Source organism: Python bivittatus, unplaced genomic scaffold (assembly GCF_059951505.1).
Source record: "Python bivittatus isolate LINGU-HERP-01145 unplaced genomic scaffold, Pbiv_v1 ctg000840_np1212, whole genome shotgun sequence".
NCBI classification, from domain to species: Eukaryota; Metazoa; Chordata; class Lepidosauria; order Squamata; family Pythonidae; genus Python; species Python bivittatus.
In genome coordinates this window covers 43,534,044-43,606,132 of record NW_028277113.1, presented here as the reverse complement: position 1 = coordinate 43,606,132, position 72,089 = coordinate 43,534,044, and the positions used below count along the sequence as shown (strand labels likewise).

The 72,089-nt window shown below is 36.6% G+C and overlaps 1 protein-coding gene across 3 annotated transcripts; it reads left to right on the top strand.

Annotated features, from left to right (window-relative positions):
• The first annotated feature begins 29,297 nt into the window (after window positions 1–29,297).
• ATP6V1H (ATPase H+ transporting V1 subunit H) lies at window positions 29,298–59,081 on the top strand. 3 transcript variants are annotated; one of them, XM_007428218.3, is made up of 15 exons: window positions 29,304–29,436; window positions 33,603–33,666; window positions 33,785–33,906; window positions 37,384–37,486; window positions 39,517–39,606; window positions 40,833–40,946; window positions 41,040–41,144; window positions 42,166–42,207; window positions 44,352–44,449; window positions 45,241–45,433; window positions 46,738–46,916; window positions 48,837–48,962; window positions 50,465–50,566; window positions 51,407–51,520; window positions 58,751–59,080. In XM_007428218.3, exons 3-15 carry the CDS (start codon window positions 33,803–33,805, stop codon window positions 58,809–58,811), a joined length of 1,431 nt encoding a protein of 476 aa, XP_007428280.1. In that variant the 5' UTR covers window positions 29,304–29,436; window positions 33,603–33,666; window positions 33,785–33,802; the 3' UTR covers window positions 58,812–59,080. The 3 variants fall into 3 exon arrangements, with proteins under 3 accessions (XP_007428279.1, XP_007428280.1, XP_007428281.1); XM_007428217.3 differs by lacking the exon at window positions 33,603–33,666 and having other exon boundaries at window positions 29,298–29,436; XM_007428219.3 differs by lacking the exon at window positions 33,603–33,666 and having other exon boundaries at window positions 29,334–29,436; window positions 33,798–33,906; window positions 58,751–59,081.
• Window positions 59,082–72,089: the final 13,008 nt, after the last annotated feature.

Here is a 72,089-nt window from a genome sequence, read left to right as displayed (position 1 = left end):
ACTAATTTATTTTGGGGCACAATTCAAAGGGTTGGTTAGATTGTTTAAAGACCTGTAGGATTTAGGTCTCAGATATCCTAGGGGCTGCTTCTTCCCATACTGGCCTTAAGTATGATGAAGCCCTTCTCTGTGTCCCAGACTATTGCAGAGACAAAGTTAGTGGGCACAAGAGAAGAGCTTTGCCAGTGGTCTCAGCTAAACTGTAGAACTTACTGTCTTAGGAAGCCAGTTGGCTGTCCTAATGGTCTTTCACTAATTGGTTAAAACTTTTTTTTTAGTAATAGTTTTTTAAAGTTTACATATACAAAGATAAAAGACTAATACAAACTAAGAAAAATATAAAATGTGAAGAAAATAAAAAGTGAAAGAGAGAGGGAAAAGGAAGAAAAAAGAAAAAGAGATATATAAAAAAAGACTCCCCCCTCCCTCCAGACAAGTATAAACAACTTCAGTAACAACACCTTCTCTAGTGTTTCAATAAAAAAAAATCTCTTCTTCCCATATCTCATGTCTTATCAATAAACAAATTGTAAAAGCTCATAATTCAGTCCTATTCAGCAAAAGTCCATTAAGAACTACCAGAAATAACATATATATATTTAACCTTAATCAAATAAATTCATTTTGTATTCCAATTTATCCATTTCTCTGAGGAATAAAGCAAAAGAAATTTCTCCCCATTTATAAAGAAATCTTTAAAGCCTTGTAAGCCTGGTCAAAAAAAAAAAAAAAAAATCCATTAAGAGCTACCAGAAACCACAACATCTATATTTTAACCCTGGTCAAATAAATTAACTTTGTATTTATTTACTTTTAAAAAGCTTGATCTTTAATCCCTTCAAATAATATTCCACAAGTTTATTTCTTATCATTTTCTCTTTGTCTCCTCTGAAGAACAGCTTCAGTAATTTAAAACATCCCTTTTGTAAATCCAAGATAAGGTTATCCAAGTCACTCTTCTGATTTATTATTTGTATGTCCCCTTTAGTTATTAAAAGATCAGCCAGTTTCATTTGTAAACCTATTGTGGCATCTTTTTTCATATCACTCTTATAGTCTGTCATTTTTAAATCCATTTTCAAATCCACATTCAAGTCAGCCTCAGTCTCTGTTTTGTCGAGTAAAATCTGTTCCTCTTCTGTAGCCTCTGTTAGATCCATTTTTATAGTGGCAGACAGTCTTGAAAGTAATTTCTGAGTACATCGTTCCCAGACAGCCTTAATTTCTTCTATAGTCAGATAATATTGCTCCATTGTATTAATAAGTCTCTTCTCCTTTAATTGTAATCCTTAGTTCTCTCTGGTTCCCTCTGGTCAACTTCAAAGTCCCCTCTTATCATATGTTTATTTTCCAATCAGCAAAAAGGATTTCTTGCAGTTAATTTCAAAATCTTCATGTATACTTTTATAAAATTTTAAACAACCCATGGGAAATATTCTTTCAAGTCCATCTGACCCCCTAACTTTCCAAAATCAACATTCTAGTCCCTCTTTTGTTCTCCAAAAAATAAAATTTTCTTTTTAGTCCTTAAACTTACAGACATGAAAATTCATTCATCTAGGATAGAAGGAAGCTCTCCTGACATAATGAAACTTGCCCTTCAGAAGATTCTTAATATCCAAAAGATCAATAACAGGCAATCTCTTAAAGTAATTAAGAGAGGAAGTGGGTGAACCCAATGTCCTTTTGAAGGTGGCGAACTGTGGTTTAGGCAAGATGATTTTCCCCTGGCTCTCAGAGCTCTCAAACCCACTGGAGATCACTATTCTTCGTGGAGAGCCTCTGTATGAAGCAAACTTATGGGTGATCCTAGTCCTCTCCTTAATCCAGAGAGGGGTTGAGGAGCCAGTCCATTCACTGGCTCCTCTTTCTGCTGCGGCTGTCTTCAGTCCACCATTGCTTCCTTGGAAGTCCCCACTGATTGGTTAACATTTCTTATTGAAGACAGCATTTGTCTACAGGGAATCTTATTGGGTATAATATGTAATCTGCTATATTTGCCTACTTTTACTAGATTTTTTTTTAAATTGTTTTTGTTTTCAATAATTTTATTTTTTAAATTTGTTTTAATTGTTAGCTGCTCTGAGTGATATGCATGCATTAGAAAGTAGGACCTACATTATATAAATAAAGAATCAAATGTAAAATATATGATTGCAAGCATACCTCACATGTGTGATTCAACCAGTTTATTATAATTATGTCAGTGAATGAATTGTATTAGTAGGATCTATTCATATCCTTGCCTAAGGCTGGCTCACATTCAAGGTTTTCTCTAAGCAGAGATACCCAAGCCTAAGGCTTACTTCTTCCACATTTCATTGTGGGTACAACCTCCAGAAGGTCACCAGGTGTCTGTCACTGTAGCCTTATGCTTATGTAAGAAGGATTTTGTCATTCCAGGAAATACAAAGACACATATTTTGTTAACAATTTTTTAAGAAACAAGTTGGTGATAATTATTAGTCTGGTTGCCTGCCACTATATCCCTGTGAAAAAGAAAATATGGGAAATGGGAAAGAGGTGCCTCTACTTCTCCTAGAGAAGACTCTCTGTCAAATTAGTACTCACATGATTGGGTGGTTTGCAGAAAGCCTTGTTTAGCCCGACTGCTGCTTTACATTTAGAGCAAATCAGGGGCTCTGAGGAGATGCGGCTATGTAATGCCAACTCTGCCAAGAGGTCTCCTTGTAGACTGTCAAGAGGAGCCAGAGATTCCACTTCTCTCCTAAGCCGAACACTTGTTTGAAAGGCTGAATTATTCAAGAAAAAGTCAGCAGGCACAGCTGGAAGGAATGGCTGGCAGGAAAAAGGTTGAGAAAAGAGAGGGAAGCTGGGAAAAAGGACTGTCAGGGATTGGAGAATCTGGAGATTTGGATGAAAACATGAAGGGAGGGAAGCAGGGAAAGAAAAAGAGAGAAACAAAATAAATATTACTCTGCAAGCTTGCTCTAAGTATCCAGGATTCAAACCAAAGCATTCTGGCCTAAGTGCTGGATTAACATATAGAAGACATTGTGGGTCTTGTTCTTCTTTCAGGATCCTCTTTTAGTTATAAGAAGGTGGCTGGATTATGTAGCAAATTGTTTTTGATGGAGCAGGAGCTTGGCGGAAGTGAAGCATTGGCGGTCTCTCTGAAGGGGCCATTTTTGCTGTTTCTGGCTGCATGCTTTACCCTTCCGTGGCTAGTTATGCTCCAGATGCATTGGACTATAATTCATGAAATCCTTAGTCATTGATCAAATATTGCCTGGGAATTCTGGGAGTCGCAGTCTAACACATCTGTTGCGTTGCAGGTTGGGAAAAGCTGCTTTACTATTTAAGCATAAATTCAGGAAGGGTAAATTTGGAAATTAGAAAAAAAGTGTAGAAAAAATGAAAGAAGAGAAAACATGCCTATCTTCCTGCTTTTGTTGAACCTGGGTTTGTTTGTTTGTTTCATTTGCCATTTTTATAGCCCAATCCAATCTGGGGTAGGTACAACAAAGTAAAAATATAAAACAATGCAAAGCAATAAATAAGCTTGAATCACCTTTCCTAAACTGGCTTAAGCAACCAGCTATAGTTAAAAGGTCTGTGGACACATAGATATCTATAGGGGATGGCCTGCACTCTAAATTAGAAGCCTATTGGTATCCAGTGAAGCAATTTTAGAAATTCTAGGGTTGACCAGCCAATAGTCTCACCACCACATTTTGGACCAGCTATGCCTTCTGAGTAATCTCAAAAACTGCCTCATGTGCAGAGTGTTACAGTAATTTAGCTGGGTGGCTATCAATCATGAGTTCCCATTACTAAGGCCTTGTGGCTCAGATGGGCAACAACTGAGGCATCAGATGAAGCCAGGCAAAGGCTGCTCTGACTGTGGCCTCCACCTGCTGTTTTAAGCTGTAATTGTGAGTCCAACAAGACTCCCAGATCACAAAGAACTCTTTTGGGGGCAGCAATCGTTCTAGAGCAACTACAAGAACTGATGTTTATAGACACCTATTGATACACAGCAACTCAGAAGGATTTAATCTGAGCTTATTTTGCTCCATCCAGAACCAAATAGTATCCAGACACTGGTTCAAACTTTCCATGGCTTAGTTTAGCCCAAAGCAGCAAAGTACAGGACCATCAGCATCTTGATGGCAAGATCTGTACCATGAACATACAGATGAACTCACCCAGGAGTTACAATAGATGCTAAATAACATGGGTTAGAGCACCAAGCCCTGTTAGAACCCAGTAAAAAGCAGTGGCTCTAATGGTCAATCCCTGCAGGAAGTCCAGCAGGATACCATGGTCAATGGTATCAAAAGCCACCAAAATACCTAAATAGACCATGAGAGGTGCATTTCTCCCATTGAAGTCCCAATAAAAGTCACCTACCAGGGCAACCAATGCTTTTTCCATCCCATAACCAGGTTTGAATCCTAACTGGCAGGGATCCAGCTAATCTATTTCTTCTAGGATTTCCTAACCCTAACCCTAAATATGACATGTTGATAAATAATGTTAGTAATGACAATTCAGGGGATTATGAACTTCCTTTTAAGAAAATCATAGCAAAGTTTTTAACATATTTCTCTATAAAAGCCAGTGTAATAACAAGATAATTGTTTTAAGAAGATTTACAACAGAATGCATATAGATCTTAAGATTTTTCTAATTTGGAAAAGTAACTGAGATTGGGGCCATAATGGTTTGTTTGTTTTAACTTAGTATGTTATATCAATCTAGCCATTGTGCCTACAGACCATGGTTTATGACTGTGTATTGTATGAACCTAATCAATTGCAGCTTATTCAGCAAACAAATGATAATTTAGCACAATGTGTGAGACAGCTTATTAAGCTTTAGGTTTTCAATTTTATTAGAAATCCAAAAAGAGGTCATTTAAGAGAATAATAGCTTTTAATTCCAAAATCAATTTAAGGTCTTTATTAATATATTAAAAATAAGTTTAAAATGTAAGCAATAACTATATTCTATATTAAATATGTTTTAATTCAATTACCTGAAAACTTACTATGTATGAAGAAATTATTATTTTATAGTTACTTTTTGTACTTGTTTTGGTTACTTTTTGTATTTTGTTGTTTTTATGTTATTCTAATTGTTGTGAGCCACCAAGAGTCAATTGGAGTCAGACACATCAAAATTGAATAAATAAAATAAATAAAAGTACTGGTATGAAGACTGAGAATCCTACATATTCACAATGAATTTACAGTGTATCTTATTCTACAGCATTATAATTTCAAATATTGATCAATATTTAATATAATTTTTATTTGTAGTCTAATACATAGTCCCATTAAATATTTCTAAAGTATCATTTTCTTATTTTTAGTTCCTTATGTGTAATCCATAAAGTGCTAATTGCAAACCACTTAGAATATTTAAAATTTGTTCTATATTTGAACATATAACTCCTTTTTAATGCAATTGTAAATCTTCAAGTACAAGTAGATTTTTCTCTCAACTCAAGATTTGCACATTTTGCATTATCACTATGTAAGGTGTATTAAATATGCCAAGTGTTACAGTACCAACCTCCACTCTTTGCAAGAAGGATCACAGAATACATATTTGCCAATCACAGTTTTTATATCTCATCTGGACTGAAATTTAATTTTTTTTCAATTAATCTCTAACAAACAAGATTGTACAAAATCTGAAGTGTAGTTCTTAAGTGAAATTGACATGCTTTACAAGTAACAATTGGTGATAAGAATAGTTACAACCCCATTTATTACTATTGAGTTCACCATCTGACTACCAGCATCATCCATGCACAAGAAGCAAATGTTAGCAAGTTTTAAATTTTATCCACATTTTATTAGTAAATATCTTGAACATTATTTTTAGCAGAAACTTAAAATGTACTATTGTAATATTTAAATTTCACTTCTAGCTTCCTCAAATAGAACTTAAACTTTTAACCACTGTATATCAAAGAAGGACCTCCAATAACACTGGTAGTTTAAACATCAACATGTCTCTTAGACTAGTAAAAGAATCACGGTGACAAGAAGAACAAAGCCAGAAAAACTGATGGTAAATCTTGCTTTAAATGACTAAATGGCACCTAAACCTTAAACTCATTTACTATGAAGCAGATACTTTATTAGCATTTTAAAACCTGGCATTGTCTGAAGCTGAAAATTAACCATCAGATGAAGAATCATATATTATTCAGTCTTTATATTCTTTCATTAAAGAAAAAAGATATAACCCAGAGAAGAAGTATATTAACATGTGCCTATAACCAAAGGTGTCCTCTCTTCACTGTGGTTTTGAAAAATAACAGCAAGCAGGAATTAAACATCACTGAACATGAGAAAAAGTATTTAGAATGTGACTCCTTTAACACAACTTGGCATGCTCTTTTTCCATGATTCCATCTTCCTGAGGTTCAAATTAAGAAAGCCGAGAAAGTTCTTCCATACAAAACACACCCAGTTTATGGCATATGTTACAACAGGAGGTAATATTGGTTGCTACTAACTTAGAAGTTCATTTTAAAAGAGGATCATGCAGAGAAAATACAGGCTATTTAAATAGTTGTGATGGCTACAGTTCCTCCAGGTTTAGAACTGGCATATCACTGAATTCTGATTGCTAATGAGCTATTGACAGAGCTACTGCCTTCAACTCTTAGCAACATCTTGGAGTCTTCTGATGATTTTTTGGGAAGTGGGATTTTAGAAAGGGTAAATAATTGATCAGCTCTAATAAGTCCATCTACTGATGTTAGGTTCACTGAGAAAATGAAGCAACAGTTGCTCATTATTTTTACAGTGGGGTAACATCAGTATTATATAACACTGTTCCTTTCTATAAAAATGTTCTTAGGCCACTGATAACTACAAACAAATACAAATACAAACTATTTGTATTCCCGATGACTTTACTCTGTTGAAAAGAGCAGATTACAATAGTTTAAAGAGATTAGGTGAAGCCTAAATATGCTGAGGCTCAAGAAGCATTTAATTTTGATGAACAAAATAATGCTGGGGTATTAATGACAAAATAAAATTAATTGCTATTTGCAGAATTTAGGGTGTCTGTTATGGGCATTAATATATAATGTGCAAGTAAGACTTCTGGAATGTTGGATTCCAGGGTTGAAGCATAAAATAGACCTAAACCACGTGTTTAACCAGGTTATGAGAGAACTGGATAGTGTATCCTGCGAATAGGCGCCCCTGCTCAATGAGCCCAGCTAATTAAACTTTAGGAAGTTCATTTTAGACCCAAACAGGGTTTAACTAACTTAAAATATTTTCAATCCTCTGCAACTACACTGAGGATGTGTGTAAAAATGAGCAAAAACAGCTGTCCCCAACATTGACAGCTGTCCACTGCAAATTTTATTTTACTTTACTTTAGTTTTGTTCCTGCAGGGGAGGAGGGAGGGAGGGAGGGAGGGAGGGAAGGAAGGAAGGAAGGGAGGGAGGGAGGGAGGGAGGGTTTTCTAGCCCATCATCCTGATTCATGTCCTGCCACTGGATGGAAGTGAATAAATCATGTAAGGGAGAGGATTGCTGGATCAATAGTATTGTGCAAGCATGGGCTACATGTTGTTTGAAAATTACAGTAAAAACAAAATAAAGAAACCCCAGCAGTATACTTTAGACCAGTGATTCTCAACCTTTTTGAAGCTGCCGCCCCCCTAAGGAGCGGAAAATTTTTCAACGCCACCCTTTGTGAAAATCCTGTAATTTAGGATATGGGGAGGGGGGGAGTTACTGAATTATAAAAGGCAAAAATTTTAAGTAATTTTTTTCAGTAGACTTACACACCAAATTTGTTCGATTTAACTCGATACTTTTGCCCTGGAAGGTAATTGCATTCCTTTTATTAAAATTAAAATGACTAATGCAAAAAAAAATGCTTAAATGCTCTTTTATGTAAATACGTTTATTTATTTTTTTGATGCTCTTTTTTAAATTTTTTAAATTTTAAATTTTATTTATTTTATTTTTTTTGCAAATGCTTTTTTAATGTTTAAAAATTCTTTATTCTTAATTAGATAATTTAAAAAAACAGCAAAAAAATACGCTAAAAGAGTAATATCAATGAAACATGCTTGACTATGTCAGTGGGATGGTTGTGCTTGATGGTTCAGAGCCAATGAAAGTAAATCGAAACTGAGGGGAAAAAACAGAAATGAAGCGAATGAAAAGCAACTCAAGAAACACGGGTCAAATCAAACATTCATATTGAAAGGATGCTCAACACATGCACTGCGATTAATTAATCGTGCGGGAAAACAGCTGATGCATGCGCTGTGCTGGTTGGGATCCGAGAAAAATCGTAGTGTCGAGTTCTTCAAGGTCATCCTACCTAGAATACAAATTCGTCTCACCATTCTTAGAAGTGCGTGAGGGCAGCCGTCGCGTAAGTTCGTTTTATTGCTGGTACAAATGGTGTAAACCGGATAATCGATTTAATAAATTTTTTGGGGAGTTTTAAAATTAAGTTCAAATGCCAAAACATGCTCATCGCCCCTCTACCGCTCAAAACATGCCCACCGCCCCCCTACCGCCCAAAACAAGTTCACCGCCCCCCAGCATCCTCCCACCGCCCTCCGGGGGGCGGTACTGCCCCCGTTGAGAACCAATGCTTTAGACTACTTGGCTGCAGCCAATTGGCAATATATTTTGTTGATAAAATTGTTCCTCTCCATTCTGACATATACATGGTCCTTGCAGCAATCAGAAATCGATGATGCTTTTTAAGAGTAGCCATTGTCCTTCCAGCTTATTCTTCCTGAAGAAATGGGCAACCTACTTGGGGTGACAGGATATGAATGATAAAATTACATTAATTATAACTTTAGAAATAACAGAATATTAATAGTAGCACTTTTACTACTAGCACCACTACCGACGGTGCGGAGGAAATTCCTGGAAACTAGGAATATTTATAAGATTTATAGAATAGATAAAACTACAATGTGACTATGACTACTGTTTGCCCTGAAATTATAGTCCAAAATACATATAAGTCAAAATATTGAAAGGTTTAAGACTTTGAACTTTGTTCCTTTCCTTTTCTCTAATCAAAAAATAATTCATGAATCAAGTAGGGAGGAATCAACTTTGAGGGGAATACATTAAATTTGTTTTTCTAGAAATTATCAAATACTCACAAAATACTGTTGAATAAATTCTGCAGAAAAAAAATATTGTATTGTGAATGTACACTACGATCATAAAAGTATTTTTAAAAGGTTAAAAAGTTTTAAAAGGTGTTAAGGCTGAGCTTATAATGTATAGTAATAGAACTGTAGAGGTCGCCTACAGAAAACATTCCTAATTAGCTGTTCTGCATACATGTTGCCTAGAAAGCAAGTGTAGCCAAAGAAACATGCTTTCTAATCTGGGGTGGTTTGGTGGTGGTGGGCGAACTCATATAGTGTATTACATTTTTTATTTCTTTTAAGCCTATCTGCTTTACTGTAATATCAGAATACTTTGCTTGAACACCTCTTCTAATTTTCTTGGATCTATTGAGTCTGTTTACTTCCTAGCCAAATGAAGTCTGATTGTTCTTAAGTCGCTTGATGCAAGCTTCTTATTCAGGTAATCTAGCAAAACTACAAGTGATAAATGATGTGAATGAAGAGATAGATCTACCACCACCTGCTCATTTACTTGCCCTCTGTTTTGGGGAATTGGAAGCAGAAGAGAGTGAGTGCGTTATAGTATGCAGGAAGATAAGAATCACTGGGGACCCCTTCCCAGAAGCCCTCCAAAACCGAGGACTGGTAGTGATCATTGCATGCATTAGAATATCGCTGCCAGTACTTTGAACCTGAAAAACATTTTAGCCCCAAAGGTAGGCAAATGCTGAGATATTGAGCTTTCTCTTCTGTTCTGTTGGCTTCCAGGCTACAAATTTACATCAGCCACCAACTGGCATGCTAATGGTAGTTCAGACTAGAGAAGTAGGAAGCTTAATTTATCGTACCTTTGAAGGACCAAGTTGGAAAAGATTAATGTAAGAGGACAACTTCCATATTGATTCAAGCAGCTCAGTCAGGGCTTTTCCAAAGTTGTCCACTGCCTTACATGTAGGGTCATATCATGGGATGAAATTGGGGGCAATGTTGGTATAGAACATCAGCAGTAAGTATTGGAAAACTGTTTAAAGTTTGGCACTCACACCTTGACACCCTAAAAAATAAAGTTCCTGATTTCCCAGACTTGCTTACCCATGGTTTTCCTAATTCACTCAACACACTGAATAACAAACTAGCACGTGGTCTGAGTTCCCACAACACACATTGCTAAAATGTGGTTGGCTGGCTTGTGATTCAGTGTGTTACACAGGGAGGCTTCACACATCATATTAAGCTATAATCTGGATTGTCTGCTTTTGTTTTAGTATGTTATTTGAATCCAGATACATTGTCATATGAGATATAGTTGCATTAATAAATATTGATTATCCAAACATAAGGATTCATCCTATAATTTTATTGGCATTTTATTATTAAATTAAAAACTTCCAGCAGGTGTCACTGTCAGCTTAATGTTAAAAAATATTGCTGAAAACTATATTTGTTTTTAAAAGGAGGAGTTATCCAACTGGTTTTTTTAGCAAAAGGGTCTTTAATTTTCTTATCATTTATATGAATATTTGATCATAATAATCTAGAATAGTACTACAGAGAAAAATTTATATGTAATGCAAATGAGCATTTTAGTCAACAAACATAGGCCTTGTACACGTATTCCAAGCTCACTGAAAAAAGAAAAAAAATCTTCAATATATAGATGAAAAGAACTAAAAAAGAACAGAAATAGAAAAAAAGAAAATGCGTATTATAGTATTTTTGCATCACATAATACACAATATAATAAATGTGATGCATATAATAATATATCACAACATGTAATATATGCTTTCAGTTGTAGTACAATTAGATGAAGCCTATTTGATTTCAGCTGAACTGATTTCTAAGTGAACAAGTTTCAGATGCTGCAGAATATATAGGTAGTCAGCAGAAGAATCAAACATACCCACTAAGTTTTCCAGTCTTTGCAGCCTTACTATGCTATCAGTCAAATATTCCTGTAAGCTTCTTTTCTGCAGTGCGCACCACAATGGGCCATTTAACAGAGCCCTCCTCACATGCTAGTTCCTGTGCCCAAACCATGACTCAGCAAAATGGTGTGGAGCCAAATATTTTTTCAGCAGGGATGGGCAACTTTTTGGAGGCTGGAGGCTTCCGCATATATTTATGGAAGCCCTGCATAGCAGTGAATGGGCAGTAATGAAATGATGGGATTTAATATTCAGGAGCTGACTGATTCTGGAGATAATTCATCCTTCGGCCTAGACAGGGTGGTGCCCGCCAAGAGTGAGATGGTTCACATTCTAGTAATTCTCTTGGACTAAGGACAGCTTCATCTGTGCATCAGTTGTGACCTTGGTCACATCCTTATCACTTCACATTTGGATTACTGCAACTAAGTATACATCAGAAGACCATTCAGAAGCTGCAGCTGATTCAGCATCTGGAAGCCTAAGTAATTATGGGGATGCTGAGGTTTGCCCATGTAACTCTTCTACTGGAGGAGCTACTTCAGTTGTTCTTAACTCTTGAATTCAATTCAAGGTGCTGCTTGGCACCTGTACAGCCCAACATGGCTTAGGACCTGGGTATTTCAGAGTCCACCTGCTTTGGGTACAACCTGCCCATCCAGTAAGATATTCCTGCCAAGGAATGCCATCTTCAGGGACTCCATAGCCCTACTCCTTTGGAATAACTCCCATCCTCCCCCCACATCAAGATATAAAGACTTCACCTCCCTGTTAAGATTTCAGAGAGTGTTGAAGATCTAGTTGTTCCAGATCACATCAGGAAACAGGCTGAATTTTGACTACCTTCAGGCTGTGGGTGCCTTTTAATGTTGTTCTGAGTGTTCACTGTTTCTTACTGCTTTGTTACTTCTGTGAACTGTAATGTTATTACTGTATGCAGATTGTAAACCAGTTAGAATCTCCTGACTGGAGCATGATATAAGTCTGAGTAAATAAATAAAACATAATACAGCTAATAAATACTATTGATCTTAGTAGCTGTACTGCCATAGAGATACATTAAAATTCAGTGTCTAAATACTAAATATTCTGTTACAATATAAAATATACTTAACAAGTGCAAATACACATGCCCATTCTAAGCCCATGTCTATCTTAATTTCCTCCATTTTGAATGAAAAATTCTTCCAAACGTACTCATATAATTGTGCTTGGCACCAATTGCTGGATTGAAGCTATTCACGTTTGGCTGTTTCTTGCAGTTTTTCCAAGTCCTTATTTATGATCACTGTTCCACTTAGTTTGGCATACATTTCATATTTGATATCCTGGGATCTTGTGCTGAATGGTTGCACAGTGATTTTTCTTAAAAACATGGAAGCGTAGATTTTGAAAGCAATACTGAATTTCAAGGAAGCTATGGAAAGTTGATGTGTATGTCCAGCTATCTCAGAAAGTATGGAAACCCCTTTCTATATTAGCTGCTAAGGAAATGTGGTGTGAAACTCTGGTTTGAAGCTTATGATTGTGTTAAAATCCTTTTATTGCAGAAAATAGGTAGATCGTGGAGAGTACATGTTAGAATGGTTAATACAGATGGTGATATTTAATTGTCTGAGGAACTGTGAGATGAATATTGTTTAGCAAAAAGTGCTGGGAAGCCAAAAATGAAGTTCTGGGAACTGGCCATGAATTGCACAACTCTAGGAATTCAAGGAAGCATATAGTTTTCCTTTTCCAAATTTCTCTTTACAGCAACCTACAAGGTAGCTAGATTGAGACATGAGGACTTACCCAAAGTTACCTAGTGAGCGTCATATCTGAGTGGAGGTTTGAACTTTGGTTTCTCCAGTCTTAATCTAACATTTTAATAATTATGTCTCATGGACTCTCACATTTACATCTGATGACACAACTGAGTACAGGCATTAATATTTTGGGGGGGGGGTTGTTTGTTTTTCAGCCAATTTGGCCAGGGAAACTCTGTGTATATTGGCTGTAGGGCAGCCTGCTCCAGCAGAAGCAGCCTGTTCTGTAGACACTAATAATCCAGCAAATAGATAAAAAATGTATCTCAGGAAACAGTTTTGGTATTCAGGCACATGCCTGACTCATTTATCTTTCTCCTGGAGAGCCAGCCCAGCTAATCCTTGCAAAATCCTGCAAGGAGTTTTATATCATCTAAGACAGACACTTTTTTTTCTCTTGTTTAGGATTAGAGTGATATACTAGAAAAGCATAGTTTCCTAATTAAACATCTGAAATAATTGGCTGTATTATTTTGTTGAAAGGAAGGGAACATGATGGAAATTCACCTTCTTTAAAGGTTATTTCCTTAAAATACCCTTTAGGGATTTTTTTTTTTTTTTTTGCTCAATAAACATGAGGTCCTCTTGGAGGGGACAGAAAACTCAACAGCAACTTTTCCCAATCCAGCATCCCATAGATAATCTGCAACTCCCCCAAATTCCCAGTAACTGTGTTATGGAAACTGCTGTCCCAAAACCTTTGGAGATATATCAGGGAATGTTACTCTATATAAATCTGATATGTAGCAGACAGTTTCACATATTCTTTTCTAATGGGTGATCAAGTCAATAATTGCAGTTTTCCCTATTTCTACCTTCCTCCATAATGAGGAAAAAAAGAGACATTAGAGCTAATAGTGAATGCATGCTGTGTATTTGCACAGCAGCTTGGCAATGAAGTAACAAATCCTAAGGTTGGGTTGACATCATGCATAATGTAATTTGCTAGTCTGCAGGTTAATATGATTATGAACCCAACCATCATTATAGTTGGTATATAATGGTCCATGGTTTAGTACAGTAAGTGAACTCAATCATAGTTTATTCAATAAAGGGGCCACCTGTCTTTAATGACCTTAGCTTACTGGTCTTAATAGTTGTCCCCACAAAAAATATTTCAACTAATTTAAACAGTGACAGCCAGTTTGGTTAGTGGTTAAAGGCACTGGGCTAGAAATTAAGAAACTGTTAGTCCTGCCTTAGGCATGAACCCAGCTGGGTGACTTTGTTCCAATCACTCTCAGTGGTAGGAAGAAGGCAATGGTGAACACTTCTGAAAAATGTTGCTAAAAAACTTCATGGACTTGTTCATATAGTCACCAAGAGTAAAGGCTGACTTAAAGGCACCAAGATTGGTGGAAGTCTCTTACATATTCTACTGTAATTCTTGCTATACTCAGAAAATATTGTGGAGAACATATTCAGTTTGCCAACATGATGACATAACAACAACAACACCTTAAAATATCAAAGAACTCTCAGGCATTTAAATATTCTTTGATCTAAATTTACAGAGCTATTTCAAGTCTGTTTTTTGACATTTGTTTATTGACTAATTTCTTAGTTGGAATAAAGATTTCATGTAAAATAGAACCCATGCTTAATTGCAATATAAGAATGAGTGGTCTACAAAGGAAATTGCTAGGCTGCCCTATTTTTTTCCAGATAAAATGCTGTACCTTTTAACAGTTACATATCAACCAGCATTTCAAGAAGTGTATGATTTCTAATGAATACTTAGGAGTCTACAGGTGTACTCCTCCATATGCATTTATTTCTGGGTGAGACCCATTGAATATGATTGTATTAATTCTGAGTAAATATGCGCTTGGCTGTTAGATGCAGAAGCAGGTGCCAAGATCATCTCCAAATAGTGACTTTTAATTTAGTTTTAGAGGAAAAGCCAAATTTTTAAAGTGTGGCCTTCATTAATCCATGAATGAAAATTGTACACTTCTAGGTTGCACTTTAAAGGTTCCTTCCAAGGTAAAAATCACAAGCTGTGGAAATTATGTGATAACATTTTGTACAAAAATAAATCTTATGACTTTTTCCATTATATTTCATTAAACTGGAAGTATTACTGATGATCGCAGTGAACTATTCTGCTGGTAGTACACAGAATTAGTCTGAAAAATTATAATAGTCTATAATCTTGAATTCAATATTCCAAATTGCAAAATTATTTTGGAAATGCTGGAGAAATTGTCTCCAAGAGCCATAATGTATTCAGTGCACAAACCAAAACTTGAAACCTATAAATAAGGCTATAAGATAGATAAAATGGCAGGTCATGCTGGCAGAGATGCCAGAGGGACAACTGAAATGGGACAGCAATGGGACATGTGAGGGACAAAGGACAAGGATACTTATTCTACATCTAATATCCCTTCTATTTTCAGCGCATCTCTATCAACTGGACACTTTTATATCATTTTCTATTTGGTTATCCCCATCCCTGCCTGACTTTCAGAAGGTATTTAAGACCAGTTTTATTTTGTTTTTTCTCCAAGCATTGGTTCTGGGAGTGGTGTGATCCACTGGTTGATGTTTTCATAAATAATATAATAACATTATGCTATGCAAGTTTCTCTGTGAGGAAGCACCATTAAACTCTGGCCTGTATTGTGTAGTATACTAAGCAATGGTTTGTTTATATTTTATTGAGAACAGCACACTTGACTAGGTTGACATAAAGCAGGGAAGGACCAATCTTTGATGGGTTGGGGGCTGCAACTTGGTCTCCTGACTTTTTAGAGGACAATAGGAAGCCACTAGTAGCACAGTGACAGCACTGGGAGGTGGGGCTTTTGAAGGGGTTAGAGTGAGAATGGAAGCAAGAGGCCTCTGGGAGGTGAGCCATATTTACCCACACTCTTAACTCTTCCAATTTTCAGAAATAGCTTAAAATCTCACCACCAATATTCAGTCATTTTGCTGATAAATTTTGTGGCACAATCTGAAGAGGCTGGGCAGCATGCAGATGAAGTCCACAGGTTGTCCAAACCTGGCATTAAACAAAGGTTATACTTCTCTCCAATTAGCTTAATGTGTGAATCAGTCGGAGATGAATGGTACTTATGGTGTTTACACCATACACCATAGTAAAAGTGTGTGTTGTAATTATGTGTAATGTTTTAGGGCGATGTGTGAACCTGATCATTGTCTTAGGGGATCTTAATTTTCATGTGGGGCATCTTGTCAAGAGCAGTTCAGGATTTCATAATCTTCTAGATAAACTAAAGGTGTATCTGATTGTATCTGGATAAATGAGTTTCACAAGAAAATATTGACTTGCACTTTGGTACGCTGAAAAATTATATCCTATGTGGATAGCTAGATATAGTTCTATTCTCTATCTAGGAAGTTCTCTGTTTCTGCAGCCTTTGAAAATTGATGTATCTAGTTTGCGTCTGCATATCATTATCGGATTTTCTTGCTAACATATTGTTTTCTTGCTTAAGATATTTTTATACTGTGTCTCTGAAAGAACAAAATTAAAAGAAAAGCACAACAATAAGCACACAATTCAATACTACAACAACAATGCCCTTAAAATAACATTTAAAATCAGTTACACACTTTCCCAAAAGCTAAAAGTTATTGGCACTCTTTTCAGTATCTCCGCATTGCCTTGAAACTCAGGCACCCAAGTTTGTGTGAAGCTGATAAGAACCTGGATCTCTGAATCTGGGAGAGAGACTAACTTTGCAAAGTGGCTTTTTTGCTCCTCCCAACAGTACAAATCACGAGTACTTCAGGCAAAGTGAAAAGTGTTTATTAAGGGGGGTCCAGTCTTTATATAGGGTATAGAAACAAATGATACATACATTCAGTATATGTGATGCGTCAAAAAGCAACAAATCAAACAATAAGAGACTTTAATTAGACGTTAGAATTAAACAATAGAAAACATAATCCTAGATAACATTCCACAAGTGGCAAATTTATAGGTTACATCACCCCCTTTCCCAGTGGAGAGTTTGTATCTTTCCTAATACTTGCAAGTGTATTCAAGCACTTTCAGAATACATTCCTAATTGTTTAGTTGCTGAAAAGCCTAGTTTTTGCATTTCAAAAGAAGAATTGGCTTTGGCTAAAAAGAAAACCTGGTTTCCTGAACTTCAAAGGAAGCATGGATGCCATGGTAAAATGCTAAAATTACCTTCATTAAAGAGCTAATAATGAAGCCTAAAATTCCAGGTAACAATTCCCACATTTGGTTCTCAATCTATTAATAGTTTGCTGATTTGTTGGATTTGCTCCTTCCCAATTTCTCCCTTGGGATATCCTCTTTTCCTGTACCCCTAAGTACTGATTGATGGATAACTCACATTATGCACTTGACAAGTCCCCCTTATTTGGTAGCCAGCATTCCATTATTATGCAGGAACACTCCAATGCCCTATTCTGTTTTGAAAGAATATAAGAATATTTTAAGTAAATATTAAGCAAAAGTAAGTAAGTGAGCTCCAGTAGTAATGTATGGCTGTGAGAGCTGGACCATAAAAAAGGCTGAGCGCCGAAGAATTGATGCCTTTGAACTGTGGTGCTGGAGAAGACTCTTGAGAGTCCCCTGGACTGCTAGGAGGTCAAACCAGTCAATCTTAAAGGAAATCAACCCTGATTGCTCATTGGAAGGATCGATAATGAAGCTCAAGCTCAGATATTTTGGTTACCTAATGCGAAGAGAGATCTCTTTGGAGAAGACCCTGATGCTGGGAAAGATTGAAGGCAAAAGGAGAAGAGGACGGCAGAGGATGAGATGGTTAGATAGCATCACTGAAGCAATGAGCATGAAATTGAGCAAACTCAGGGAGGCAGTGAAGGACAGGAAGGCCTGGCGCAATATGGTTCATGGGGTCACGAAGAGTTGGACACGACTTAACGACTAAACAACAACAACAAAAGTAAGTGAGCAGTTAATATTTGAAAATGCATAGGGTCTATGGTTGCAGTGTGTTGTGGAGCAGGTTTAAAAGAGTAGTGGCAGCATTGAGTGGCAGGCAAACATAAAGAAGGAGTACGTTACATAATAAAAATGTTTCATCCAGCCCCAAACTGGCAGCCAAGAACTGAGCCAGTCCCACATGGATGCTTGTCCTGCTGTTATTCTTGAAAATGTTCCCTATCCCTAGTCAAGGAGATAATTATTCTAGCTAACTTGTTGGGTAATTAAGTCTTCATGAAACATGCAACAGCTCTGATTAATGTATATACAGACCCTCCCCATGTTTCCCTAGTAACTGATCTAAGGCAGACCTATTTTGCTAAAGTGAAAGTGCTGTTTTGTGTAGCTATTTGCCCTATGCAGGTTTGCATTCCAACATCCCAAGCTGCTTCATAATTAGCTGGGTCAATATAAGTATGGCAGAAACACAATTTGTGTATTTGGGCTATTAATGTATGGGAACAGTTTTCCCACCTTCCCACAGACCAAGAGCCATATATTCTTTCAAAACAGAATAGGGCACTGGAGTGTTCCTGCATAATAATGAAATGCTGGCTACCAAATAAGGGGGGCTTGTCAAGTGCATAATGTGAGTTATCCATCAATCAGTACTTAGGGGTACAGGAAAAGAGGATATCCCAAGGGAGAAATTGGGAAGGAGCAAATCCAACACATTTATTTTGCAGGCTAGCATTTTTGATTGCATGAAGCTTGAACTGAACAAGAATACTGCTCTCCCAGCCTGTCACCCCCCACTCCACCATTTGTTGCATTAAAAACAATTGCAAAAGAAGCAAAAGTCCAACAGAAGTCATGGTTGCTTAAAAGTAATAAGTCCACAAAGATTTTTTTAAAAAAAGGTTCATCAAGTTTCCAAGAGTCTGACAGAGTCAACTACAATCCATTCTGTGCCTGTGAAGAATCCAGAAACTTTTTTTTTTCTTTTCTCCCACAAAGATAGTGGTATCGGCAATCAACAAAATCTGGAATGGACCCTTCCAGGTTGCAATGAAATCTCTTGGTTGCAGTGGATGAATCTGGTCACTCAGAGGAATTGCGGCCCCCACTGCCTCCTTCCAGAGCTCTCTCTGCTGCTTATGTAAGGATAGAAACTGATTGGCAGTTAGTTTATCCCCTCCCCCAATTGTAGATGTGCTGAGATGGCAGGGAGGCCCCCTACTTTGTGAGTCGTTGGCCTAGAAGAAGTTTGGAAACTCCTGGAAGTTTCCACGTAGGCTCCAGAAGCAAGCCAGTTACAATAGCTTGGGTATCACAATGTCCTTTCATACATAGTTATGGAGCCAGAAGATGAAGAAAAGCACATGGGGCAATTGGTCACCCATTAGGAATCATCCAGAAGGAACCGTTCCAAGAAGTATCATAGAGATGTTGCAAGTAGCAATCCCAGCATCTGAAATAAACTTCTCTTAAGCAATAGCAGAAGGAACTTGAAACACAAGTGCAAAGACTGAAAGCCACAAGGTTGTTGAGCAGCCTATTTAGCAGCCTGATCAGCAAAGTAATTGCTTTTAGTAATAAAAGGAGAAATGCATCCAAAACTGAAATGACCAGGTCTGCGTAACACCAAAAGCATACTTAGAGTCAGTGAAGATATTAAGAGTTTTGTTTCTGGCAATACAACAAGCTTGAATTAAGGCAGTAAGTTCAGCTGCTTGGGCCCCCAAGGAAGGTGGCAAGGGTTCTGCCCAGCAGATGAAAAAATAAATAAATAAATTGCAGCCTCTGTTAAACATACTACATCAACCACAAAGGAAGACCCATCTGAAGAGTTCAAAATCAGAATTTTGTAGGGGCGCATTAGGAAGATCTGAGCGAGGTTTCTCTACCAAGTTTATGGTCTACAAATGGTTATGTTGGTAATGTCTGTCATCCGTGGTCTCAGGAAGCAGAGTTGCAGGATTCAAAGTTATACACTACTTCAAAGTCGTATTTGGAGTAGCTAGAAGCTCTACTTCATAAGCGGCTAAACACTGATGTGTAAAGGCTTGAGTTTGACATTCGAAGAGAATGGTAGCACCTCATGAGGGACAAAAATAGTCAATGGAAAACCCATAACCAAGTCTTTTGATATTTGAAGAAGAAGGACTGTAGCAGCCAAAGCTCTCAGCCATCCTACTGCACCACGAGCAACAGGGTGCAGCTGTACAGAACAGTGGGGTACAGGTTGCTCTGTAGTAGTCAGTCACAAAAAATTTAGTCAGCTTGTCAAATGCTGGTATCCAAGGCTAACAAAACCCTAGAGTCTCAAGTAAGGCTCTCATCTGATGTTTGGTAGAAGGCAGTGGCAATTGAAGAATAGCGTCCACTCTGGCAGGGAAAAGTTCCCTTGTGCCTGGGTGTATTAGGCAAACAAAACTGTAGCTTGGCGGGTGAAGCTTTGTGACTCCTTTCTGTGAAACTAAAGAGTCAAGTCTTTGGATCTTGGCATCATCAGATTTTAAAAATGTAACATCAGTAGAGGCCCAACCCCAGAATCATTCAGGAACATCTGCAACCTGAGGAGGTAATTGAAAAGGCTCTGCTGGCAATGTAAACGGAGAAGTTAACAGATAAGTCTGATGGTAAGGAAAAGTTTAGGCCATCTAAAACTCTGTGGATGCTGGCTCTCTGTTTACAAACTTGTCATGTAAAAGAAAGGCATGCTTTAAAAACAATGGACCAATGGTTGTTGTTAATGTACAGATTTCCACAAGAACAAATCCATTCTCCGCCCCTTTCCAATTATGCTTCCCAATCCCTGCAATTCAAAATCAGCTTTCCCTGAGTGCACAGCCAACAAAGAATAAGAAACTCTGCATCAAGCCAACACCAACCTGTTTCCTCAGTTTGTGATGTAACATAAGGCTCACCTTTATCAGAATGTTCAATAGGCAAAACTTGCCCCTTCATTAGCCATTTCCTTCCCTTCCCATATATTTATCTTGTTAACAAGAAACAGCTGCATCAGAGCAGCTGGCAGTGAAGAAGTGACATTCCAGTAGTCTTTTTTTTTTTTTAATGTGGCCTGAAAAGAGCTCTAGCCACTGGAAACAAAATCATAATTCAACAGAAATCAATTTTTTCAGGCCCAAAAATGCCAGGATAAAGCAATCTCAATCTTAAACATCTGCATTCTGCACATGTAGAGACACTCAGTGAAATCTTGGTGCAAACTAGAAGGATTGTATTTGATGTGTGTGAAAGTATTGCAAAAATCCTGAAAAGAGGAGGGAGAAAAGGGTTTTCTGTGGAAGTGTTGTATTGTATTCCCCCTCTGTCCTTCCCCTCCTTCTTTTGACCTTCAATCAATGTACTGTAACAAACAGGCGAGAAGCAGGCTTAGGAGGGGGCTTTGAGCCTGGGTGAGGTTAAGGCAAATAGGAAAGAAAACACAGCCACACTTCAAACAATGAAGAATAAATGACAGCAATAAACAAAAGAAACCTCTTACTTTCTTCTAATATGTATACTTGTACTATGGAGAGATTCTGGACATAATCACATTTGGCAGTTGAAAACTTCAGTTGCTCCACAATGTAGCTGGTGTGTTTGGGGCAGGATCAGCACAGAGTTTGTTTTGGGGCTCAGTTCAATATAAATATGTTGGCTTTAAAACCAATGGCTTTGATTATGGAATATCTCTTTTCAGAGGGATCTCCCTGAGAACGCTTATCTACTAAAGAGGCTTCCCCTATAATTCTCCAAGGTGTGGCAGGTATGGGTATGAAAATTGGGACTCTGTGGGAGAGTTGTGTTAATCTATGGGAGCTAAAAGTCACAAAGAGTGCTATGGCAACTGGCCAGATTAATACATTTTATTAAAAGATCCAAAAGTTTTGTGGGTTGTACTCCCCAAAGTGTAGGTTTTTTAATAAAATGTATTAGTCTGAGCAGGTGCTACCAGACTTCTTCTGAAAGTGGGTGAGGATCTCATATTAGAGAATATGTTTTTAAAAAAATCTAGAGAGTATATCTGGGCTCATTATCATCTGAATTTTGGTAGGCTGTGAATAACATTTTATCTCAGCAAGCTTTTGATTCACATATGGGTATTTTACTTTCAAACAATTAAGCTTCTATTTTAAGCTGCTGCTATTTGGTATATTGTAATTGTAATTGTTCTGTTATATTGATTATGAATTATATGAGTATAACATATACATATATACTAAAATGTCCAACTATTTGTAAATGATATAATTCTGCTTTGAAATTTCTCTTGCAATAAACTTAGAAGGTAAAAGTGAAATATTTCACAAAGCTCATAGAAGCAAATACAGTTAGACGTATGCAGCTTGACCTTATTTATTTCAAAGTTATATCCTAGCATATTAAATACAAGTTGAAATGCAAAAGAAAAGTGAATTATTCATAAACAATAGAACAAGATAAACCTTGCTAATATGAATTGAGTGGGAGAAGAAATGTAATTGACTTACTATAACCTCTGCAAAATTTGTAAAGAAACATTTGATATAATCAACTGATGTGAGAGCATCATGATGTGTATCTTAAAAATTCTTTAAATGTCACTTACTATGGTTTAAAATATTTTCTCTGTAATAATTATTTCTGGAACGATGATTAAGACAAAATGCAGTTGAGTCTAATGAATGGACCAAAAATACTTCTGCTATTTATGGTTTTATGCTTAAGAAATAAAGAAAGAATCCTCAGGAGAAAGAATATATCTTCCAGAGCTCAACCAGAACAAATTAACCAATGAATGAATAAACTCAGGCTTAAGGTCAGAGTTAGAAAACAAAGAATGAGGTCAAGATTAAGCAGATAAAACCAGCAGCAAAAGAAGATTCAAGCTGCTTATGTCAAAGGAATTGAAACCAGCTATGAGAAAACAATGTATACTTAATAGTCCTAGAGGATTTCAAAAATTAGGTTCACAGTTTCTTGAAATGAAAGCAAGTAAATAGGATTAGAGGTACACAGTGAGTCAATATTTGCAGAAATAAAAATATAGTGGAGTCATTTAGCACTACTTCCTCTCTTCCCTTTTGCAGTTTGCAATAATATTATTTTGACTGAATTGACTCAGAAAATTTATCAGATTTGTATTAATGCCTTTGAATTTGGTTCTGCTGTTTGCAAGATATGGAACACTGGGTGTACAGAAGGGTGAGTTTTGTTGTAGAATAATACAAAAGAGGAGTTGAGGCACAGAGAAGGTTCTGAATAGCTGTATGATAATCTTTTACTTCTTTCTTTTAAAAATCTTGAAATGGCCATTCTATATTCTGAAGTCAAAACAAAACATTAGATTTCTAGAGTTTTATTTTAAGGTTAGCAAAATACTTGGCTGTTTGGAGTAGTATTTTGAGTGGCACAATTTAGGACATTGCAGCTGTTTTCAGCACTGAAATTGGACAGATTTTTAGAAATAGATGACTACAAGTACTGTGTTGGGATAGTTTCAGTTAGTTTGATGTTTTGATCCATGACCCTCACTGGGTTAGGCTTGGCTGTCTTAAGGAAAATGGTCAGGAACTATTTTCCACTGCCACAGAAAGTAGGACTAAAAATAATGGGTATAAGTTGAAGCTAAAATATGAAGAAATACGAAAGTAGCTGTTAGTGACTTTCTAACAGTAAGATCTGTACAATACTGGAACAGTCCATCTCTATCAGATTTTTAAGAAGAGGCTAGGCAGCTACTGCTTAATGAGTTTTCCTGCACATTGAACAGGGTTGGACTAACTGATTTTTGTGGTCCCTTCCAACTCCATAAATGTATGTAATTCCATGATTCTCTTTCAGCATAATCTATTTCACAGGGTAGCTGTTGTGGGGGGAAATTGGAAAAAGGAATACTGTGGAGAAAAGTTGGAATGTAAGTGGAATACATGCAGGCATACCTATATTTTTATATATATTATTACTACTTCTAACAACAAACTCAGTGCATTTATGTTGATAAAAGAGAGATAAAACAGCACCACAAATAAACAATAAAATCAGTTTCCTAGCTGACTGAAGTCCTAAACAGATGCATTGCCATAATGGTCTAGATATACAACAGAACATTTTTTACACATCTCTGCATCAATCAGTTATAATTTTGTAGCGATCTTTCTATTCAATTTATACTGCATTTTATCATACAGTTATGCAGTTATATTTTATATTATTACAGAAATTGATATAACCATTACCATCTCCCCTTTGAGTAAATTGTTAGAATTTTTTCAGGGCTACAATAGCATTATTTTAATTAATTCCATTTCTTTTTTCAGAAGGCTTTCTTACCTTGAAAAACAGCTGAACTTTAGTGTTCTCACCATGGTTATCTTCTGTAGTTGTGTTCTGTGTTCTAAAGGAAAATAGATATTGCCTCCACATTGATAGGTCATAGAAAGGCATATCTCTGAATTTGCTCTGGACTCAGACTTCTCTGAAAAATTACACTGATTTTTAAGGAATACTGTTGAAATCCATACACTGAACTCAATTAAATCAAGATAACATTAACTTTTCTCTTTATCAGTTGGAGAAGTACTTGGATCTCTGGATAATTGTTAGATTTTCCTCCACTGCTTATAGCTGGGAGGGCAAATAGGATTATCCTTTCTCTATGCAGTACTCCCTTTTCCAGGCTCACAAAGAATTAATTCTTTGCTCTGTCTATATTATACATCCCAATATGCTGATAAAGATTCTAAAAGAAATTTGCATTCTGGAACAGAGGTTGTCATGAGGCACCCAGGAAGAGATCTAAACTTCTTGTAGCTATTGCGGTTGAGACAGAGTACAAAGCAGTGCTGAACAATTAATGTATATTACATGTTGTCCTTCACTAAAAGGATTAAACATAGGATAATATGAGGTTGATCTGCATGATCAGGTTGCTGCAGACATGAGTATGGGCTACTGTTTCTTGAGGGCGGGCATACACAACATTGTCTTCTACCTGCTCCCAGCCTAACAGGAAGGCAACTTCAACCTATCTTTCCAGCAACACATGAAAAGTAATGTTTTTCACTTGTGCAGGCTTAAGCAGTGCTGTTTGTTTTGCCTAATGTGCTTCATTACATTATAGGTAAATGCCTCCCCTCTGATTTGGTACACTGTGCATTGTGACTAGGATACCCCTCCTCTCCTTTCACTGATTACTGCCCTCCATAAATCGTGTCTTGAGCTTCTGGGCTTCCTCACTCCTTCTGAAGAGGCCTTGACAGATGAATCTCTCTCTCTCTCTCTCTCTCTCTCTCTCTCTCTCTCTCCTTCTTTCATCAGTGGGCTGGTGAAGTAGTGAGCCTTTCAGCTGTTTTCCTGCATCATCCTTTTCCCTTTACTTCTACTCCATTCATCCTCCAGCATGCAGGGGGTTTGAATCTCCAGCAATTACTTATGAACTTGAGTAGAAGAAGGAGTTAGCTGGGCTGATGGACTGGTGAAACTTTGGACCTTTTCTTTTTTTTTAATGTAAGATCAACAATACAATGGTGGACCTACATTTTTTGTTTTTAACCAGATTAAATTGACAAGAGCTCTGTCAGCTTCCCTTTCTAATCCAAGCAACAAGAAAAATGATAAAACTAACTTCCTTCCTTTTGCAAATCCACTGGTGGATACACCAACCTGGAAAGTGTCAAATATAAGGGGAAGTTAATAGACAGGGGCTCCTACAAAAAAAATTTCAATGAAAACCACATTGTTCTCAAAGACCTGCCCACAGAAAGGAAAGCTTTCCCAGCACTGGTGGGAGGGACAGAGAAGCAGAGAAATGTATCAATCAGGGGCTGTGGTAAGTGTGGTCTGTATAAAACATCAAGCTTTATCACTGCTACCAAAGTGGTGGAAGGGGTTGAAATCTGAAAGGTTTTTTTTTTAAGTCATCTTCATTTCCAGCCAGTTTATGCATGGAATTCAAGCAGTGTTTGGCTGCAGTCTGGAAAAGCCCATAGTCCAGCTAAGATCAGTAGTATTTTGCTTCCATCTAGTAGTCATCTGGATTTTGTAGCCCATAGGCTTACCATTGGTGAGCTCTGAAGATAAACCAGAATGTTAGTTGGTATATAGTGATGAGTCTGGTAACTAGGACAACTGTAATCCATAATTCTTTATGGCTGCAGGCCCAAATACTTTTCCTGATCCCAAACTAAAATCTTCCAACTGGGATCAAATAGGTACCCTAGCTTTGTGAGGTGCCATTTTAACTGGCTAGATTAGTTCATGATTTAATCCCATATTGAAAAAAATGCTACAGAGGTAGCAAATGTTTTTCTGGATTCAAATTAATTTGCTTGGTCTTGCTGCTTAAAGCCCTAAAACTACTTCGGAATGGCTATATTGACTACCTGTTCTATGATTTTCTATGTACAGTAACATGTTAGAAATGTAGATTTAATTTTCCATACTTTCAGGCTGATCACTGGAGATTATCCACTGGACATACTCACTGATTTCATTAAGGAACTTTAGAATTCAACTCCAAGTTGGGCTGAACATAAGAATTATTATTTAACACTGCAAAAAACTGGCAAATATTGGTATCTCTGTTTGTGTTGAGATTAATTTCAATACCAGCACTTAATGTCACAAGGTATTTATTAAAAATATTGGGTTGAAAACTCTATTAACAATGAAAATATGTTTTTTGGGGTAAACAGTATTATTACTTTGGATCAACTCAGTTCTGGGGAAACAATTTTTAAATTTTTTACGTTTTAATGAGATTGATTTATCTCAGAGTGCTTCTTGACATTTTTTTTCAGCTCAAGCATTTATCATTCAGTCCATTTGATCTACATATTATTGGTGCTTCTGAAGTTTCTCAATGGTTGAAGTTTATGGAAGAAATAAACATGGATTGAGGCATTGGGAGGTGGGAAGGGTCAATTATGTCACAATGGCATAATTGGCCAACCCTCCCAATTCCCCCCAGCATACACTACTGCTTTGATTCCTCAGCCAGTACCCTTTTTTCCCAGTCAGCTGAAGGAAATTGATGAAATTCATGCAAGTTATTTACATACCCTTTGAAATAATACATTTGGATGTCCTGTCCTGGTAATCCAGTAGAGGCTTAATTAAATAACACAGAAATTGTTTTCCTATAATTTTAAAAGGAATTTAATACAACCATTGCAACCAGAATGTTTTTGTGTATGTCAGACAGCTCAGAGCAGCAATGTTGTTGTGTGTATGTATCAAAAAAGCAGGATAGAGGAAGGGATACATGTACAAAAGGGTTGGAGTTTGCATGGCAACCCAACTTCCGCTATCTTGCATCTTTTAAACTGCCACCCCACTGATGCTGCCGCCTCAGAAAATGTTTAAGAAGCACTTACGGCAATTACTTTGCTATTGGAAATGCAACTTAGGAGCTGGAACATAAATTTATATGGTATAGATTTGTTATGTTATTGTCACAGTTTGGATGGTGGGTATAAAGATTAAAAAAGAATCATACCAGCTGAGAGCTTTTGCAGATGATTTGGTCTTGAATTTGGCAGACCCTTTAAAGTGAATTGAACTTTTATTGAGTAAATTAAAAGAATTTGGTGCATTAGCAGGTTTCAGGATTAATAAACAGAAGATGAAGATGTTAACAAAAATGTGAAAATAGAAGATCAAACAAAATTGATGAATAAAACAGGTTTTAAGACTGAGAAGAAGGTAAAATATCTGGGTATCACTATGACAAATATGAATTGCATGTTATTTCAAAATAACTGTGTTAAGACATGTAATGAAGTTTAAAAAAGATAGATTAAGATGGGAGAAACTACAAATGTCATTGCTGGGGAGAATTTCCATGACAAAAATGAATGTCTTGCCTAGAATGATGTTTTTGTTTCAGATAATATCTGTTTTAACAACTGATACACCATTTAAACAGTGGCAGAAGGATATATCTAAATTTGTGTGGCAGGGAAAAAAAAATGAGTTAAATATAAGGCGTTACAAGATGCAGAGGAAAGAAGAGGATTGAGTTTACCTGATTTGAAATTGTATTTTGCAGCTTGCTCTTTGGTTTGGATGAAAGAGTGGGTGTTGCTGAGAAATAGAAGGCTTTTGGAGTTAGGAGGACATGACTTGAGATTTGGGTGGAATTAATATTTGTGGTATAATAAAGTCAAGGTTAATGTAGATTTTAAAAATCATTATATTAGAAGTGCCATATTGAGAATATGGAATAGATACAAACCCAGGTTATGCCCGAAATCATCTTCATGGATCTCAGCACAGGAAACATTTTATGGAAATAAATAGGAAATAATAGGCAAATAAAAATGGCTAACTTATCACGAGATACTAGAATTTTGTCAAGGGAAATGTAAAATAAAATCAAAAGAATTGGTAGTAGAGGGATATAGTTGCCAGTGGTTCTCTTATTTACAATTATTAGAAAGATTTAAAGTAGACAAAAGAATTTATGGGTTTGAACATTGTAAGAATGAGTTTGAAACAGAGTTGTGCACAAATGATAAACATGTAATTGCTAAAATGTACACGCTTTTATTGAAATTTGAAACAGAAGAACAAGTGAAAGAATGTATGATAAAGTGGGCTAAACATTTTGGTTATAATATGCAGATGGAACAATGGAAAAATATGTGGCTGAAAGGATTGAAATTTACACTGTGTTATAATCTTAAAGAGAATTTTTATAAAATGTTGTATCGTTGGTATACATTACCAGAGAAATTGTCTAGAACATATAAAGGCACTTCAAATTTATGTTGGAAATGTGAAGAACAAGAAAGGACATTTTATCATGTTCGGTGGATGTAAAAAAAGCTAGAAAATTCTGGAATCAAATGTACACACTGATTCAGAGGATTTTAAAGATTAATAATCAATATTTTGGGATTGATGGACAAATAGTTGGAAAAAAGTAACGAAACTTGGTTTTCGTATATAACTGCAGCAAGATTATTTTATACACAAAAATAGAAAGATTTGGCATTACCCACAATGGAGGAACAGTTGGTGAAGATGATGGAACTTGCTGAGGTGGCTAAACTGACTTCTTTGATCAGAGAAAAGACAATATCCACCTTTATTGCTGACTGGAAACGGCTTATAGACTTTTTGCGTGAAACAGAAAATGTTGTAACCATGGCATAAGACATAAATTTATAATTGTACTTATAATTGCTGTAAAAAAGATCAGAAACTACTTCTCTGTATCTTTTTTCTTTCTTTCTTGCACTTTCAGCTTTCTCTTTGATTTCTTCCTTTTTCTTTTCTTCCTTTTTCTTACCTTGTATTAGTATCTTCCTTTTAAAAAATTCTTTAATAAAAAAATTATATATATTAAAAAAAGGAAGAGCCATGTTTTCTATAGATGCTGAGAATTGTGGTTCAGCAACACGGGGAGGCGGGGGTGGGGTCACGCGTACAGCAGCCCCTCCCGAATTGCCGCGCCGGCGTAGTTGCCTAGGGGACAACGCGCGCCTTCTCCGAGTCTCTGTGGTGCTCTAGCGGAGCTCGCGCCGCAATCAGAAACCTCCTCGGCACCCGTAGCTCTGTTCAGTGGTGCTGTCAGCTGAACTCTTGTCATATGACCGTGAGTGTCGGTTCTCCTTTCCCTGCTCGGTGGGTGACTGCGAATCTCTCGCCGTCGCCTCTGCAGATCCCGGGGGTTTCGTTGCCGGCCTGCGAAGAGAGGTAAGGCTGCTAGCGCTTTTTCCCCTCAAAGGTTGCCCAGCGTGGCGGAGCAGGTCGTGGGCATTTCTCGGGTCTGGAGGGGGAAGCTTGGGGTAGGATTTAGCGGGTAGCGGGAAGGTGAGGAGGCGCCTCTGCCCTCTCTCTCTTCGACCTCGCTCGGATAGACGATGCTGGCCCTGTGAAACTCAGTTGAGGAAGGAGAGGGAAACGGCGTTTCTCTTCGCTCCCAAGGAGCCCGTGGTCTGTAGTACTTTGTCGCCGTCGGAAGAATGGCGGTGCATTTCATACTCCACATTTCAGCGTCTTGCCTCCAGCGCCGACCCTGTAGGCATCACAGGGAAGGTCACACAATGCGAGGGTTCTTTGTTGCCCTGCTGCTGTTGTCAGGAGTATCATAGTGTTTCCTTTCCCCCCATCTTTATGAACAAAACTATTATTAATCTGGACTTTCGTGATTTCTTGGATCTCTAGTATTCATACAACAGGTTCTCCATAGAAAGACTAGGTTAGATGATTTAAGCAAATAAAAACTCTCTTTCTCTGTGTACATATATACACATACATACACACATATAATAAAACAAACCTTGCATATACTGATTATGAGAAATAAATTGCTTGTTCCAAATATTTTGGTTTTCTGAATCTGTTTTCTGAATTGCTGTTGCCCATTCCATCAGTTTGTTAACCATAGGGATGATATTTCTTACCACGCTATTTTTAGAGTGCCCCTGATTATTTGTAGGGTGAATATAGCTGAATTTGGTTAGATCGTATGCCAGATAGATATATATTCGTGCAGATGCTTTTCTCTGAATTAAGACTTGCTTTTTATCAGCACCATTTTAATGAAGAAGGCAGTAATAGCTGTTTCAACCAATAACAGATGTTTATTTGCAGAGGAGAGAAAGGAAGGATTAATCTGGTTTTTGCATATGGATAAATGACCGTGACAGAGTTTCAGCTGGTTTGATCAGGTAGAATTGGCTAGTACTGATCAACATCCTGCCCCAGTCGTGACTTGATACAATAAAAACTAGACAGTTGTTTTGGCATCAGAAAATCAGAGTAGGCCAGAAGCTATTTAAGGAGAAAACCAAATGGTGAAGGTCATTGGTGCAATGATAACTAGCTATGCTTCTGCTTTTCTATGTTAGCATAAACAGTTGATATTACTTTGGGACATTAAATGCAACCTGTCCACTCCCCACCGCCCCAGAAAAAAGCCATCTTCATTTCAGAAAAGTATGTGTAGAACTGTAGTTTGAAATGTAAACTTTAAAATATGAAACAGGTAATGGTCACAGGAAGAACTGAAGCCAATAGCTGGTTTCTACACAGGATTGGTGTGGAAACTTAGTTAGGATTCCTTTCTTTCATAAGGGAACTCTGTTTAATAAACAGCAGGAATTTTATTTTGTTAGCAGATGTGTAATAATCTGTAATAATGGGATGGTATTCTGCACATTATTTCATTTCCTGAAGTAAATTGTTACATGCAATTTACAGAAATATATCCAAGAAAAAATAACTGCAATAAAGTACATTGTAAATATAAAATCAACAGCTCCCATCTTACACCTGTTAAAAACCCATTGTAAACAAGCCAAGCAAACTATGTATCAAATAATTATCCCAGAGGGAATGCATTTTTGTACAAATAGATTTAACTGCAATTGGAATTCTGTAAGAAAACAGAAATGATTCTTATTAAAACGTTGTCCAGAAAATTGGTACCACTATACTAAGTCTTGTTCTCTTCTGACTGAATGAGGTGGGATTGTATGCTCAAAAACAATATATTCTTTATAACAGACATTATAATATGGAGCTTTGTCAATCAAATAAGGTCTGTGAGTTACTAATGTAGCATAAACACTCAGCTGTGAATAATTTTGTCAAGTATGTAACATTTTTATGTTTACAAATAGAACTTTTGAAAGTAGTTGTACATTGAGTAGATTTCTTGGTTTGCTTTATGTCAGCCTAGAAATTGTTTGCTTAATTTTCATACTTTAAATAATAACAAATATAAAACTATTTATCTGTCTGAAGCAAGTAACATTGAGCTTTCCTTTTTAATGTACCTTAATTCTATGCCATATATTTTAGTATAAATCAGTTAACTTTTTTATGGTAAGCTAACTTTTCTTTGTGCATGGAAGATTAGAAACATAGCCTTTATAATTTCTTCCAAACTTATTTCATCATCCTTTTACCTGTCAACTGATTTGATGTAGTAGTCATGCATTGTTGCATGACCAAGAATTTCATTGACTGACTATTGCAAACCTGTATGTGCTTCTTCTGAATTTTATTCTGTTATGATTATAATTTGTATAATTGCTTCACAGACATGGTTCAATAGATAAATAATATGTCATTTTTTAAATGTATTAGGCTTATTTATTTATTTGCTCAACTTAACAGACAATAGATTTTTATAAATTTATGTGATAATGAATAAATTAACAATTTGTGATTCAAATTGCAGTACATATTCCATATTATACCAGTTAAACATTATAAAAGTAACTTAAAATATTCATATAATATTTTATATAGCTGCCCAATTCACGAAGCAATTTGTAGAAGCATACAAAAACAAGAAACTAAAAATAATACACAATAAACATAAACCAGAATAATAGAATAACTGAGACTGAATGCATAGTTAATTCAAGACCCTTCATACTGTATGGGATCATCCCATGCTCTGGCCCAATGCCTGGAGGAAAAATGGTCTTCAGGGCCTTATGGAAGGTCAGTGGGGTTCGGGCCTTCTGAACCATGGGAGGAATGTTGTCCCACAGGACAGGCACTGTGACAGAGAAGGCATACCTCTTGTGTCTGGCCTGGTAACATTATTTTGTAAAAACAACTTGAAACATGCCAGACATGTCAGATCTCATGCAATGAGACATGCAATCATGAAAACAACCCAGCTCTGTGCCATAAAGGGCTTTATAAGTGATAATTAGCATCTTGAGTTGCATTTGGAAACTTATAAGAAGCCTGTGCAGCTCACAAAGTAGCATTCTTATGTGGGTGTCCTGAGGCGTGTCCATAACTACATGCACTGCTGCATTCTGGACCAAGTGCAGCTTTTGGGTGTTTTCAAGGGCACCTTCATGTAGACTACATTGCAATAATCAAAATAGGAGGTGACCAGGGCATGAGTGACTATGAGCAGGGCTTCCCAATCTAGGAATGGGCTTGTGCAAAGACCATGTCTGCCATCTGCTCTTCCAGTGGAAGCCAAGAATCCAAGAGGATCCCCAAATTCTGCACTAGTTCTGTCTGGGGGAGTGCAACCCCATCCAGGGCCAAAGAGAAAGAGAGAATACTTCAAAGAGAGTTTCTCAGAGTTGGGGGACTAAAAACCCACAGCCACTTGGCTTTACTTGGGTTGAGCTGCAGCCTGTTTTTCCCTATCCAGTTTCTCACGGCCTCCAGATTCTGGGACATAACCTTGATGGCATCACTTTCTGGTTTAGGGTAGAAATGTGTATCTGAGTATCATTGACATATTGATTATACTATATCAATGGATGACCTCACCCAGCAGAGATAGTGAGTAGAATCCTGAGGGTTCCTGCAAAACAGGGATCTTGGGCTAGATTTCTCCTCATTATCAACATTGACTGGAACTGGCCCTGGAAGAAGGAGGAAAACGATCACATCATCATACTTCCCACTCACAAATTTCTAAACTGATCCAGAAAGTTACCATGATATGTTAGATCATGCCCTAGCCAACTCCAAGGGACCTGCAAAGAAATGTAGCTACCTCCTTGAATCAGATGGCTAAATGGTTGTCAGAATATTTCTAAATGCTAAATTATATTTCTATGTGAGATAAAACTTTTGTGTAATGCACAAAATAAAGCTTTCTAAATACTTCTGATACAGATTATGTTTGGATTTATTACAACTGGATCCATAAAGTAAAATATGATAGTACATTTCTTTCATTTCAGTGAAAGAAAATTTAAGTCCTTATTTAAATTTATGGATCAACTTTTGGATGATTTGGGTTCACTTTAATTGGAGATAAGCAACTTTCAAATTACAATTTGGAGCTAATTTAGATATTTTAGAGTAACTATGCTTGTCCAAATTCTGAGCACTGTCTACATGAGACCTCTTTTTTTTTTTTAAACCAGCCACATCCAGTGAGTCCAGTTATAGATACCTGAGATGACACTAAATTTTTGAAGCTCTGCAAAGGTATTGAAATCTAGGTTTTCAAATCAGTGAAACTAAATCGATTTCAGTGCACATGTATTGACTGAAGCATTGTTCAGTTTTCTTGTAAACTCATATTTAACTTTGTTTCCCTAATAAGTTTTAAATTACAGTAACTATGGATATCCGGGGTACTGTTGATGCTGCTGTCCCCACCAATATCATTGCTGCTAAAGCTGCTGAAGTTCGGGCTAATAAAGTGAATTGGCAGTTGTATCTACAGTAAGTTTTAATTTTTCTAAAATAGTTATATATTTTTAGTGCATATGTAGAGGTATTGGAAGTTAGAGCACTGCTTTGAGAACTGGAAAAATCTTGAGTCAGTGGAAATTGGGGAAAATGACTTTGTCAGTTATTACTAATAAGGTATTTCAATGTAGTAGTATGTATTAATGTGAACAACACTTCTAGTAAAATCATTTGTTAGCCAAAACCAGGTTTTCAGAATAGCAATTTGTCCATATATTGTATCTTAATCAATTATGTATTCAAAGAGATATCTATAATCTGGGTGCAAATACTTTTTTGATAGTAGAAGCTGACTATATCCTTTTAGGTGCCAAGATGCTTTCATACCTTCCCATTCCACTACTTTTCTTATGTTAATAAATTATTGCTTGATAGCAAAACAAGTTTCTGGTTTTGTCTTCATTTTACTTCTTGAAGATACTTGAAAATTACAGAAAAGTGTATTGGAATAAATAGAAGGACAAGGTTTCATACTTTCCCCTGTCCTGCCCTCTGCCCCCAAAGTCCATGTTTCTCTCTGTCAACCTGTTTGTTTCATTGGGATTTATCCAGTGAAAATTATGTATTTGCAGATTCAGGATTAATAACATTTCTTGTAACAATACTGTACCTTACATTGTTAAGTATGTTTAGCAATCACAAATTATGGTTCTCCCATATAATACAAGAAATCCCTACAGTTACAGCAGACTAAATTGCCTTACATACTTTTCACTTTGACATCAATACCTGTTGAAATATTTTTCTAGGCTTCAAAACTCTTTAAAGGCTGCTGGTGGTGGGTGTTCCTAAAGTTCTCTCTGGCCTTGGTAGACATCATGATTTTGCCTCTTCTGCATGCAGTAAGGGCTCTTACTTGGCATTTGATTACTCTTCACAAATACAACTTGAGTTCTTGGACAATCTTCTATGTGCTTTTGCTATTACAGCTCAAAAGGTTTTTGTTTTAGGGCTAAGCACACTTGTAAAAGGTTTAGAAACAAATACTTTGGAGCTCATGTGAGCACTGCACATCTGTATTATTTATTAAAAGTATCCCAACATTTTTCAGGCTTATTATGCAAGAGGTTGAAAAATGTGCTACTGCTGCTTTAATTGATAGCAGAGAGATGCAGCTCTTACATGTGGTCTGAAGTGTTGCTTCTGCATCATTGTTCAAAGCCCGCAGCACCTAGAAAGTTCATAGACAGGCTCGTGTTATATTTACCATGATGGCTGAGTTCACACATCATGCTAAGCTATAATTGGGTTTTAATGTCTTTGGTTTATAGCTTATAATGTTTTGCAAATCTAAGCAATTTTTATTTATTCAACTATATGACTTATCAGAACTAGGTGAGAATCTAGTGCTAGCTGGGACCAGAATTACAAATTATAACATGTATATAACCATAACTTTAAAAGCTTGTAAGGACTATTTGAACTGTGAAAGCTGTTGTCCCTTTTTTTTTTTTTTTGGTTAAATATGATGCCAAGACATTAGCAGCTACTTTGGCATAAATACAAATATTAATACAATATTATCTCAATCATAGTGCATTCAGGACAATCTGCACATCGTGCACATAGTGCATCCTGCACATACTTATGAAAGGACCTCACACCTCTGATAATATTAGACCTTTAGTTGATTTATTATTACACAAAAGTAAGAATGAAACAGCTATTTTAGCTTCACTAGATACAGAAAAAGCCTTTGACATGGTATGCATTTAATTTCTGGTATAACTGGTGAAAAAAACTGGATTTCCTATTGAATATATATACAGTAGTGGATAAAAATGTATTATTTTAATTGCTCTGCTTAGGTGATTATGAACAAGGTTATTTTTCTGTAATCAGAATCGGAAGAAGTACATGCCAAGAATACCCTATCTCTACTAATATTTAATTGCTCTTGGAACCTCTGCTGTTTTACTAAGACAATCCAGCAATATTCAGGGACTCTGTGGAGAAGAATGTTACTACTAAGTTATAGTAACTAAATAACTAAGTTGTTACTATGTGCAGATTATATTTTGAATCTTTTTAATAGTTACCAAAGATCTTTACATTTGTACAGCAGTATGGTAAATATTCAGGGATTACAATAATTTGGAATAAGTCCAACAATATGCCAATGTTGAAATAATAAACAATGAAACAATATTTCAACTGTTGCAGGTAAAAAATTAGGATATGCATTCTTTGTTGACTCTGTTAAATACCTGGGTATAATTATACCCAGGAAAATATACGTATCTCTTAGTGGAAATGAATATTCATAATTGTATTACTGTGTTGATACAGGAAGATGGATGAAAATACTTTTGAGTTTGTGGGAAAGAATTTGATTATGTACCATTAAGTCAGTGTCAGTGACCACATAGATAGTCCTTCTCCAGGATGATCTGTCCCCTAGCTAAGATTTTCTGACAGTGCATCACTGCTGCAATAGTGTCCATTTACCTTGCTGCTGGTCATCCTCTTCTTCTATTTCCTTCCAACTTTTCCAGCATTATGGACTTCTGAAGAGAGCTAGATTGTTGCATAATGTGTAAATATATAATATGAAAATAAAATGCCTTGTATAAGAACTGTGGATTGATTTGTTCTATGATCCATTTTTTTTCTTGGTTATCTACGGTATTCTCAGGACTCTTCTCCAAAATTCAAAAAGATTGATTTCTATCTCTTTCTATCCTGCTTCTTCAGAGTCCAGCTTTTACTTTTGTAGAATGTCACAGAGAAAACCATTGTTCATTATAGATACACACAAATCACTGCATCTGAATATTTTTTCAAAGGCCCTTCATTGCTACCCTATCAAGTGGTAGTCTCAATATATATTCAGCATATTGGTTGAATAAAAAAGGTGAAAGTATAGAGCTTTGTCTCACTCCTTTGTGACCTGGAGCCTATATGTTTTGTCATTTCCTGTCTGAATTGTGGCTTCTTGTCCTGTGTATTTGTTTCTTATGAGGCAGTGAACTGTTCTGGGATCCTTATTTTCCTAAGAATGAATGAACGAACACATTCACATACACACACACACACACACACACTCATTCATTCATTCATTCATTCATTCATTCATTCATTCATTCATTCACCCTCTTAGCTATCCAATGTGCATCAGCAGTAATGTCTCTTCTTCCTTGGCCTTTTTTAAAAAGTAGTTTGAACATCTGGCATTTCCCTTCATTTAGTTACTGTAGTGGTAGGGGAGTAAAAAAATTCTGTGATCTTAGGTTTGTTAAAACAATTCTTTGCAGCTTTCCAAAATCATTATCTTAAAGAGGCATTTCATTTGTCAGAAATACCTTTCCTTTATGAGGTAATACTTTGCGACCAAGATTGCCCACCCAATTCATGGTTTCATATTTATGCTTGGGAATATAAATGACTTTATAAGGAATTGTAGGAATTCTGGGGCAGAAGTGCTTAAAAAAGTCTTTTTTTCCTTTGCAGAGGGCTAATGATTTCAGGAGAAGACTGTGAATTCATTCAAAGATTTGAACAAAAACGGAGCCCAGAAGAAAAGCAAGAATTAATCCAAACAGAAGGCAACCAGGTAATACAGTTTCTATGGGGCAAATAATTATTCAGTGTTCTGAATAGTTTTGGCTATCACCATTTTGGTTTGGAAAGGTTTATAGACCTGTTCTTGTATGAGATAGTCAGGTCTTTTCCAAACTACTTACAAAGTTACTTTGACAGTTTTAAAAAGTGTGTGCCCATGAGCTACAGGTACTCTCCAGGGAATAGCAGTTAATAACTCCTTAAATTAGGAACAAATCCTGTTGACTTCTGTGGTGTTTGTCCATCATAAAGCTATTCAGCAATACAATATGTTTAGCTGGATGCTCTTCTATAATTGTTTGCCATTACTAATAATCACTCCTGAAATAGTATTCACATTTTGTTATTTGATGTGGGTTTATAGAAGATAAATTACACATCTGTGCATGTCACTGATAGATATTTTGGCAGTTAGTAATTGATAGGTGATGCATGAACTGTTTCCATTAGGACTTTTGAATTTTCATGAAAAAGTTGATTATCAGGGAAAGGAAATCTGGTGTCCTCTGTTGTTTAGGCTATACATTCTATAGTCCCATACCATTGGCCGTGCTAGTGGGCACTGAAGATCAAATTGTATAGAATAATCTGATTGCTTGCAGCTGGTATATATGATGCTTAATTTGTGACAAATGTTTCATTTCACTGAAATCACTTATTTGATGTTACAGTCATATGTATGTGAATTTACACTTTTAGCACTTTCTACCACCAATTATGCCAGCAGGATTCATAATAAGACTGTTAACAAAAGTCTGCTGATCATGTCACACTATTTTAGGCTGCATAGTGAAGCTGAAGCTACACACTCATTTTGTACTCTGTAATAGCTATGCTAGGCCAAATAGATAGTTACTTTATTTGTCATATGTGCTGGTGTGTCATCAACAGCAGAACTATGGCCATTCTGTGTAGAACATTTCAAATAAAAAAAAATATTTTAAGCTTGAAATGGTCTGTTTTGAATTCAAAATGTTCTTACATAAGTTAGAAACAGATGTTCTGACCTTATAGAAAATACTACAAACTCAAAATGGCCCAAACTCAAGACAGTACTGTTTTGAGTTTGAAACATTTCACTGGAAGAGTGTTCAAACATTTTTATAAGGTCAGAACAGCTGTTTAGAATCTGAAATGTAACATTTTGTGCACTCCTTATGGACATGATTACTTCATGTAAAGGAATCTAGATGGATATTTTCTTTTCCCTTCTCCCCCACTTTAGTGAAACTTATATGAGTACTCTAGGAAAGCTTGTGGAGGACAGCATAGGTGAGAGGTATCAAGAAGACTCCTTTGCATGGGTGTCCATATATTCATAGTTCTATTTATTTAAGGTAGTTTTGGTATTCTCCAGTAGCCTGTAAAATCCATTTAGGATGCTGTTTGAAAAAATTTCCATGTTAATATAATTGTGTGTATAAGCGCAAGCTTGTTTGTGTTAACGTTCAGCTGTCATAGTACTGATCTTTTGGAAGGAGAAAGAGAGAAGCTCCCTCACCACTTGGTTGCAAATAACTTTAATTTTTTTTTTCCTGAGTTACTTTTGAAAATCAGGTTGGCATTTCAGCATATTTTAATTTCGTTAGTGTGGTTCAACCTATATAAGTACTTTAGGGGAAATTAAAGTTATTTGCAACCAAATGGTGAGGGAGCTTCTCTCTTTCTCCTTCCAAAAGATCTGCTATTCCTCACAAAAAGCAAATATTACTCTGAATAACTGTGTCAGTATCTCTGAATTTGAATTAGAAGTCACAGAATGCATATTACAGGCAGCATTTTTTTCTATATTGGAGAGAAGAAGGAAGCTATTGTTGCTCCTCAATATGAAGTCCAGTTGTTTCAGTGAGTGAATGGAGTTTGTGCAATAATAGTATGTGTGGTGAAGGCATTCCAGCATACTCAATACATGTGAATGTTCTGATACAACAATTTTTGATGTTTGCCACATAGCCTATGCTTGCAGAATTGCACAGTAAAATGAGATTGGAAACAGCTTCTAATACTTTCTTTTTTCCCTAGTGTGCTAAAACATTCATAAGTCTGATGACTCATATCTCCAAGGAACAGACAGTTCAGTACATTTTAACTATGATTGATGATATGCTGCAGGTACGTTCATTAACTATTTTCATGATTAACATTTATTGATTTGTAGGTTTCTTATTTCAGTATAGCTGGCTTTTTATTTGATATCCAGTTTCCCAGTAATGCTGGCAGAATACACTTATAAACTAGCAGAATAGGATCTGTTAGTTTGTGTGTCCACTTAATGTACTAAGAATACCTGAGCCATTTTTTACAATGTGGCATGATTATATTTACATCTTGAAATGTCTGTAATAAATAATACATGAATTGATCTATTTGCAGAATGTTCAGAAGGAAGATGAATCTAATTGTTAAGCTGCTTCTCTTTTTATCATCCTATACAATAAAGGGTAGGCAACCTAGCATCCTCCAGATGTTATGGACTTCAACCTTCTAACCCATCCAGCTGGCAGTTATGGCTAATGCCTATGGGAGGTGCTTCAAAATTATTTGGATCTGGAAGCTTTGATTGGAGCACAATGCAGAACTAGGCTGCTACCCAGTATGCCATACCTGTGTTAAAAGATCTTATTACCAGTAGCTTTCCAGGCATAGTATAAGGTGATAATAACCTGGAAATATTAACTGTCCTCACCTTCCACATAACCACCTTCACTTCTGGTACAAGTGGCCAGAGATACTAGATCAGTTTTGCTTCATCAATTCCTTCTCTTTGGTTGAATCCAATAAAACAATTAAGTGCTTATTTAATGTTTTTATAGCCTCAGAATTAATAAAGGTGCCATTATATTCCTAGGTTTTATTCCAATGAAGTTTCTGTCTTGTAATTTAACTTAGAAAATTGTTTTTATATTTTGACTGTATTAAATATCTCAATCATTTCCATTTTTCATAGTATGTAATTTTATCAAAACATTAAATTCTTTTTGGGGGGGAGGGCTCTGTTTTTCCTTCCAGCACTTTTGTATGCCTCTTTAATGTAGATCATTTTAAGCGCTGTGATAATGGAATACATTGCAATAGCAAGGGACCTATAAGTGGCAAGCGAACCACAGGAAGTTTTGATAATGTATGGTGCGTTATCATCAGCTTTGATTTCTAGTTTTTCTCCCATCACCTAATCACAGCACCGTTTGCAGGATGAACATCAAAATGTAATTCTGTGCATGTGTTACGTATGCATTGCTTATTTTGCTGGCACCATTTTGAATTATAATGTTATATAAGCAGGTCACAATCCTTCCACTCTGGTATCAATAATAAACTTGTTCTTTTCCTTTTAACAGGAGAATCACCAGCGTGTTTGTATTTTCTTTGACTATGCAAAGCGGGACAAGAACACTGCATGGTCCTATTTCCTGCCAATGTTGAATCGTCAGGATCTTTTTACTGTGCATATGGTAGGCTTTCAATCAGTCAAAAACCCTGAATTTGCAAGGTAGCTGCGTTCTTCTAGAAAGAACTGAAGTTCTGTTTTCTGCATTATTTTTCAGGCTGCCAGAATTATTGCTAAGCTAGCAGCTTGGGGACGAGAACTGATGGAAGGCAGTGACTTAAATTATTACTTCAATTGGATTAAAACTCAGCTTAGTTCACAGGTATATACCGTCATACTTAAAATATCTGTAAATTAACTTACTTGAATTAAATAGTCTTAACAGAAATTATTTTGCTATTCTGTGCTGCATCTAATATATTGGTGGAATTATGTCACTTCCTTTTTTAATTGATGAGGAGACAAACACCTTATTCACTGGGCTTCAATAAAGCCAGTCACCATGGGGTGTATGGAGGCGTCCTTTGCTTTATAGTAAGAAGGCACAGAAAAAGTTATGTATCACTGTGTTGCTGGTCTTCCATGAAGAGGAAGGTGTGTGAAACTAATCAATGTCATCTGGAGTACCACTAGGCAGTGTCGCAAAACTGGGCAGTTTCTCATCAGCTTTTATGCCAGGAAAAGTTAGTGGGCGTGTAACAACACAGAGAGGAGAACTCGTGATTATATTTCACTGTGGCAGCAAGCTCTATAGAAACGTGTAAACTTCTGTTCTATTGATTAATGAAACGAAGCTGGAGATTTCGGAATATCTAAATATATTCCCGAAGTGCAAATGTCATGAACTTGACTGAATTCTTGGTATTTTTGTGGATATTTTCAGTTTAAAAAGTCCAAGCAAGAGAATAGAATAAAAAGGGGATGCCATAGCCAACCTCTTAGTCTGTAACATTACCAACTCTGTTATCCCAGATGTGTGATTATGCAAAATTGATGATAGATGGATGTTCAGAAGTATCAAGTGCAGGAAAATAAAAGATCAGTTGTATATTTTGCCAGCTGTCTCTGTTAAAACTAGGTCCAAGCTCTTCATGTAACATTGTAACAGGATTATTTGTTACGAGTCTTTAGAATATAACTTGTTATGTTTGTAACTACTGCAAACATTGGAAGTCACTTCTTTAGTTATCTTTCTTTTCTTTCTATTAGCTTTCACTTTTTCTTTTGCCCTTTTATATTTTCTTTCTTATCCTACTTTTTCTTTTATGTTTCTATAGTTTTTTAAATCTATGTAAAATTTTCCTAAATGATTCCAAGAATATAACTTTTTTCTTTTATGCTAGAAATTACGTGGTATTGGAAGTGCTAATGAACCTGGAACTGATGTAAGTACATAAAGATAAGTTCTTAATATTTCTCTCAGAATATAGGCTGGGTCTGGGTTAAACCTTAGTGCTGATTGGTAGCAATAACAAAGCTAGTCTGGTTTTCAGTAGGATATACTGAAATATTGCTTAGTAGGAAGCTCTTAAAATAATACTTATTTGAATTCTCTTTTCAACTCTGAGAGTTGAAACTTTTTACTCTAAAATCTTACTAGTTCATGAATCTGAGGCTCCTTCTCAGTGAGGTGTCTGCTTAAGTGTTCCTGCTGGAGACCTATGAGTCAGAATTTGTAAAGCAAGACTGTTAGCTCAGAGAATCTAAGGATCCAATGTAGTAGCACTGGGGTTTTTGAGATATCATCTTTGGATTATACATAGCTCCTGAGTCAGTTTTGTTGAAGAGGAGGGCTTGTCAATAGTTGGAGAATTGCATGTTCTATTGAGAACTGGGACCAGCTAAAATGCTGGCATCCTCAGGCTACAAGAGAGGCTGTAGCAAATGTTAAGTTGCCTTGGTAGTGACTTCTGTGTAAAAAGTCACAAGAGAATGCTGGAACGGCATGGTGATAACCATTAGTGAGTAACCAGCTGTAGTGGAGATAGCAACCCAGTGAGAGAGCCCCACTTGGCTTTCAAGTCTTGGACATGGCATCCCTGTAGAGGCAGCAACTGGGACATTTTGGAATCAAATGGAAAACGGATTAATAGGGAGACTTCATTCACTCTATTTCCCTCTGAAGAATCTCAAGCATATCCTTCCATAGGTCATGTTTGATAAATTTCTGGAAAACTCAACAGTTTGAATACCCATGTTCTTTTTTGGTAGTCCTAATAAAGGGATTACACAATTAGGTACTTTGAGGGGGCTTTTTGACCCTAGATATGATTACTAGTTAAAAGAAAATCAGAAGAAAAGTTGGAATTTTGATGGATTCTTCAATAACCTGCTGAGTATGTTTTTGTGTGTGCATAGATGAATAAACAGAATTGTTTATCAGCTGACCAGATTTTCTAATACAGTACTTATGTGATATTACAAGGCTGATCGACTGTTTTCAGACATTATAGCTTCATTTTAAGTGTTCATTCACAAAAACAAATGCATTGGATCTACTATATACACTTTTCCCCTACATTGGAATCTAACTGTAGGAAAAGCATGAATAATAATTAAGAAATATTCTGCTATGGTTATATAGGTTGAGATGCTTTTGCCCAGCTTCCTTGTTGCAAAGGAAGATACTGTCCATCATATCCGTGTGGGTTATTTTTACATGAAAGGTGCTACATGACTACTTGCTAGGTGTTCCTTGGAAACAATGTAGGAAGCTTGCTTTGTTGTATACTGAACATTTGTGAACCAGTTGTTGCTTTGAAGTAGGCATGCAAGATTATGCAGGTTCAACTTTGGAACAGATCTGGTACTTTTTTACTCGATTGGATTCAGTCTTAGAAAGGAACTAATGCCCTTAGTTCTGATAATTTGCTTCTGAAATCATAATCTATCTTGGTTTAAGTGTTTTATGGCACCAGCTTTTTGTTATTATACTCTTTATATAAAGGTATGAAAGAGAGTGAAAGTAATCTGCGTTCATTACTGGCTTGGGCTATTTGTTTATATTTAATTTCAAACATTAATATTTTAATCAGCACAGGATGTGCTTTCAGTGTTGTTACTCCATTAATTGTTTTGAAAAGATTGGCCTTACACCCTCTGTTAGATAAAAGGGGTATTTTTTCAATAAATCTCATAAATTAATTTGGATAAATTGTAGGAGTTTGTAGAAATACAACACAATGTTCTTAACATGTATTGTCCATATATACTGTAGAAAGCTGCAGTCCAAAAAGATACTGACACTTACCTAAGAATCTAATATTGAGAAAGTTATTGTGCACTTAACTCAAAGTCCTAATAAACTGATGAAAAACTTTATATATTTGGTGAATTAGAATGAACATTTTGTTTTGTTTTTCTAACTGGGCATTATCCAACTTGAAAATAGCATTTCTAGTAATGGGCCAGTTCTGCTTTCAGGATTGATGAATAATTGGAGACTTCTTACTTATAATAATATTTTTCAATATTGCTTCACACTGTAGTACTACATATTTTGGGGGATGTGTATTCTTCTTTCATGCAGAGTTCACAATATGTCCAATGCGTTGCTGGGTGTTTACAGCTGATGCTCAGGGTCAATGAATACCGTTTTGCATGGGTAGAATCAGATGGAGTAAACTGGTAAGTATTTGTAAGAAAAAATATCAATATCTGCTGTTTTAGTGGGCTATCTTCTTGGGGCATATTTAATGTCTGACTTAGAACAATATATAATTGTAATGTCTTTTAAAATGTCTTTTAAAAAATTCTTGGCATTGTTATTCAGTAAGGGGATTAAAGAACACATTTTATATTGATAAGGGAAAATGAAAAGCTTCAAGAGCAAAACTGTAGGCATTACAAAAGGGTGTATGGAGAGCTCACAGGGACAAAGAGATATTCTCTGTGAATAAGCAGAGGATTGTACTTAAAAGAATAAAGGGAATTGCTTATTATATTATGGACAAGTGCACTGGCATGATAGGTTATAAACGTAAATCTAAATTCATTTAAAATTGCTATTCTGCTCACGGTAAACTTGGATTAAATCTCATTGAATGCTGAGGATTTGGTGCAGGACACTTAAGTTAAAGGAACACATGCTCAGTTGAATGTTCAATAAAAATATTCTATAAGTGCAGTTCAGCAGTGGAACTAATAATAGTTGTGGCTTTCAGGAGAAAGAAAGTACATGTACACACACACATGGAACATGTTACTTCATTACCCAGAAGAAAATACAGATGCCTCCTATGGCCATTGCTGTAAAGGGGTTTAAAAGAATTCTAAAAATCAGACTCCACATGATTTTCCCCTACTTTTTTTTTTTTTTTAAAGATCAGCTTTTAAAGATCTTGGGAATGAGGACAGTTCAAAATACAGACTGATCAGAAAGAAATTATATTTTCTATATATCTTTTTTTCCCCTCCAGTATAATGGGAGTATTGAGTAACAAATGTGGTTTCCAGCTACAGTATCAGATGATTTTCTCTGTCTGGCTCTTGGCCTTCAGTCCTCAAATGTGTGAGCATTTGCGGCGTTACAATATTGTTCCAGTTTTATCTGACATCCTTCAAGAGTCTGTAAAAGAGAAAGTAACCAGGATCATTCTGGCAGCATTTCGGGTGAGTGAATGAAGCACATTAACTACATGAAACTGGTTGTGTACTTTTTTTTTTACATTGTATCTTGGTGTTGTTTGACTGTTTTCTCTTTAAGTAGTAGCTGACATGGGGTACTGTGAATTGGAATAGGCCTTGGAACTAGAGGGATCTCAATTGTTTGTCCTTTGCTGTAGTTTTGATTCATATTAGGGCCCTATGTCTGGGAGGGGCCTATTTGTTGGCAATGCTTATTTTGGGACCAGGAGTCCCAATCTGGGTTAGGGGAACTATAGGAGAGGTCATTGCCATTGTCTTGAATTGGACTTGCATTGATTATGAGTCAAAAAGAAAATGGAGGTGCAGCATTAAAGAACATGGCAAATGTCATATCTACCATGGTCTCTCTCAAGGAAAAATATAAAAAGTACATTATAAAAACCGTTTTGCCTTAATATTTTCAGGTTTGAAAGTTGTGAAGCCAAGTATGCCTTTATCTGGAAAGCCTGTGTACCTATTGTTTGGTGCTTAGATTGCCAACACTAGTGTTTTACTAATCACATGGTCTTAAGTGCAGCCCACTGTACCTCCACACTCAGAATCAACTTCCCTTCATGCAACTTTCACAGGCAAGGACAGACCATTACTCCAAAGTAGAATTTGGGGGTGTTTCAGTAGCTACAGAAAAAAAAAGGGAATCTCCATTTTCTGATTCTACTGAAAGAATTCTGATAGAAAAAAGCCATTGGATACCACTTTCTCTCTCTACATTGTTTTAGAGAAGCTGACAGTGTCTGAGCCAATGTAGTTAATGGTGACTGATTGATTATGTGCCATCAAGTTGGTGTTGACTCTTAGTGCGACCCCTTAGATACATTTTTCTCCATGTAACAGATGAGAACTGTTCCTAACCTGGTCCTTCAAAATTTCTAATGTTACACTCATCGCCACTGAAACTGTATCCATCCACTTTGCTGCTGGTCATTCTCTTCTCTTTCCTTTCATCCATCCCAGCATTAGAGCCTTCTCCAGAGAGCTAGGTCTTAAGATTATGTGTCTGAAGTAAGGTAATTTGAGCCTGGTCATTTTGCCTTCAGTGAGAACTCTGGGTTGATTTGTATGATGATCCTTTTGTTTGTTTTCTTGGCTGTTGTTAATGGTATCATCTTGATTAAAAACTTGTAAAAGAGTGCTAGTAAGCTTACTGGAAGGAACAGCTTAGTGGTGTTAATACATACTAAAAATATATGGGCAGAAATCACAAAACAATATATTTTTCATTAATGATAGGTGGGATTTTAAAAAGTCCTTTTATCTTTTTTCCCTAGAATTTTCTAGAAAAGTCTACTGAAAGAGAAACCCGCCAAGAATATGCTCTTGCTATGATCCAGTGCAAAGTACTGAAGCAACTAGAAAATTTGGAGCAACAGAAATATGATGATGAAGATATAAGTGAGGATATAAAATTTCTGTTGGACAAACTTGGGGAGAGTGTCCAGGACCTCAGGTAAACTTTGCATTTAGAATCTTAAAAATGGCATAGTAACAGTATTGGCCAGCCTTTAGTTAAAACTCTTTCCTCACCAAACCATTGGTCGTGATCAGATAGAAGTCTAGACATTAAGGAAATAGTTAATCTAAAAATGCTGTTTCTAAAAACTTTGCAGGAAATCATTTTGAGAGTCCTTAAAATTAAGCAGGATTTTAAAAACCTCTTCTGATAATTTGTACTCTCAGATGGTTTGTACTTAAAAGTCAAAAAGTTATAAAAATTATCTGATGGTTATCATTTGTCACTGCTACCACAAGTAGGCTTTCAGTTAGACCCCTCATTATATCAAATAACACCAAAATAATGTAGCATTAATAAAGACTATGCAACAGAGCCTTTTAGATTATAGGCTGAATGAACAATCTCATGCAACAGATAAAATACATATTTTTAAGAAATTGAAATCACTTTTGTATTCAGACAAGGATAATGCGTTCTTCTAAATATGCCACATGCATCTACTTATTTATTGTCTTAAAATCTTATAAAAAGGAAAGGCATGTACACAGTTAACTCTTCTTAAGTTTAAATGTACATTTTCTGGTTGAGACTTGGGTAATGAGTGAATTTCATAGTGCTTAAGTCCATATTTTAAAGAATAAGGAAAGCGTTATCCCATTACAACAGTCTCTTGGAACAAAGAATGTTGAATCTGACATTTCTCAATAACATTACCACCACTTTAAAAATGAAACACTGGAAATATTGGACAAAAGGGTTTTGGTTCACTTTCCCATAAGTTATGTGATATGACCAATTCACAAGAAGAAAAATGCCTACTTTTTAAGAACCAGTGAAGATTAAATTAATGCGAAATCTCCAGTCCTTATTTATCTTTACCTTTTAGGGTAACCTTAAGATTACCTTTGTTATCTACATTGTTCAAATATAGGTGCACCAGCATTTAAAACTGAGATTTTGGGAACTTATAGTATATATCCTGGCACAGCTGTCCAGAAACCTGGAATATTCAGAGCTATCTAAAATACATGGTGGATTTCACATAAGAAATAGTACAAATTGTATTGATGTCTGTCCCGAATAATACTTGGATGCTACTTGCTTTCTTTAAAGTGCTATCTGGCCAAATTGTAAAATTACTGAGACAGGAGGAGAAACAATTTTAACAAGGATAGCAGTTTCTTTTTGGTATTAGAAACAGCAAAATATTATTTTTTAATTTGGTTTAAAATAAAGGTAAAAAAATGGGGGGGTGGACACAAAAACAGAGGAAAAGCATAAAAGACAAGCTACAAAGCATGTTGGATGTAAGAAATCATTCAACCTAATTTTGAATACACCATTAAATCTTAATCACTGGAATAATATTGGCCAGTCTTTCTATTACATTGATAGAGAGCCAGTTCATAAACAAAAGGGAACACATATCACTGACCCAAGACTGCCAATCTGGGATCATACTGTCTTTTCAATATTGAAGAGTAATTTGGTTTTTTTGGGGGGGGGCATGCTTATTAATTCTTAATTCCTGATAGAGCAATATTCAATATTTATGCTATATAATTTAAGAGAATTGTATATTCATATCTTTAAATTGTATTGATATTTGTAATATATTAACAAATCTATGGATATGAAACCAAAACAGGGCAATAGTGGGATAAGCATATCATTTGAGTAAACATCCCCTTACCCATTTTATACTTTCAGCATAATGAGGATGACAGCCAATACTTTTAAAATATTCTCTAGGGTAACCAGTAAATATGAAAACAATATTTTGTTGAATTAGTCTAGTATTTAAGATTAGGAATGTGCAGCTGTTCAGATCAGAGGTAACAAAAGCAATAGGGCATTGTGTATCATTCTCAAGCAGTAAATTTGTTCCTAAATTCATCTTCAATTTTTCTGCAGTTCGTTTGATGAATATGGTTCTGAGCTTAGGTCAGGAAGACTAGAATGGAGTCCTGTGCACAAATCTGAGAAATTCTGGCGGGAGAATGCTGTAAGATTAAATGAAAAGAATTATGAACTGTTGAAGTAAGTTCCTCTGATTCCCTCCTTCCTCTCCATTTTTTCCTTAACAATTGCATTGGATGTGTTGTTCAAAATGCTGAAAATTGTATTTAAAACATCTTGCAACATGAAGAAATTTAAATTTCATTTCAAGAAAACTCTTCCTCTTTAAACAAACAAACAAAATATAGGGGGAAGTTGTAATCTAAAAAATGTGGTTGTTTGGATTGCAGCCTTCCCCCCCCTTTTTTTTTTTTTAAGAAAAATGTCTTTGGCATTCCTACTGGAACTCTTCTGTTTTTAAACCATGCATTTGTAATTGTGAAAGAGCAAATAACACATTTACTGCTTTCAGATGTGTACTTTACAACAAGATTATTAATTTATAGTTTCTGTGTTATAAGGTGGTACAAATGTGTTTGTGATACCCTTAACACTTAATTTAAGTGGAAGGGATGGAACTCTAGAGAGGCAAACATATGTAGACGTAAACATATTTGACACTTATTTTCAGGAAACATATGGCAACTATTGAAGATTTTAGAATGAGCTAGTGTGGGGTTCATGGAATCTCTATGCAAATGAATTTTTTTAAAAAAATCAGCACCAAGCATATGTGTGTGCCATCTGAATATAGCACATGTCTTCAGTGAAGCTAAAGTATTTTAGAGATTTGCATTATCCATTCAAACTGATTTTTTAATTTGTATTTTGGACTTCTGGCTTTGAAACTTAAACTGAATACGTATTTGATCAACAGGCTTAATTGTACAAGAATCAAATTACCAGCTTTCAAGAATAATGATATGCGTTTGTTCCAAAGTTCACTGAAGGATATGCCTCATTATTTGTACTCAGAGGAATAAAATAATTAAAACATATTGTCATGATATATTTTTATAAGATTAGAATTTATTCTTTTCATATGATTAGTGGAGTTGCAAACTGAATACATGTTTGCTAAATATATGTTGTATATGATCTAGTTACAGATTTAAAAACCCTATGTCATACTCTCTTGTGTAAAACATTTTGAATTTGAACTTTTCAAATTCAGAATGAAACATTTTGAGGTAGTGACAATTGGCTCACCCTGAAAACAACTGATCCTCACTCAAAACAGGCCACTTTAATCTCATTGGAAATGTTTCAGATTTGAAAGAGTCCTTTGGAAACTTTAAACACCTCCAAAATATTTTGCACACACTGTTGAGTGATTCTGTGTTGATCTACAAAAGATCTAGAAAAAATGTTCTAATTATGTAGTCTAGAAGTTGGAAATGTATAAGTTGACTTTTATTTAATGTATTAAAATGATGTGTATCAATTTCCAGTATGCATGGAGAATACTGATAATAATTTAAGAACAATATTCCACAATGAACTGATCATTAGGTAACACTAGCTTGGTTAGCTTTTCTTCAACTCTGCTTATATGCATTGAATGGTTTTATTGGAAGTAAATATCTAAACAAGCACTTTGTAGAAAATTAAAATCTTACTATATACATAAAATTGTATTGTAGGGTTTTGACAAAGCTCTTGGAAGTATCAGATGATCCTCAGGTTTTGGCTGTAGCTGCCCATGATGTGGGAGAATATGTCCGACACTATCCTCGAGGAAAACGGTATAGAAAATTTACATCTTACATTTGCTTCAAATTTTAATAGCAGTAATTTCTATGTTAAATGGAAGTCTTTGTGTGATTGTGCGCAAGTGTAAAGTGCCTGCAACAGCTGTACTATTAATTGTGTTAAGCTTTTAAATAGGTGTATTTACTTGGCTTATTTGAGGATGTAGAAAATAATCTAAATGTTTCATTGGAAAATAAAGATAATACTGGTTTTCAGAATTTAAAATAGCATAGGAAGTCAAAATTAATTAAAACATGCCTCTAATCTCTTTTTTTATCTTCAAAACATACTTGTTATGAAAGTTATGTTGTTCAAGTTTGCTTTGTGACTAATAATAATTGTTGAATAGGTTTCCTCTGGAAGCAGTAACAGTGAATTCAGAACAGGCTCCAATGTTGTAGTCAGCTGGCATTTCTATTCCCTTGAGCAGTCATTCCAAGAGAAAATGGATACATAGCTCCCATGTTGCATTTAATAGATGCAGGAAAAGTGAAGAGTGAAGAATCTCACTCTGATAAACCATCTGAACAACATAAATTTCTGTGGCCTCTGAAGTAGGATGATTTCATACCCTTATTAGTCTGTTACTACATTTACATTTTTATGTAAGGAAAACTGATTATATATTTTTGAGCTAAAGTTATGTGTGTTTTGACTATTTAGAGCTGAGCTATTTTACCTTCTATTTAGAGTTTAGAACAAGGTGACTCCATTAGGAATTCATAATTTGAAACTTTTAATTGTGAGAAATCAAAAGAGGAAGTAATATAAAAAATACATCTAACCATGTTATCTTACTCACCCCATCCCACCCTGTTTGTTTGTTTGTTTAGTGTAATTGAACAGCTTGGCGGAAAACAGCTTGTGATGAATCATATGCATCATGAAGACCAGCAGGTTCGCTACAATGCCTTACTTGCTGTGCAGAAGCTGATGGTCCATAATTGGTATGTGATGGCTAATTTTTATTTCTGTATTGACAAAAGGAATTAATTTTGTCATCTATTAAATCCAAGGTGTTAATTATGGTGTATCACTTAATGATTAAAAAAATGAAATGCTAATTTTTTTTTAATTTGCACCAATAAATGAAAGTAATATTGTTGAAATGAACTGGTGTGGCTCTTTGTTGTTTCTTTTTTCTATAAGTTTTTGCTATAACTTTATTGATATTTCAGTGCTTGACAAAGGCTTATTTGTATACCTTGGCAATTGTGAGTTGTAAATGGATGTTTAATGAAATATAACTGGATCTGTTGTTTACAGTTTGAGCTTTTTGCTTATTTTTCATAGATTTTACTGAGCTTTCTTGCAAGATTTTATTATTCCTTAATACATTGTTCCCTAAATTCTCTCTGTATGTGGGACTAGTTTCATCTAGTGGTTAAGGCACCAGGCTAAAAACCAGGAGACTCTGAGTTCTAGTCCCACGTTAGGCGTGAAAGCCGGCTGGGTGACTTTGGGCCAGTCACTCTCTCTCAGCCCAGATCACCTCACAGGGTTGTTGTTGTGGGGAAAATAGGAGGAGGAAGGAGTATTAGGTATGTTCACCGCCTTGAGTGATTTATAAAAATAATAAAGGCGGAATAAAAAAAATCTGTCTATCGAATTTAATACACATTCCCTTTGTACAATTAGTAGAATGTATTAATTACAGAAATTGCAGATTACTAGCCTGCCTGCCTGTTTTACATACAAGACTATATTTTTTTTCTGGCATCATGTTTATGGGAGCAAGAAAAATACAGAATTTTAAATTCTGGTCCTTGAAACGTGTAGTCCATCCCATTGCTTATTTACCACAACAGTGCATATTCTAGACATGATGACTACAACTCCCATAAAAGCATACTGTATTCATGTTAACTGGAGTTTTTAGGATTTATATTACAAAGAAATTACACCATGTCAGGTTTCTTCCCCCTGTTCCTAGAATTTAATTGCATTATTGCTTATGTAGCAGACATAACATAATCAATATAGCTTTGCTCAGGCTTCGCAGAATCTATTTTTTCTGCAATTTTTCAGCGGCTGCTTAGAATGCACGCAGCATCATCATCGATAGCACTTTTAGCTGAATGTCGGAAAAAAATGGTAAAGCATTAATTTAAAAGTTCAAAAAGTAAGAAATACAGTAGAGTTGTGATCGAAGCATTATTAGCTGAATCTCATTACTGAAACAAGGTTCTTTATAAGTTAAAAAAGTAGTTCTTACAAGATTAATTTTACCATCTCTAACCATTACAAATAGTGTTTCTTCCTCTGTGAAACTTTGGCCATGAAACTTTTCTCATAATAGTTCTTATAGCCTCATATAGCTTGGTTACCACCACCACTCCTTTTATTTTTTTTTAAGAATAGTGGTATTCAGAAACATCACTTTATAGCTACTCAGTAGACCTTTTTGAACATTATTTTTGCACTCTCACCGTTTTGGCCTTAATCTCTCACTAATGGCCTCATATGTTATCCCACATTATTAACTTGAACATAAAAGGAGGAACACTGTTATAAGCAGCTCACCAATAAGGGTTCCAGTGTGACTTGTATCTGTTCTGTGGTGATGCATCAGATTAACTTTAAGTTTTTGTTTCATGCTTGCATGAATAACACAGCCCCACATTGTGAAACATGGATATAGCCAAACTTTGTACGGTTTTCTTCTTGAACGATAATATGAATATTGGGGGGAAAAGCGTGTTTAACCATATATTTAGCAGACCTTAACAAATTCAAGTAATTTCAAGAACTGCAGGCTACTTCCAGTATAAAGCTAGTGGCTTAAATTACTGCACTAGAAATACTAGGTTATGAAATTCTTTGTAAATGTGCTAACAGACACCTTCATGCATTTCACAAGGCTCTTACCCTTGAAGAAGTACAAACAAGTGCTCTTAGAATCAGTTACTGCGCATGTTTAATGAGGCTTACATTAGCAGAAGTAGCTAAAATTACCACTATATTAATATATAAAAATTTAAATGAATTACTATTACACAAAATACATTACATAAATTAGCCCATCAGGGTCTGAATCTTCATTGCTGCAGCACAAAACCTGGCTACCTGCACTGTAACAATAGGCTTTTCATCTGTAAGCAGCATTTGGGTATAGTCTGAATCTGGGTGACCAGGATATTTACTAATCAGAGGTAAGATAAGTTTGGATTGGAGATCTCTGTTAAAAACAGTGAAGAAGGACATGGTCTATGGTTCCACCTCTCTGGAATCACAAGGACAAAGCCTTACGGTCAATGGTATTTTTTTATATTTGCCCTCCAGTACCTCAGAGAGGAGAGCATGGTATTGAGGTAAAGAAAAGGCTTTGTGATGGCTGGGTGTTTTGAGCTGTGTAAGGTAACTGGCAGCAGTGACAATATATTTATTGTGTGCTTGAGACAGGTAGGATAAAACCTTCCCTAGATCTGCTTGCAGCTCTGTATCCTTTATCCTTTGTTTCAGCTCTTGTTTTGCCTGGTTGTATTCCATCACAATAACTGAAGGTGGGGAATAGCCTAGCTTTAAAAGATTAGAGTTGATTCTTCAGTTATCCTGAAGAATGAGAGGTGCTAGGCCTTTGTGGTAAAAGTTGAGCTTTAGCCAAAGGTTTAGAGAGGCTAGACACATTCTTGACTCAACTTTTATCATGCCTGTTTCTAGGCGTAGATGTGCATTTGAAACACATTGAGGCATCTGCAGTGCTGCCCTGATGAATTTAGATTGCACTCTTTCGAGAGGTGTAAAACATGAGGATGGGGGGCCAACTAGAATCCTGTATAGCAGCTGAGCTAACGACTTGGCCTGAAAGAGTGAGTGCGGCTGGAACATAAGATCCTCCCTTACAATGGAAAAAATGTAAGATGGCTTTGGCAGATCTTTGTCCAGAGGCTGCTGCATATTCTCAGTGGCTTTCCTCGAGCTGAAAGCATGGATGACTACACCTAGATACTTGAAACTGGTTGCTTGTTCTATTCTGTGGTCTAGAACACAGTTTTGGCCTATTGGCAAAAGCCATTATCTTAGTTTTCTGGTAGTTTATTTACAGATTATCATTATCACAGTGCTGAGCCAAAGTTTTCAGAGCTCTTTTAAGACCTATGGGTGTTCTAGAAAGAACTATAGCATCATCTGCATAGAGTAACAGGGCAAGACTATGGTCCCCTAGTTTAGGGGGATGGAAATCTGGATTGTTTAAGCAATTCACCATTTCATTGATATAAAAGTTGAAAAGTAGGGGAGGCAGAATACAGTCTTGTTTCACCCCCTTTTGAACTTTAACTGGCTTTGAGAGAGACCCTTGCATATTGCACCTGATCTTAAAGGACGTATTGGTGTGTGGGGCATGGATTAAATGGAGAAGCCTATGGTCAGTTGATGTAGCTTCCAGCTTCTCCCACAGTTTGGTCCTAGATACCGAGTCAAAAGCTGCCTTAAGATCTATAAAGGCAGTATACAATGATGTTGTTTTATTAGATGAATATTTTTCAATCAAATGCTGCAGGACCAAACATTGATCAATAGTGCCTCTACCTTCTCTGAAACCAGCCTGCTCTTCATCAGGTTTCCCTGATCCAGCCAATCTTTACATTTTTCATGGAGATGTTTGGCATAAAGTTTACTGATTATGTTTAACAGACTGATTGGCCTATGATTTGCAGGATCATCTCTCTTACCCTTCTTGAAGATTGGGACTATAATTGCCAAGCACCAGTCCTTGGGGACACACCCAGTAGTGTCAATGTAGGTGAAAAGTGATGCCAAGATTGGAGTCCACCACTCTATGTTATTCTTTAATAATTTGGGGGGAATAAAGTCAGCTGTCCATGTTTCTTGCAACAATATTACATCCTTACCATACAAGGGGTCAAAAAGATTAAGGTCTCTATTGTGATACCAGCTGGCTATGTTCCATGTTAGGATTTTTAGGACATTTGCCTTATAGTGGTCTGCATGGTGTCATACCTTCTGTGTTATAGGCCCTGGTCTGACAGTGCCCTCCTTATAGTTCTGCTGGATCCCACCAGTACACTTATCTTCTGAGATCTGGGCTTGGGATTTTCAGGGGACTGCTCATGAACCTGCATAACTACAAGAATTTTTGCTTTTAAGGCTTCTAGTGGTTTCAGAAGGCTGTTGGGACATGAGTTAGAAATGGAGCAATCTTCCATATCAGGTGCTACCTTAGAATTTTGTAGATCTTGATTTGAAATGGCAGCTATGAGAGTGCAGATAGGTTGCACTTTTTCAGGAGCACACTCACATTATTGTTCGAAATGGGGATTACCATCCTGGGTATTTCATAAGGTGAAATTTATTAATGGCTTGGCTGTTTGGCAAGTTGACATTAAGGATTCTCTTAGATCGTCTAGTCTCTTAAGTATATCAGCCTGTCTTGTATCCAACAGGGCACTGAAGAAGCCTTCTTCTAGTGGATCATTAGGCAGCTGTGTTGTTATGAGTTGAGCAAGTTGTTTGCTTAGATTTTTCCCTAGCAGAGGCTCTGTTGATGAAAATTCCATGAAATTATCTGAGGGAGTTTTGCTGTTGTATATTAAAGTACCAGTACCTCTTGGCTGTGCTGAGTTATAAGTGAACTAGCTTCCTCAGAGTGAAAAACACGAATTGGAAAGGTTGAAAAAGTGCTCAAAAAAGGTTTCATTTTAAAGAGCATGCTAGGTACCACAGACTGTTCAAATGTCAACAAGATTCGATTGTAACTGCCTTTGGGTGGTAGCCATTCTGCCTTTGTAAGTCCAAGAATTGTCTCTTGCAGTGTAATAGCTGGCTTAAGGACTGAGTGATGGCTTTTTTAGATCCCCATCTCCCTCTGTTTTTTCTGTTATTTGAGATTTGCAAAGTTATCCTATTAGTTTGTAGGAGACATTTGCTTATTAAAAGTTTTTCACCTTTCACTCCTTTCTCTGTAGAACTGCTTATCTGTTTCTTTTCTTCTCTGACACTTCCTGTTAAAGGTTTAAATTTAGAAATGAGGTCTTCCTTTCCTCTGCCGGCTGTTTGTAAGGCACAATTTAGGTACAACTCATTTAATTTGGCGGGGTGAGCGGTATGATTTGGCTGGCTCTCAATAAATTTTATAGCAGATTCTTTTAGGGAGTCAACTTTATTTTTAATCCTAGTTAGCAGGTCAGACATTGAAAGGACAGTCTGTGCAGTCAGTAGGCTATGCCTAGTTATAAAATCTAGTACATTTTGTTCTTTCAGAGATTTGAAGTTAGAATCCATGTCTCCCTCCTGTATAAATTGTTCAGCGGCTGAGTTGGCAGCAACTGCCTGCAGGGAGGGGGCGTTCTCTATCAGAGATGAGGAAAGCTCTAAAAGTTGCTGGCTTTTGATCTCAGCCTACAGATCCCACTCTAGAGGGTCATATCTATCCGATAGATAAGCGGAGGAGCGTTACTTACAGGGGAAACTTGCTTACTTGTGACACATCTGTCAACCTTCTGCTGTTTAGCGGCTTAGATGATGGTTGTATTGCAGAAGGTGTCTTCTGTTGCTTCTTTCTTTTTCCCATGTCCAACAGATGCAAGGGCTTTATGATGTTTTAGGGACTTGGTGTTCAGATTTAGAGTATCTCTCTCAGAGAATATGTTTATTAAATAAAACTAGATTAAAAATTAGGATATGTAGCTAAGCTACTTATAAAAATGGATAAAGCAAGTAAAATATCATAAGGAGCTCAGCAAGGAAGCGGCTGCTCCGTCACCATCTTAGCTCCCTCCTGAACTATGCGTTTGTATTAACTAGAAGTCTGATCTTTGTTTGGTTACTTGAAATTAACTTTATAATAATGTGAAGCTGCATAAAATATGCCTAAACTTAATGTTTTCTGTAGGCTTCCCGACGTCAATTTAACAATGCATAGCTGTGTTTTCTTTCCAATAATAAACGTTTTTCTACTTCTGATTTGTAGTCTTTCACTATGGAGATCATGTTCAATGCCTTTGTTATTTTTAGTTTAACCTCTTGGTCTATCATAGAAAATAACTGGGCTGGTGTACGTCTGCAGATGAAAAACTAGCGTTTTAAACTTTGCTTGCACAGTCTAAATAAGAGTCAGTCACAATTTATTTTAATAACTTTATAATTAAGTTGCTCTGAGTAGAAATTCAGTGCTTTTAAATGCACAAATGTTCCCCTGCTCATCTTGTTGAAAAATGTCTTTATTCAAGCACTTTAAATTGGTGGCATATAAAGCATGTTCTAGACCTCCCTTTTAAAATCAGGAACACAAACAAGGCTGACTTTGGTTTGATAGGTTCTTATTCTTATAAAATGTTAACACAATTTCATAAAATTCTGACCCTAAGCTTCTACAACTTGTTAATATCCTATTTCTTCCACTCCAACAGTGAAAAGTCAAGCATCCAGCCTTTAGGGCTTACCAGATGAAGAGATTTTTTAAGGCTTCCTACCAACCAATGTGGTGCAGTGGTTAAAATGTTGAAGTAGGACTGGTGAAACCTAGTCTGAAGTCCACCTTCAGCAATGGAAACTCACTGGATAATTTTGATCCAGTCACTCTTTTTCAACCCAGCCTATATCACAAGATTGTGGGGATCAAATGAAGGGAGATCCCCATAGAAGCTGCCTTGCTCTACTAGAGAAAAAAATCTAACAAAACAAAACAATGATAATAGCATCTCGATTTAGTTTATCACTATTGTTAGGACATCTGCATAGGACTTTTTAGGTACACAGGATGTTGTAAAATAGCACATGGAGAGGATTAGATTGCCTTAACCATATTCTAGAGAAATTGCCAGTTTTCCTAGCAAAGCTGATATGCTGTGATCTCTGAAGAAAGACCATATGAAGTTTTCTAAGGTTATGCATATTTATAGAATTGTGTTATATTTCACCACCTCTTTCCAATAATCAGTATGATGTACAGTAAAATTTAAAACTATCGTCCATGCTTCTCTAAAATAAACTAGCATGATTTCTGTTTGGTATTTGGCTTTCTTATTTAAAATTCAGATTTGAATAAGTTCTCAACAGTAGGATCTCTGAACTGCCAAAGGATTGACTGGCTGTCAGTAAATTGCATATTTGTTTTACATTACCTATTGTTGTTTATTCCTTTATGAAACTCCATTCAAGTATTGACTGTCTTTTCTAAATATTTCACTTCCCTTTTCCATATTGCTTTTTTGTAGGGAATATCTTGGAAAAAAGCTACAGTCAGAGCAGCCTGAAACAGCTACAGCACGAAGCTGAGTCTTAACTTTCTTTGGTGAAAGTAACTACAATTACTAAAAGTACCTTCAAGTACACAGAAGAAAATAATGTAGTTGAAATACCTTCATTAGCTGTCTGCTACCGTGAACTTTCTTTGCAATAAATCTTCCAATATTGTTGCCTGAAGGACCTTGTCTTGTAAACCATTTCATTTGCTAGTAGGAGTCTTTCTGTACAGCAGAAAATCCAAGATAGCTAATATGTGATGTCTTTATGTATTTATTGTCTTTAAAAAAATAAAGAATTATTCCATATTATTTAATTGCCTTTAGGTTTTATGTTGTTCTTCATTGGCTGCAAATTAGGCTCACTTTGAAAAATGATTGTTTTCTTTGCTTACTGATTTATTTATTGAAAGTATTTTTATCTGGTTCTTCAGCCAGAATTTAACCCCACATTCTTTTGGTGCCATTTGTGATAAAAATACACAGTCTTTGTATCTTAAAATTTAAAACATGGGAGAACAAATAGAGGAAAGAAGAATTCAAAAATTCTTTGGCACCAATTTTTTAAATTATGGAGTTAGATACACTTCTAGGGAGAGGAGATGAAAAGCCTGGTGGAGTTATTGTTCAACATGTTGAACGGAGTTGTCCTGCTTGCCACCTCCTCTTCCTTTCTGGCTGCCTGTTGTTTGTCTTTTAATGAATAAGACTCTGGTTGGTTAGTAGATACATTGTATGCACAAAGGCCCTGATCCCAACATCCTTGCATGCCTACTGGGAAAGCTCTTTTCATGTTTGCTAGGGAGTAGGAGAATGGTCATGATAATAGATACAAGTATAACATGCTCAACAAAAATATGCCATTGATGAGACTTGCATGTCTACATTCACTGTCTTTTTATACAGATATGCAGTCTTACTTATATATCTATAAATGACTACACAGAGGTTGATTTTTAAAGCTACGTGGAGAGGCTTGCTTGATTGAACTTGACTCCTCCTGATTTAATGGACAGGCCCCTGTAGTTTTCATGGCAGCAGTAGATATAGTTGCCCTTGGGATTGTTCCCCCCCCCCCCCTTCTAGTCTAGCTGCAGACTAGTCCAGCATTTCTTGGAGAATGGAGTATGGAAAACCCCGATCGAAGTACTAACCAGCTCCAATTGTAATTAGTGTTTGGGGGATTAACCAAAAGTTGCCACCTTTTTTGATCATATTGTTACCTAGTTATCATATAAATAAGTATATAGTAGATCCGATAAAAATTGATTCCCTTCTACATTAGTTGTATATCGTGATGCATAGTTTCCTGAATATGGACTGTCAACTCACTTCAGTTGATAGAAACAAAATAAATTAATCTAAATATTTATTTTTAATAGCCTATATATTAATCCAGTAAAATCAGCATAGATAGCCAAAGTTTTGACATTTTGGAACTGGAGAGAATATAAAGAAAAAGGCATATGATAAAAATACACCATCACAATTCTGGCATGTGATACTTTAGAAAATAAGTAATACTAAACAAAAAATAGTTAAATATCCATAATTAGCACTATCCAGCTTATTCCTTTTCTCCAATGACTCAATGAATCATATGGTTCTCATGACATACTTTCAGCTGCAAGGACAGTGACTGACAAATCTTGGAAAAGATTAAATGGTATTTCTTTGCAGATGATGGTACACCAGGATATTATCTCTATCCGTTACTGGAAAATAATACACATTTAATTTAATAAACATTAAAAAGTAATTTTAAAAAAGTGATGTTGAAGTTCAGAACAATTTCAAAGTGTAGAAGACATTTCTATAATGTAGAATGTTCTGGGAGTTGAAGTCCGCATATCTTAAAGTTGCCAAGGTTGAGAAACACTGATATAAACATTTTCCAGGATTATCTGAAAACCACCAGCAAAGTAAATGAACTTGATTATAGTCATGTGAGGAAAATACATTTTTGGGTGAAGAAAGTAAATTTCTAGAGGCTTTAGATGAATGGGAGCACCTTAATAAAATTGAACATAAAAGAATGTGCCTTGGAGCTGATGTGAACTACCAAGGCATCCATCTTGAAGGAGGATGTGTTGTTCTTCCTGGCATTTGGCACCTTGAACTGATTTGTTTCTTCTTCTCAGTAAGGCTCTTGTTTTCTTTATAGATAGTAGATAACAGAGGAGCAGAAAGTAACTTGAGATCTATTATTTACTTACGTATGCCTGCATCATCATATGAATATGTATGTATGCATCCTTTTCTCTTACCCTTTCCTGAAATGTATAAATATCAGAGCATCACTTTTGTCTGTAGGGAGTGTCTCTCACTATCCTTTGGTGCCCCCCCCCCCCCAGTACATACTGTCTAATAAACACTGCAGTGAAGCCTTGATTATTTTGCATCTGAGTCCTGCATTTCGATTCCTCAGAAATTGGTGTCAACAGTGGGATTCACAATCTTTGAGCTGTGACTGGAGACGACAGCAGGGCACCCTTCAGGGTGAGTGTTGTGGTGAGCTTGATCCCATGTCCCTTCCCACTGCCATATAAGGGCACTGTTTAAGAGTGTGCGTAAGGCAACAGTCTGTCTAAAAGTTTATTTTGGCTAGAAAGGCCTTTTGAATGCGTGGCCATGCTAAATTCTCAGCCACACCTGGCCTTTCTGTGAGCTTAATAGCGATGACTGGGGGTGCCCAGAACACAAGGGGGAATTTGGTCTTGGCAGAGTGACTGTGTTTCTTTTATGTTGAGTAGAGGCTGACCCTGAGTCTGCTCAAACTCCCTTTTCCTGTTGTTTCCTTGAATGAAGTTGTCTTAAGCTGCTAATAGGCAAGGAAAGACATTTGTAACATGCTCAGGCAGATTGACTGATGCTGTGTGTGTTTCCCTTTAAACTAACCCCAATATAGACCAGAGCTGAGTGACTCCTACGTGCTGAGAAAGGGTGCTCCTACGTGCTGAGAAAGGGTGAAAAAGTGAATGTGTGAGGGATCACATAAAAGCTGATCCTCCCCAGTCGGGAGCAGCCTGTCACGTAAATCTAAAGGACCAAAATAATCATTGCAGGAGAGAAGAAAAAGCTAGCAAAAGAGGAACCTCCAGATCACGGATGCCACAAAATCAGATAAGCAAATCTTAGTGGGAGTTTAGAGTCTCAGAGAAGCACCAGTTTGGACCAGGAGTGGCTAAATGCATGGAGCAATGCTGATCAAACCAAATACATTGGACACCTTTCTTGGGAGGAGAGGTGGTCATAGTGGGGCTCCTTTGACTTGAGACTCCTGGGGGCAGTCTGAGTGCAAATTGAGCAGAGCCATCTCCACCAAATGGACTTTTGAGTCCTTTGGGCTGATGTGGCTGAGCGATGCATTGCTCAGATGATGGTCAAAAGACTATACCCTCCCTTGATGTGCTACTCCCATCCTACTTCTGAAGGGACAAGGATGACCTGACTCCAGTCTTGTGTCCTCCAGGAACAGAGCGAGAGTGTGGGACCCGCAATCATGCAGGTGCTTTCACCTGTAAACCCTTCACCAGCTGGAAAAGGAGCTGTAATCAACTCTGACGGAGCAGATCAGGTATTTGAGAGGAAGTGTATGGCATGGGGAGAAGCCTCTGGGGCTGCCTGCTTTGTGAATAAATCAGCTAGACTGCAGGCAGTGGAATCACAAAAACAAGAGCCTTACTGAGAAGAAGGAGCAAATCAGTTCAAGGTGCCAAATGCCAGGAAGAACACATCCTCCTTCAAGAGAGTTGCCTTGGTAGTTCACACCAGCTCCAAGGGTGTTGCACATTTGTTTATGTTTCAGTTTTATTAAGGTGCTCTCATTCAGCTGAAGCCTCTAGAAATTTACTTTCTTCACCCAAAAATGTATTTTCCTCACAGTGGCAAGGGATACACTGCTGGGAGACCTGAAGGGCTGGAGTGGGGACAGGTAGACAGGTCTAACTATGTGGTCCCTAAAACCTGATGGTACGTAATCAATGCTGCTACTGTTGTTCAGTCATCCAGTTGCTTCTGACTTCTTGTCACCTAATGGGACATCATTTCACCAGGATTGTCTGTCAGTAACAATTTCTTATTGCTGATGATTGCTGGATAATTGAGAAAGCCAAAGAATATCAAAAAGAAGTCATGATGTGCTTAATTGATTATAGAAAGGCATTTTATTGTGTCGGTCAGGTCAAACGGTGTAAAGTGCTCAGAAAAATGGGAATCCCAGATAATCTAATTGTCCTCATGAGAAACTTATATACAGGCCAGGAAGCAACAGTACGGATAGAACATGGTGAAACAGACTGGCTGCAGGTTGGCAAACGAGTACAACAAGGCTGTATACTCTCCCCTTATTTATTCAACCTTTATGCTGAATATGTATTAAAGGACTCTGGATTGGAAGAAGATTAGCGTGGTTTTAAAACAGGAGAAAGAAACATCAATAACCTGCACTATGCTGAGGACATTACTCTGATAGCCAAAAATGCAAAGGATCTGTAAGCTTTAGTAATAAAACTCAAGGAGCACAGTAAAAAAAAAAAAAAAGGGGGTGTCTAAAAGTAAATATACTCAGTTACAGTGGTGATGGCTGCACTGTTAGAAGACCTGAAATACTAGATTAGGGTCAGATTGTCATAGAGAAAATCTATGTGGTCGCTAGGAATAGAAAACAACTTGATGATACATAATCAATCAATCATACTTATGTCATCAGTAAGAATACCTAGGCACCTCATTTTTTGTCATTCTCTTTTTCATTTACCTTCAAATTTTCTAAGTCCCAGGGTCTTCTTCAATGTCTGTTGCCTTCTCATGTTTCCAAAGTATTTAAAATTTAGCTTTATTAGTAGCGTTTCCAGTGAGCAGGTTGGTTTTACTTCTACTAGCACTCTCTTCTTTCACTTTCTTACTGTGATCCAAAATATTCTCAACAATTATCTCCAGCACCTCAGTTCAAAGGCATTGATTTTCTTCTTTCATTCTTTCTGTTGGTTCAGCTTTCACAACCATACATAACAATTAGTTTGACAATGTATAACTTGGTTGTCAGTATTGCATCTCTGTACTTCAGTTTTTTGTCTAGATCTTCACAGTCTTTCTCCAAAGTAGTACATTTCATGGCTACAATCATCATTCTTGTGAACTTTTGATTCTAGGAAGATACTGACTTCTTCTCTGTCTATTTTCATTGAGTTGACTTTGCCTTCTGACAGAATCTTAGGGGTTTTTATCATTATTATTGTACAACAAACTGGCTTCTGCACTCTCTTCTTTCACTTTCTTAATGCTCTAATGATCAAAGCAGTATCAGCATATCTGAGGTTGTTGGTGTTTCTTCTAAGAATTATTCCAATTCCCATTTCTTTTAGTTCAACATTTTTCATTACATATTTTGCAAATCAGTTTAAAAATAAGATGACACGCTGCAGCCTTGGTATGCTTCTTTACCAGTTTTGAACCACATAGTCAATCCATACTCAATTCTAACTTTTGCTTGTACAAATTCCTATAAATTCTTCCAATAGATAAATGAAGTGGCCTGGAACACTCATATTTTTAAGAGCTATCCATAATTTGTAATAGCCTATACTGTAAAAACTTGTATATACAAAAAAACCCAAAAACGAACCACTTGACTTCTCTATTTTCTCTCAGATGTTAGTAATGTGAAATCTAGTATTTCTGCCTTTCTAAATCTGTATATCTGACAGTTCTCTCTCCATGTATGGTTGAAGTCTGGATTGCAAAAGTCACCATTATTTGGTAGTTTGAGCATTCTTTAGCGCTGACCTTTTATGCTATTGGAATATAAATGGATCTTTACTAGTACATTAGCCCCTGCTATGTTTTCTATTATACCTTTTGCTTTTTGCCTGTTGAGCTATTTTATTTGCTTTATTCTAAGTTTTTGGAAATAAAAGATAAAATGCTTCTCCAATGTAGAGTAACCAATGACAGGTTATTTCAGTTCACTGATTCCCAAAATATCAATTTTAATGTTGACATTATTGTTCTAATAATATCAAGTTGTCTTGCTTCATGATTTTGGCATTCCATTTAATCATGGTTTACACAGTAAAGCTTTGCAGCCTGAACTTTCCTTTTGTCTTTGACCACCTGAGCAACTGATCTAACTGATCATCCTTTAGACTTTAGTCCTGCCATATCATAAGCATCAGTGTTATTAATATTTGACCTCTGCTCTTTCTCAGTTGGATATCTTCCCACAAGGGTGCTCATTTTTCAGGATTATGTTGTCATTGTCATAGTTGTAAATGTCCATTTGGTCTTGGACTATAATAATTTGTATGTCTGTTTGTTCTTCCAGGAGGGCAGTTAGCCTCCACTGTAAGTATAGGTGTTCTTGCCATTTTGAAAGAGGAAAACAAACATTGCACATCCCCTCCAATTCACAAGAGCAACTCCCTCCATTTCCTTGAACCTCAAAGAGGAGGAGGAGGTCTGCCCCATTGCCCTCCCCTGCTGTAGAGAATCAAGGAGATGGCCTGGAAGGAAAAAACAAGCACCATTATGTAAGCAAAGAGAGCTGAAATATGTCCTGGGAAACAAGATAGTATTTGGAAGCAGGTTCTTTCCTGGTTCACTGGGCTGTAAGAAGGAGAGGAGGGACAGCACTATCAGACTTGCAAGATTCTGTTATTGTAGCCTATCTCAATAAAGTACAGTTCTAATCTTCCAGTGAAGTCTGGTTCCTGATCTGGTCTACCCTGAAGGGCTGATACCTGCTGAAACTCCTGTTTGCTCTTTCTCTTTCATTACATACAGTAGTTCTGGATGACTAGGTTCCTTTTATGCCCTGAAACTGCCTTAACTAGGTCAGCAAGAGCAATGCTCCAATCAAATACAATTGGCTATCCACACCATTCAGGAATTATAAAATGCAGAAAAAGCCTTTGACAACTTGGAACAGCCTTTCATACCATCTTTGAAAAAGATGAATTGCAGCCTTATTTTTCTTCATATGGATACAGAGTATTTATAAAGAACAAAAACTAAGATAATAGGAAATGGCTCTTTGTCACAACAATGCACCATACTGAAGTGGACAAGATAATAAGCCCAGATTTTCCCCTTCTCACTTCGCTATTAAATTTTATTTTTCTGAACTGAAATTCTGAAAGTAAGAAATTTGCTCAGTGGAGAAATGATAATTTATTTAGATTGCAAAATTTAATAATGAAATGAAAATAAATTCTTTTGAGACTCTTAATTTACAATGATGTAGTCTACCTGATGAGTTTCAGTATATTCCAATAAGTAGCATAGTACTAAAAGAAGTTCAGAAACAAGGGGAATACTCAGAGTACTATCTGAATTTGAAAATCTTATAACATATAGCTCAGAACATTTACTGGGCCTCATTTATAAACTGCTGAGGAAGTGTGACTCACAAACTGAGCAAGTTAACAACTGCATGATTCAATAGATACACAATTTGAATACAGGTAGTTCCCAGTTTAAGAATGAGTTCTGTTCCTAAGGTCTGTCCTTAAGTCAAATTTGTATGTAAGCTGGAACAGTATTGTTGTACAGTATAATACTGTATAACTGGTATTGTGTAATTAACTGGAACCATTGTGTATTTAACTTGAATTTCACTACAATAGGCTCTGTTCTTAACTATGGGTCTTTCATAAACCAGGCATTCTTAACCTGGGGACTACCTGTACAATAATACATATACAACAATAATAGATATGCAACATTGGGAAGAAGAAATTACATTTAATCCAAATATAATACTTAGAGAAAATTAGTATAAGATGCTTTATTGTTGGTATATGTTATATACCAGGTTAAAAGGAAAACAATTTTTCTGCAAAAGCAAAAACATTATTTTCAACCTTATATAGTTCAAAGCTATTGTCCAGTTTGCTGTAAACCATACCAAATGAGAAATATAGACAAATAAAGAGAAGTCTCCTTCTTTAAAAGTGGTGGGGAAAATTTATTTATTTCTATTTGATGTTGCCCAACTCCAAACGAATCTGAGTGGCTCACAATATATCAGACAATATAAAAACATTCTAAGAAACAACAAATTAAAAAAAAACAGAAAAGAAGAAAAAGAAAAAGAAAAAAACAAGATGGCAAATTCAGCAGATATCCCAAAACATTCCACTACCATCTAAACTGGCAGATGACCTCACCCAGCAATATTGTGTAGCTGTTGAATAGTAGGAGAGAGAGAATCAAGCTCTGTGGCACCCCACAGAGGAGAGGCCTAGGGAGAGACCCTCTCCCCCCTCAACCAACACCAAGTGAAACCAGCCCTAAAAGAAAGAAGAGAATCACTGTGCCTCCAGTTCCCAACCCTTGAAGGTTGGTCCAGAAGAATACTGTGGTTGATGGTATGAAAAGCTGCTGAGAAATCAAGGAACTCAAGGATAGATGCACCACTTCCATCCCGGCGTTGCCACAGGTCATCTACAAATGTGACCAAGTCTATCTCTGTACTAAATCCCAGTCTGCAAACTGACTGAATTAGGTCTACGTAATCTATTTATTCCAGGGTTCTCTGTAGCTGCAGTCCAACCACCTTCTCTAGAAATGGAAGGTTGGAGACACAATAGTAGTTATCTAAATTCATTGGGTCCAGGGATGGCTTCCTGGAGATGGGGTGTACTACTGCCTCTTTTAAAGTTGGAGGCCCCACCCCCTCCTTCAAAGAGGCATAAATTACAGCATGGATCTAGCCACAGGTCACCTCCTTGGCTGCTTTCACAACCCAGGAGGGATCCATATCCAGCATGCAAATGGCCAAGCTAACAGTGCAGAGGACCTTGTCTACTTCAGGAGTCACTCATTAAAACTTGTCCCAGATCACACAAGACCAAGTCCTAGGCACCTCAACCAGACCTGTCCAGTAAGAATCCACATTGGAACAGATCTTTATCTAGCAAATGCCCAGAATGTTCCTCATAGTGGCCCTGCAGATGGTCCTGTGGCCCATCCCTATCCAATAAACAGGATCGGTGGATGGGTATTGGTGTACACAATAAGGGTGGGGAAATTTTGATGTTCACTGCCCTTATTGCCACAAGGTAATCCCATTTACTCATGTTTGGTCAGACTCTCTCTGAGTCTTCCAGGCATTACATCTCCCAGAGCTCCTCAGTAAACCAGTTACCCCCAGGATTGGCACCCAGGGAGAGGCCACATAGGGGTGATGCAGTCCAAAGCTCCAGTCACCAGCCCATTCCAGGTGGTGACCAAGACCTCAGCCAAAGCCCCCATCAGATCTTCAGGGAAAACCTCAAGCTCCCTCTGGGACCTCATAGGGTCCATCAGTTGTCTTGAGATTCTCTGCAGGGGAGAGTGGCACCAGTGAGCCAGAAGGCAATCAGAGAGTGATCTGTCTAGGGCCACAGACTGATGCTAATGTACTCCACTATTAGATGGCAAATGCCCTGAGACAAAAAAAAAAAAGAAAAAAGAAAATCTAATGTGTGGCCATGTTAGGCCATTGATGGCCCGGGGAAGGTCCATGGTTGCCATGAGGCCATGAACTCCTACTGTGATTTCTTATACAACTACAACAAGCAAGGATTTTTTTTTTCTTTTGCACATACCCTAAATGCAACTAAGATGAGAGCTTCACAGATTTTGCCCATTTTCATTCAGAGGTTGTATCTCTGAAACTAAGCTCCATGCTCATTATTGAAACAAGGTCCAAGCTGGCTCTGGGTCACTCAAAGGACATTTTGGTGCAACTTGCGTCCCAAAGCAGCAGAGTAGAATCACATGTGATGGCTTTCATATCTCCAAGTGAGCAATTTGGATACTTAACACTTGGGTATAAACTACATAGAAATCTGAGTAAGTGGGCATACAGTTGGGTAGTAAATCTTGTTTGGGTTAAATGGCATTTTTCATGCAGAGTAAGCTGAGTTTGAAAGTTTACATTAATATGCCAGGAATGTCTCCAACAATCATTTAAGCATGATGAAGTGGGGACAGATGTGCAAAGAAAGATTTTATATGTTATTTAAAAGACTGCTCAATATGTTTTTCATCAGGATAAATTGTGCTTAAATGACACATTGCTATGCAAGTTGTACATTGTAGAAACATGACTGAAATCAACAATTAAACCTGGTTAAAGCAGGAGGAATGTAGGTACGTGCAGTTCCACGTTATTTCTTCCTTTTCAAGAAGTTCTACTGCTTCCATGTAAATACAGATTATTTTCAGGAGAAGAGCAGTTTTGTCCTCTGTGTGTGTTCCTTTGTGGTACTGATCCAGTGGTGCAAAAATAAGTATGCATTCAGGGTTTCAGTTGCTTCCTTTTGGGTGGGAGGCTATTATTGTTTTCGGTTTTCCTTTGTCAGTCTTGAGAACTAAAGATTTAAAAAAAAAAGATCTGTGCACAGTGCTGGTTTGTCCCCTATTTTTGTAAAAAACAGTTGCTACTGCTGTGCCATTGGCATTTTTCTTATTGATCATTATATATAGCCTACAAGTCCATTTGCATATTGTTTGTTTTGTTTGTTTTCTGGATGAAAGATTTGATTCAAAGATTACTGCTATTAATTCTATTGCCAATAGTGAGGTAAAATGCAGACCTGCTCTTATTTTCAATTAATCCCATTTTCACAGCTTATTCTATACCCTGACATTAACTGCACTGAAGTTCCAAAAGCCATAATGTCCAAATGCAAACCAGCCTAATTCAGCTTCAGACTCCTGGAGATGAAATCACAGCTGTGTGGTTAAAACAAAACAAAAACGTTGTGTTTGGTTGGGAAAGCATAACACAAGGGCCTCTGAGAATGTCACCAAATCTACATTGGCACCAACTGCAGGTTCTTCTTTTATGATGATGATGATGATGATGACTTTTTTGTCAATTCATCAAAGACTTCTAAGGGAAATAAGTGCCTCTCTCACCATGACATTTGGTGATACTCACCAGATACCTTATCAGCCTGGCCCTGCAAGCATGCATCAAGTTACCTCAATTTCGATTACTTGTCGGGTTTACAATAATCAGATATATACAAACTGTGGTTTAAGAAAGGCTCAAAAACCCAATTTCATCTTTATTGCTAGGGTGGGAGGAAGAAACATCAAACATTTAGCTAGCAATAATATTGGACCTGTGTCATGGGTTCTTTTTTAAACCATGCTCAATTGGATTGACCCAGACTCAAGACAGACACAAAAGCACTGGACCCTGGCCAGGTGGTTTTTTTATATCTCCCTATATGGGTTGGGGAGATGTTTTATTTTGTAAAGACAAACATATAAAAGTGATATGTGAGCACTTCCTATATTACATTCTATTGCTATCTCTATACTGTTACTGTGACAATTATGATTACTAAGACAACTACTGTATTCTATACTATTACTATTCAATATACTATACTCTTATTATTATCCATTAGTTATTACCTATATGCCATGTTCTATACTATTACTAATAGGCATCACCGTTTCTTTCTTAAGCCTGTTCTGTCTCTGAGATTTCTCCTTCTTTTTCTGTTAATGACCAGCACGTAGAGCTCTTGCACCTTCTTTTCTGGTGCTTTCTCCTGTTGGGCTTCTATGCTTCTTTTTCTTCTCTTTTGGACCATCCACTCCTTCTGGAGGAAAAAGTCTTCTTTCATTTGGTTGCTGTACTCAGTTTGCAGAGCTCCAAAACATGTGTCTCCTCCCTTCTTCTCCCACACTTGTGTCGGTGTTGCAGCTTTATTGGCAACTCTGCCATGCTGACACTGGGGAGAAGGTTCAGATAGGAGGGGAAGAAGGCAGCACAGATGTCTGCAATTTTTCAAACAGCCTACTCTTCCACAACCTGCACTTGCTGGTAGTCATCCTCTTATTCTCTTCCACCTTTATGGACTTCTCAAGGGAGTGGGGTCTTCACATGATGTGTTCAAAATATGAAAATTAGAGCCCAGTCATTTGTGCCTTGAATGAGAACTCAAAATTAATTTGTTCTATGATCATTTAATTCTCTTCGCTATACATGGTATTCTCAAGAGTCCTTTCCAATCCCAAAGTTCAAAAGCATCAATATTCTTTTTATCCTGCTCCTTCAAAATCTAACTTTTGCACAGGCAAAACCATTGCCTTCATGATTCTGATCTTTGTAGGTAATGACACATCCTAGCAACATTTCCAAGGCCCTCATTGCTACTTTACCAAATATACCTAATCTGTGGTATATTGCTTAATTGCCAGTTCCTTTATTGCTGTTAGTTGATCCTAAGAGACACAACCACTTCAATGTCTTCATTGTCAGCTCTGAGGTTGATTACTGTACCTGTTGTCATTAGTTAGATCTTCTGCATAATTAACCTGAGCACCATTTTTTTCTCTGAGCTCCTTGACTTTCTTTACTAGAAGATTGCAGATGATTTACATTTTTAGTTGTTAGTGACATCAGCATAAGAAATTACTTATTTAGTTTTAAAACCACAATCCAGCCTCCCTCAACATAGGTTGATTTAAAGGGGAAAATATACAGCCTTTTCTCACTCCTTTGGTGACCTGAAGCCAGTATGTTTCATTATGTTCTATCCAGATTGGCTTCCTGTCCTATGGATTCATTTTGCCTGAGGACAATGAGATGTCTTGAGATTCTTATTTTCCTAGGAATATTCCATAGCTGGCTTGATTGACTCAACTGATTGCCTTTCTATAATCAGCAAAACATATTTTCTTCTTTTTGCTATTCTTTGGCTTTACAATTATCCCATGCACATCAATAATAATGTCTCTTGTTCCTTGACCTTTTCTAAAGCCAGCTTGAACTTCAGTCATCTTCCTTTCCACGTAGGGCTCTAATTTGCATTGGATAATTGTAAGTATTATTTTGCTACTATGTGAAATTAAGGACATTATGTGATAGTTTGTACATTCTGTTAAGTCTCCTTTCTCTGGTGTTGGTATGACCTCATCCAATTTGTTGGCAACTGTATTGTTCCGCATATTTGTTGGCATAGTTTGACCAGAACCTTTATTGGTTCTTCTTTTGCTGTTTGTCATGTTTCTCTAGACATTCCTTCAATTCCTGTAGCCTTCCAATCTGGTAATGACCAGAGTGCTCCTTTAATTCTTTAGCCATCATCAATTTTACATTCTTTCGGTTCTAAACCCAATTAGCCTCCAGGATTCAGCTATAGTATTTCTCTCAATTTCAGCCTGCACCAGTATTTAGCTTACCTTAACTTGCATTATTTATTTAGTGGAAGGATGGAAGTACTACTGTGATTTTTCTAGTCCCTTTTCTGGTCCCTTTGATTATTTGCATCAAAGCATCATGAGGAAAAAGGTCTGTAGTTGA

Excerpts from the sequence above, each read along its gene's own strand:
- ATP6V1H (XM_007428219.3), top strand. The coding sequence starts at position 33,803 with ATGGATATCCGGGGTACTGTTGATGCTGCTGTCCCCACCAATATCATT. Across the intron at positions 33,907-37,383 it reads AATTGGCAGTTGTATCTACA|AGGGCTAATGATTTCAGGAG; the intron begins GTAAGTTTTAAT and ends TTTCCTTTGCAG. Across the intron at positions 39,607-40,832 it reads TGATTGATGATATGCTGCAG|GAGAATCACCAGCGTGTTTG; the intron begins GTACGTTCATTA and ends TCCTTTTAACAG.